This window comes from Triticum aestivum, chromosome 4D (assembly GCF_018294505.1).
Source record: "Triticum aestivum cultivar Chinese Spring chromosome 4D, IWGSC CS RefSeq v2.1, whole genome shotgun sequence".
Classification (NCBI taxonomy): domain Eukaryota; kingdom Viridiplantae; phylum Streptophyta; class Magnoliopsida; order Poales; family Poaceae; genus Triticum; species Triticum aestivum.
Genome location: NC_057805.1, coordinates 77011457 through 77083265, shown reverse-complemented (window position 1 = coordinate 77083265; position 71809 = coordinate 77011457). Strand labels below are relative to the sequence as shown.

At 48.1% G+C, this 71809-nt stretch overlaps 2 protein-coding genes and 2 pseudogenes across 4 annotated transcripts; 3 read left to right on the top strand and 1 right to left on the bottom strand.

Moving 5' to 3' along the window:
* The first annotated feature begins 35954 nt into the window (after positions 1 to 35954).
* On the top strand, positions 35955 to 37640 carry LOC123099669 (putative pentatricopeptide repeat-containing protein At1g10330). Its single transcript, XM_044521784.1, has one exon. The coding sequence runs from the start codon at positions 36073 to 36075 to the stop codon at positions 37492 to 37494; it is 1422 nt and encodes a 473-aa protein (XP_044377719.1). The 5' UTR covers positions 35955 to 36072; the 3' UTR covers positions 37495 to 37640.
* An 11521-nt stretch (positions 37641 to 49161) lies between these two features.
* On the top strand, positions 49162 to 52268 carry LOC123096317 (putative F-box/LRR-repeat protein At5g02700). Of its 2 annotated transcripts, none has more exons than XM_044518016.1 (5): positions 49162 to 49437; positions 49532 to 50472; positions 50976 to 51131; positions 51218 to 51413; positions 51524 to 51784. In XM_044518016.1, exons 2-5 carry the CDS (start codon positions 49567 to 49569, stop codon positions 51601 to 51603), a joined length of 1338 nt encoding a protein of 445 aa, XP_044373951.1. In that variant the 5' UTR covers positions 49162 to 49437; positions 49532 to 49566; the 3' UTR covers positions 51604 to 51784. The 2 variants fall into 2 exon arrangements, with proteins under 2 accessions (XP_044373951.1, XP_044373950.1); XM_044518015.1 differs by having other exon boundaries at positions 49165 to 49437; positions 51504 to 52268.
* Positions 52269 to 56083: 3815 nt separating this feature from the next.
* LOC123099668 (uncharacterized) lies at positions 56084 to 57303 on the bottom strand (annotated as a pseudogene). The gene has a single exon (XR_006448211.1). The product of XR_006448211.1 is annotated as an uncharacterized protein (transcript).
* Positions 57304 to 60363: 3060 nt separating this feature from the next.
* Positions 60364 to 61959, top strand: LOC123099667 (histone deacetylase 3-like; annotated as a pseudogene).
* The last annotated feature ends 9850 nt before the right edge of the window (positions 61960 to 71809 follow it).

The following is a 71809-nucleotide window of genomic DNA, read 5'->3' as shown; positions in this document are numbered from 1 at the left end:
AATCATGCCAATTCTGGCTATGCACACAAAGTGTTCGACAAAAAGCTAAGGGCATCTAGGCAACTCCTGGGGTGGCCAAACTCTCCAGATCATATTCTCTTTAGATGATAAAGAGGGTGGCAAGGTTAGTTGGTCAAGACCAGAAACTTGTTAGTGCAAATATTTGAGAAAACCAATTTCGGGCAGAGACTAAAGGTTATTATCTCATGAACCAAAAATACTCCAATGGGTCCATCCTCCTGGACTTAAGAGTTTTGTAGGGAGGACTATAAGCAGGAAAAAGAGTCATGGGCAACAGAGCAAAATAAAATGGGGTTGCAGTAGAAAGTGCCAAACTGGACCAGAGAGCAAAAGAGGATGATTTGCTCAAATTTTCCAAAGAACATCAGTGGGTTTTTGCACAAAATTGAATAATATACTCCTACTAGCATCCCCAAATTTTGGTGGAAGTTTTCAAGAAATATTTAAATAGGTTGAAGTGCAATTTTACCAACTGGACCAGTTTTGAAAATTAAGGGTAGAGCTTAAAATCTCCAATGAATAAAAGATATTTTTGCATCAGGGTGATTTAAAAACACCACATGACATCCCCAAATTTTGGTGAAAATTTTAAATGCATTTATCAAATGGTTGCAGTGCAAAAGAGGCTCCAAATTTATGAAAAATCATTTTAAAAGAATAAAGCTCAGGAAAAACAATTATGCAAATAAATCCACTGATAAAGAATTGTTTTATTGAGAGAGTATACAAGTCCAATAATATTTTTGGAAAGTTCTCACTTGGGGGAAAAACTCCACAAGATCAAAGAAAAGAGAGGTTCTGAAATCCAAAGATAAATCCAGAAAATAAAAATTTAATTTCCTACCAAAATTTTAATTAATAAAACAAGGTAAAATTTTTGGGGTGTTACAACACTACCCCCCTTAAGAAAAATCTCGTCCTCGAGATTTGCTAAAAGCTGTTTTGAACAAACATTGCTCTTAAAAAATCATCCTACTTATGCAATAAAATGTATCTAAAGTGAGAGGGCAATAAGTGGTGTAAAACTATAGTGGAATACTGGCGCTGCGTGGAAAAATCCACGGTTAGGGAAAACGAGATATTTCTACTTTGGTTGCAGTAAATTTAGAATAAAATTCTAAATTACTAAAATACGCTGGTCGTACCCGAGAGCACAGCGCTCTCTCTGGCTGACAGGTGGACCCGAGGTCCACTGTCAGTCTCTTCTTCTACCTCTGGCCCTCTCTTCTTTCTCTCTCTCGCGTGCTTTCCCGAGCTTTCTCCACCGGCGACGTCTAGCGCGTAGGGCATCTAGGCCGTACTGCGGTAGTGCGTGGTGTGCTAGCTGCTGGTGCTGCGTGCACTCACCTCGCGGGCCAGTGCACTGTCGGCACTGCTCGCGGATCCGCCTCCGAACACCGGCGATCGAGCGATGCTGGTGGACTTCGCCCACCGTACACCGATCTCGAGCTATAAAATGATCGCGGTGCTCCTTTCTTCTTCCTCACACCTGGCCTTGCTTCTCCTTCTCCTTCATTCTCCTCCATTCCTGTTTGCGGGAGCTCGAGACGAGGCTCTAATGGCGGAGGTGATGCTGGACTGGTACGTGGTCCTGATGTGCGGAGGGTTGGCGGCGTTGCTGGGGTTCTCCGTGCTCCTGTGCACGATGATCCTTGATGATCGTCGTGATGCTGCCGCTCGAGTGTTGGCTCTCCGCGGCGGTGGTGATCGCGAGTATTAAGTGCGGCATCGAGTGCTAACTGCTGTCAGTGTGCTGGAGGCCACTCGCACCCGAATAAATTACTCACAAATCTCTCCTACTGAGACTGTGGTGTGCTCGGGTGTGATCAGTTAGGTGCAAAATGTGCACGAGGATTTGTAAGTAGCGCATGTGGTCGAGTGGTTGTGGTTGTGAGTCTGCTGTTATGTTGCTGCGTGAATAAAAATCTATGTCGTGAAGAGGTATACGCCGCAGCAACTCAGGGAAAGCCTCACTTCAGAATTTATCGCGAGTGAAAATTAGTTAAATCAAAATTAACAGCAGTAAAACTGCTCATATAATTGAAACCAAATATTTGATTCATTGCACAAATTTAGAATATCACGCACAAGTTGCAACACATAAATAAATGCTGGGGTAATAAACATAGCGGTGACATCTACAATGAAAACGGTAAATGGAGAGGGTCCTGAGAAAACATCTCTGGTACTGGGGCACACTCCTCTTCGATCGGGGGAAGCGGATTGACTAGCCGATGAATGCGTCTCTCCTGGTCGGGTCTCAGTGGTCTGCCAATAGCGATCTGAGGATTTAAATCAGCGAGGCTCTGGAGATAACCCATTACTCGCTAAGTCAAACGCTCTTGAGCGATAACATACTGGGCAAGGTTGGCCAGTACCGGGTCTCTCTCAATTCGTCCACCGGGAAAAGATGCTACTTCTCCGGGTGCTGCACGACTCGGAAAGTAATAATACCCTCGTTCGCTGGCATAGGTTACCACGAATCGAAGACGAGCAAGCGCTTCGTATGCAGCAGCTTCTATGGCCATATGCGGAGTCGGCATGGATTTCCCCACGAAGGAGACTTCCGTTGGGTCTTGGTTTGGGTTTACGGGAGGGATGTGCACCACTGCCCAATATTTCGAGGTGGATGGGGTGATCCTCGATTTGAGCAACTCGTACTGGGGTGGATGGATAGCACTCATGGTACTGCAGGTAAAGTCCCACAATATTTTAACAAAACTACCCGGGGTTGCGTCTGGAGTTCTCAGATAAATACTGGGGGTCGGCATGGCAAAGAAATGGCTGTGAGTGTTGTGCACAAGGTGAGGGGTACTTGGCAAGGTCACGAGGTGGCCTTTTATATAGCATTGGGGCTGGGTTATTTACCGCGGTGAAGGGTAACTAGTTTGTCGGTTCTGCTCTTGGGGTCGGGGTCAATGCCACAGATATACATATCTCATAAATGTGACGCATTGCTGTGGGTGTCGTCGGGACGGTTCTGGTAGCTGCGCCCGGAATTTAAAAATGCAACTGTACGCTGACGTACCTATGCATGGCTACTATTCAAAAAATAGGGGCGCACAAGCAGACAGCATTGAGTTATGGTGATACAGGATCACACAATTACAAGGCGTAGAAATACTAAGGCTCGGTACTATTCGAGCGACTTAGTCTACTTCGTTCATATCTAGGCGGGCATGCCTTGTGGACGTCGAGGCTTCTCCACGGGTTTCACTGTCTGGATTAGCTGGATGAGGTTGAGGGGCTGCAGGGTCGGGGTAGCGATGATGACCATCGCGGGGGTTGTTGGCCACAATCCCGTTGGAGCGTGTTCCCAAAAGGCGACGAAGCACTTCTGGGGACACCAAAGCATTTTGGTCGATGGCTGGGGAAGTCCTCAAGGAATCGATCGGGTGTCCGAACAGCACGACTGGGTTGTCGGCGTCGGGCTCATCTTCTCTTCTTGCCGGGGCTCGGCGAACCAGTTCTCCACGAGCTGCGACCAGATCAAGGGTGATCTGATCGAACAGTTCCTCTAGTGCACTTACATAGCGCACCAGATGCAACAATGCAGGATCCGTCTCGTGATCTCCGTTGGCAACCTGGGGCGGCCTACCATACCCGTCACGGCTGGGGTAGTAGTAGAACGAGCGACAGTTAACTCTGGGCGACAAGTGTCGGAGTTGAACTATAGCCTCTTGAGCTGCTAGCTGGATGGCTTGTGGCTCAAAGGAAGTTGTCCTTCCAGTGAACCTGTAGGGGCGTTCTGGCAATAGACCCCTACCATAGATGTGTACAGTGGCCCAGAATTGATGGCTCTCACCTCATGGGTCCTTGGTACACAACATATCCTGGGGGCTCTTCTAATGCATAGGCACGGCGGGTGAGGTTTGCGAGCACGGTCACAAAACCTCCAAGGTTGGTGGCTGTGGTCTCATTGTGCACAAAGGGCCAGGCATTATGCCTCGAGTTGGGGGAAGAGGCTGTGCTGTGCTGTGGCTAGCGTGCCCTTTTTATAGAAAAGGGGACGGAGTCTTCCTTCGCACGCTTGCGAATGAGACAAATTAGGTGTCGGTAACTGGCGCGTGATCGACAGGCTAGGCTGATAGGTTGGGCACCGACTGCCAAAAGCGTCGGGGTCACTGTGTGGCTATCTTACACGAGAAGCTTGGCCGAGGCTAGGTTATGGTCTGGTGGATAGGTTAACCTAGGTTTATTGTCCTGGCTAAGATAGGATTAGCAAATGGTCAGCCTGGCTCTGATACCAAGTTTGTCACGACCGGTTTTCGGGATATTAATTTCCCAGAAAATAAACCTTGTGCTCACCAGCCCCAGGATTACTGTTAGCTGATGAGGCACCAACTTGATACAGAAATTCCAAGCAAAGTACAAAATATGTAGTACAAGACCATTGTGGCCTCTGAGTACAACGATTGGTTTCTAGTGGTTGATGGCGGAAGCGGTTTGTGGTTCATCTGCGTCTATGGGACTCCATTTCCCACAGGAACAGCTGACCAGGATAACTCCTATCTTCGCGAGGCTACTATCTCCATTGCGTAGGTTCCGGGGCTGTCGTCGCAACGCTCCTCTCCACGCAAGAAATCTGGCCAAGACAATAGCCAGGGACAAGCCAGTGAGTACTTTGAATGTACTCGCAAACATCATGAAAACAGGTATAACATAGCAGGTGATAATCATGCACTAAAATAATCCGCGATCACTTAGTCAGTCCCAAAATAAAACTCACGATCCACGTAAGCAGGAAATTAAAAGTGCACCGATCGGGTGTCTGAAGCGACACCTTGAATGGGTAATAATATAGAGCGTGCCTCAGTCGGGCGTCTGAGCGACGTCACATAAAGGGCTTATATAAAAGAATAACAAACATGCCACAGTCGGGCGTCTGAGCGACACCACATAAAGGGCTTATAAGGTAAATAAATAACAAGCATGCCACAGTCGGGCGTCTCAGCGACACCACATAATGGGCTTATAATGTAAATAAATAACAAGCATGCCACAGTCGGGCGTCTCAGCGACACCACATAAAGGGCTTATAACGTAAATAAATAACAAGCATGCCACAGTCGGGCGTCTCAGCGACACCACATAAAGGGCTTATAACGTAAATAAATCACAAGCATGCCACAGTCGGGCATCTCAGCGACACCACATAAAGGGCTTATAAGGTAAATAAGCATGGTGAATATCCAGGAGGTAGAACCGCCCAGGGATACTCAATAATTCAAATAATGTAAATGGTTAGTCTATAATAATAATAATCATAATCATCACGAGTCACAAGTCATGATCCAAGTTCTGGTTTAACAGTTTTTCTCCTCCGAAGACCGACACTAAGACCGACACTTGACCCATCCCAGACTGTAGTCCTTACCCATGGACACGGCTATTCGAATAGATGTATAATCTCTGCAGAGGGTGTACTCTTTACCCACGGGTAACGGATTTCTTTAGTCCATCGGGACTAATTCCGTCTACGGTCTTTTAATTGAAAACACACCTAACCGCACACACCAGTCTAACTTACCGGTGTCTGGAATCACCCACGACACCCGTTAAGCGAAACTCTAAGTGGGGAGGCTACAACCTCGACGTAGCATGGGATCAAATTTATATTACACGCTCTAGGGGGTGCCCCCCTCTCGGTCCCAACCGAAAACTGTTGGAAATATGCCCTAGAGGCAATAATAAATTGGTTATTATTATATTTCCTTGTTCATGATAATCGTTTATTATCCATGCTAAAATTGTATTGATAGGAAACTCAGATACATGTGTGGATACATAGACAACACCATGTCCCTAGTAAGCCTCTAGTTGACTAGCTCGTTGATCAATAGATGGTTACGGTTTCCTGACCATGGACATTGGATGTCATTGATAACGGGATCACATCATTAGGAGAATGATGTGATGGACAAGACCCAATCCTAAGCCTAGCACAAGATCGTGTAGTTCGTTTGCTCAGAGCTTTTCTAATATCAAGTATCATTTCCTTAGACCATGAGATTGTGCAACTCCCGGATACCGTAGGAATTCTTTGGGTGTGCCAAACGTCACAACGTAACTGGGTGGCTATAAAGGTGCACTACGGGTATCTCCGAAAGTGTCTGTTGGGTTGGCACGAATCGAGACTGGGATTTGTCACTCCGTGTAAACGGAGAGGTATCTCTGGGCCCACTCGGTAAAACATCATCATAATGTGCACAATGTGACCAAGGAGTTGATCACGGGATGATGTGAGTTACGGAACGAGTAAAGAGACTTGCCGGTAACGAGATTGAACAAGGTATAGGGATACCGACGATTGAATCTCGGGCAAGTAACATACCGATTGACAAAGGGAATTGTATACGGGATTGATTGAATCCTCGACATCGTGGTTCATCCGATGAGATCATCGTGGAACATTTGGGAGCCAACATGGGTATCCAGATCCCGCTGTTGGTTATTGGCCGGAGAACGTCTCGGTCATGTCTGCATGGTTCCCGAACCCGTAGGGTCTACACACTTAAGGTTCGGTGACGTTAGGGTTATAGAGATATAAGTATGCGGTAACCCGAAAGTTGTTCGGAGTCCCGGATGAGATCCCGGACGTCACGAGGAGTTCCGGAATGGTCCGGAGGTAAAGATTTATATATGGGAAGTCTTGTTTTGGTCGCCGGAGAAGTTTCGCACTTTATCGGTATTGTACCGGGAGTGCCGAAAGGGGTCCGGGGGTCCACCAAGGGGGTCCACCAGCCCCGGGGGGCCACATGGGCTGTAGGGGGTGCGCCTTGGCCTATATGGGCCAAGGGCACCAGCCCCAAGAGGCCCATGCGCCAAGAGATAAGAAAAACGGAGAGTCCTAAAGGGGGAAGGCACCTCCGAGGTGCCTTGGGGGGGAAGGACTCCTCCCTGGCCGCACCCTTCCTTGGAGGAAGGGCCAAGGCTGCGCCCCCCCCCCCTCTCTTGGCCCTATATATAGTGGGGGGAGGGAGGGCAGTAATATCTAAGCCCTGGCGCCTCCCTCTCCCTCCCGTGACACCTCTTCCTCCCCGCTTGCGCTTGGCGAAGCCCTGCCGGGATCCCGCTACCTCCACCACCACGCCGTCGTGCTGCTGGATCTCCATAAACCTCTCCTCCCCCCTTGCTGGATCAAGAAGGAGGAGACTTCGCTCCTCCGTACGTGTGTTGAACGCGGAGGTGCCGTCCGTTCGGCGCTAGGATCATCGGTGATTTGGATCACGACGAGTACGACTCCATCAACCCCGTTCTCTTGAACGCTTCCGCTCGCGATCTACAAGGGTATGTAGATGCACTCCTCTCTCTCGTTGCTAGATGACTCCATAGATTGATCTTGGTGATGCATAGAAAATTTTGAATTTCTGCTACGTTCCCCAACATTGGCATCATGAGCTAGGTCTATGCGTAGTTTCTATGCACGAGTAGAACACAAAGTAGTTGTGGGCGTCGATTTTGTCAATTTACTTGCCGTTACTAGTCTTATCTTGATTCGGCGGCATCATGGGATGAAGCGGCCCGGACCGACCTTACACGTACTCTTACGTGAGACAGGTTCCACCGACTGACATGCACTAGTTGCATAAGGTGGCTAGCGGGTGTCTGTCTCTCCCACTTTAGTCGGATCGGATTCGATGAAAAGGGTCCTTATGAAGGGTAAATAGAAATTGGCATATCACGTTGTGGCTTTTGCGTAGGTAAGAAATGTTCTTGCTAGAATCCCATAGCAGCCACGTAAAACATGCAACAACAATTAGAGGATGTCTAACTTGTTTTTGCAGGGTATGCTATGTGATGTGATATGGCCAAAAGGACGTGATGAATGATATATGTGATGTGTGAGATTGATCATGTTCTTATAATAGGAATCACGACTTGCATGTCGATGAGTATGACAACCGGCAGGAGCCATAGGAGTTGTCTTAATTTATTGTATGACCTGCATGTCAATGAAAACGCCATGTAATTACTTTACTTTATTGCTAACCGTTAGCTATAGTATCAGAAGTAATAGTTGGCGAGACAACTTCATGAAGACACGATGATGGAGATCATGGTGTCATGCCGGTGACGAAGGTGATCATGCCGCGCCTCGAAGATGGAGATCAAAATGCGCAAGATGATATTGGCCATATCACGTCACTTTATGATTTGCATGTGATGTTTATCATGTTTACTTCATATTTGCTTAGAACGACGGTGGCATAAATAAGATGATCCCTCACTAAAATTTCAAGAGACGTGTTCCCCCTAACTGTGCACCGTTGCGAAGGTTCGTTGTTTCGAAGCACCACGTGATGATCGGCTGTGATAGATTCTAACGTTCGAATACAACGGGTGTTGACGAGCCTAGCATGTAAAGACATGGCCTCGGAACACATGCAAAAACACTTAGGTTGACTTGACGAGCCTAGCATGTACAGACATGGCCTCGGAACACAAGAGACCGAAAGGTCGAACATGAGTCGTATAGTAGATACGATCAACATGGAGATGTTCACCGATGATGACTAGTCCGTCTCACGTGATGATCGGACATGGCCTAGTTTGACTCGGATCATGTATCACTTAGATGACTAGAGGGATGTCTATCTGAGTGGGACTTCATTAATTAGATGAACTCAATTATCATGAACATAGTCAAAAGGTCCTTGCAAAATTATGTCATAGCTTACGCTTTAGCTCTACTGTTTAAGATATGTTCCTAGAGAAAATTTAGTTGAAAGTTGGTAGTAGCAATTATGCGGACTGGGTCCGTAAACTGAGGATTGTCCTCATTGCTGCACAGAAGGCTTATGTCATTAATGCACCGCTCGGTGTGCTGAACCTCAGCGTTGTCTGTAGATGTTGCGAAACATCTGACATACACGTTTTGATGACTACGTGATAGTTCAGTGCGTAATGCTAACGGTTTAGAATTGTGGCGACAAGACGGTTTTGAAACGTCGCAGAACATATGAGATGTTCCAAAGACTGAAATTGGGATTTCAGACTAGTGCCGACGTCAAGAGGTATGAGACCTCTTACAAGTTTCTTAAGCCTGCAAACTAAGGGAGAAAAGCTCAATCGTTGAGCATGTGCTCAGATTGTCTGAGTACTACAATCACTTGAATCGAGTGGGAGTTAATCTTCCAGATGAGATAGTGATGGTTCTCCATAGTCACTGCCACCAAGCTATTAGAGCTTCGTGATGAACTATAACATATCGGGGATAGACATGATGATCCTTGAGCAACTCGCGATGTTTGACACCGCGAAAGTAGAAATCAAGAAGGAGCATCAATTGTTGATGGTTAGTAAAACCACTAGTTTCTAGAAGGGCAAGGGCAAAAGGTATACTTCATGAAACAGCAAATCATTTGCTGCTCTAGTGAAAAATCCCAAGGTTGAACCCAAACCCGAGACTAAGTGCTTCTGTAATGAGGGGAACGGTCACTGAAGCGGAACTACCCTAGATACTTGGTAGATGAGAAGGCAGGCAAGGTCGACAGAAGTATATTGGATATACATTATCTGAATGTGTACTTTACTAGTACTCCTAGTAGCACCAGGGTATTAGATACCGGTTCGGTTGCTAAGTGTTAGTAACACGAAATAAAAGCTGCGGTATAAACGGAGACTAGCTAAAGGTGAGATGACGATATGTGTTGGAAGTGTTTCCAAGGTTGATGTGATCAAGCATCGCATGCTCCCTCTACCATCGAGATTGGTGTTAAACCTAAATAATTGTTATTTGGTGTTGAGCATAAACATGATTGGATTATGTTTATCGCAATACGGTTATTCATTTAAGGAGAATAATGGTTACTCTGTTTATTTGAATAATACCTTCAATGGTCTTGCACCTAAAATGAATCTCGATCGCAGTGATACACATGTTCGTGCCAAAAGATATAAAATAGTAATGATAGTACCACATACTTGTGGAACTGCCATTTGAGTCATATTGGTATAGAACGCATGAAGAAGCTCCATGTAGATGGATCTTTGGACTCACTCGGCTTTTGAAAAGATTGAGACATGTGAAACATGTCTATTGGTATATATGCATGAAGAAACTCCATGCAGATGCTAGGGTTATAGAGATATTAGTATGCGGTAACCCGAAAGTTGTTCGGAGTCTCGGATGAGATCCCAGACGTCACGAGGAGTTCTGGAATGGTCCGGAGGTAAAGATTTATATATGGGAAGTCTTGTTTTGGTCGCCGGAAAAGTTCCGCACTTTATCGGTATTGTACCGGGAGTGCCGAAAGGGGTCCGGGGGTCCACCAGCCCCGGGGGGGCACATGGGCTGTAGGGGGTGCGCCTTGGCCTATATGGGCCAAGGGCACCAGCCCCAAGAGGCCCATGCGCCAAGAGATAAGAAAAACGGAGAGTCCTAAAGGGGGAAGGCACCTCCGAGGTGCCTTGGGGGGGAAGGACTCCTCCCTGGCCGCACCCTTCCTTGGAGGAAGGGCCAAGGCTGCGCCCCCCCCCCTCTCCCTTGGCCCTATATATAGTGGGGGGAGGGAGGGCAGCAATATCTAAGCCCTGGCGCCTCCCTCTCCCTCCCGTGACACCTCTTCCTCCCCGCTTGTGCTTGGCGAAGCCCTGCCGGGATCCCGCTACTTCCACCACCATGCCGTCGTGCTGCTGGATCTCCATAAACCTCTCCTCCCCCCTTGCTGGATCAAGAAGGAGGAGACTTCGCTGCTCCGTACGTGTGTTGAACGCGGAGGTGCCGTCCGTTCGGCGCTAGGATCATCGGTGATTTGGATCACGACGAGTACGACTCCATCAACCTCGTTCTCTTGAACGCTTCCGCTCGCGATCTACAAGGGTATGTAGATGCACTCCTCTCTCGCTCGTTGCTAGATGACTCCATAGATTGATCTTGGTGATGCGTAGAAAATTTTGAATTTCTGCTACGTTCCCCAACAGAAACACCCATGCCCCCTGACCGGATGACTGGCTTTAATCCAGGGCCATGGAACCCTCATCACGGCCCCTCTATTTGGTGTGTACAAGGAAGGGGTTGACAACTTACTGAACCGTACCCTACCTATGGCAGGGACAAGTGGTAGTACGAAACAAGTATGGGGGGTTACTGGAACAAGACTCGATCTACGGCCGACTCAGGAGTTTTATGTATTCCCTGCATGGTTAGCATAGCAATGTTCTTCATAGTTTCGCGACTGGGTCACCACCCCTCATGCCCCATCATGCCTTACTGCACATTCTCGCCACAAAGAGACGTCAGTCACGGGGTTGTGTTCACCGGAACATAACCTTCTTTCGGACTCCCTCCGAACTATCATCAGGCACATGTGGCATGAGAAGTAGCTACTGTCACCAATGTCACATACATAACAGAAAAGATTTTCACCATGTGCTTATATGCATGAGTATGATTCCACATAAAATAACACCATTCCACATTAGCATAAATGATGGAGTTCTAGAATATTCTAGCAAAACAGCACCCAACTTGTATCATATCTGAGTTCCAGATGCTTGCCTTCAAGGTGTGGAGGGGTGAGGTGCACTCAAAAACTTTTGAAAGTTATAATCTCCCATCCAAATTCCTATTTTCAAACATATTCCAATAACACATACTTTAAAAACAGCGCAAAAATTTGTCCTAGATATTTTTGAAATAAATCTTGAAATAAACTAGGTGGAATTTGAGAGAGGTAGGAAAAAGAATTAATTCATTTTGAGTTTTATTTAAAAAGATATAGCCAGTCAAAGTTTCAGTCAAAATCTGATTTTAAAATAAAACAGAAAAGAAAATGTTTCGGACGAAATACGCTTTCGAGCGGGGGACACATACTTCGGGCTTTACGCCTCCACTTAAAATAGCGTGGGCCGGCTCGGGGTCACTGACAGTGGGTCCACGGGGCCCACTGGTCAGGTTTGACCAGTCGCCTCTCCCTCCTCTTCCTCTGCCCGAGCGGAGGCGGGACTCCGGCGGTCGCCGTCGACGAGCGGCGTCTCCCCGCGGGGTCCTGAGGGCGGGGATGGATCCGCCAGTCCAGGGCGGTCCTCCCGGTGGTCGCTAGGCAGGTGGGGACGGAGGAAGTCGCCGGCGGCGAGCTTCGCGGCGGAGATGGCTTCGGGTGGATTTGGGGGCCGGGGCTATGGTGGTTCCCGAACGCGTTTGAGGGTCTGAGTGGTTCCGCAAGGTTGAGGGGAAGAGGATGGTGGCGCTGGGAGGGCAAGGGGGCTCCGGCTACGGCGAATGTAGCTGAGGGACGGCGACGGCCGAAGTTGCCGGAGGCGGAGAAGGCGGTGGTTTCAGAAGAATTTGAGTGAGGGGGCGCACTCTATGGCTTGCCTGAGGATGCTCGAGCGAGGCCTGGGGCCATTTATAGCCGGGGAAGGTCGGTTCCGCCCCTGCGGAGGATAAGATCGCCGGCGGACCACTTCTGTTGCGGCAGGGCGACGTGGCGATGGCCAGAGCAGGGTCGGTGCTAGCGGACGGGCTTGGAGATAAGGACGGCCTACTCACGAGGGCAGCTGGCGAGGAGTTGTGGCTCGGGCGGCGCCGTCCATGGCATAGGCGCACTGTGGACGCCGGCGTGCCACCAAGAGGGCCCTGACGGCGGCGCTGTAGGGCGCCAGGGCGGCTTGGAGTGTTCTGGCGAGTGGTCGAGGGCGGGCCGTGGCCCTGCAGGCGAGCAAAGGCCAGGGCGCAGGGTAGCGAACGCGGCGGCTCGGTTGCGCGCGCACGTGCAAAACGTGCGCTCTGGGCGCGCCTAGAGCACGCACGCGACATGCTCGACAGAATGCCAGGGTGGGCTAGAGTGCTTGAGCGAGGTTGGCAATTAACAGGACTGTGCTAGAGTTTGCAAGGAGGTTAATGGACATGGTGGTTAGGTCAGGGGATCAAGTTTATAATGTAAACTAAAAATCATGCCAATTCTGGCTATGCACACAAAGTGTTCGACAAAAAGCTAAGGGCATCTAGGCAACTCCTGGGGTGGCCAAACTCTCCAGATCATATTCTCTTTAGATGATAAAGAGGGTGGCAAGGTTAGTTGGTCAAGACCAGAAACTTGTTAGTGCAAATATTTGAGAAAACCAATTTCGGGCAGAGACTAAAGGTTATTATCTCATGAACCAAAAATACTCCAATGGGTCCATCCTCCTGGACTTAAGAGTTTTGTAGGGAGGACTATAAGCAGGAAAAAGAGTCATGGGCAACAGAGCAAAATAAAATGGGGTTGCAGTAGAAAGTGCCAAACTGGACCAGAGAGCAAAAGAGGATGATTTGCTCAAATTTTCCAAAGAACACCAGTGGGTTTTTGCACAAAATTGAATAATATACTCCTACTAGCATCCCCAAATTTTGGTGGAAGTTTTCAAGAAATATTTAAATAGGTTGAAGTGCAATTTTACCAACTGGACCAGTTTTGAAAATTAAGGGTAGAGCTTAAAATCTCCAATGAATAAAAGATATTTTTGCATCAGGGTGATTTAAACACACCACATGACATCCCCAAATTTTGGTGAAAATTTTAAATGCATTTATCAAATGGTTGCAGTGCAAAAGAGGCTCCAAATTTATGAAAAATCATTTTAAAAGAATAAAGCTCAGGAAAAACAATTATGCAAATAAATCCACTGATAAAGAATTGTTTTATTGAGAGAGTATACAAGTCCAATAATATTTTTGGAAAGTTCTCACTTGGGGGAAAAACTCCACAAGATCAAAGAAAAGAGAGATTCTGAAATCCAAAGAGAAATCCAGAAAATAAAAATTTAATTTCCTGGCAAAATTTTAATTAATAAAACAAGGTAAAAATTTTGGGGTGTTACAACACTACCCCCCTTAAGAAAATCTCGTCCTCGAGATTTGCTAAAAGCTGTTTTGAACAAACATTGCTCTTAAAAAAATCATCCTACTTATGCAATAAAATGTATCTACAGTGAGAGGGCAATAAGTGGTGTAAAACTATAGTGGAATACTGGCGCCGCGTGGAAAAATCCACGGTTAGGGAAAACGAGATATTTCTACTTTGGTTGCAGTAAATTTAGAATAAAATTCTAAATTACTAAAATACGTTGGTCGTACCCGAGAGCACAGCGCTCTCTCTGGCTGACAGGTGGACCCGGGGTCCACTGTCAGTCTCTTCTTCTACCTCTGGCCCTCTCTTCTTTCTCTCTCTCTCGCGTGCTTTCCCGAGCTTTCTCCACCGGCGACGTCTAGCGCGTAGGGCATCTAGGCCGTACTGCGGTAGTGCGCGGTGTGCTAGCTGCCGGTGCAGCGTGCACTCCCCTCGCGGGCCAGTGCACTGTCGGCACTGCTCGCGGATCCGCCTCCGAACACCGGCGATCGAGCGACGAGCGATGCTGGTGTACTTCGCCCACCGTACACCGATCTCGAGCTATAAAATGATCGCGGTGCTCCTTTCTTCTTCCTCACACCTGGCCTCGCTTCTCCTTCTCCTTCATTCTCCTCCATTCCTGTTTGCGGGAGCTCGAGACGAGGCTCTAATGGCGGAGGTGATGCCGGACTGGTACGTGGTCCTGATGTGCGGAGGGTTGGCGGCGTTGCTGGGGTTCTCCGTGCTCCTGTGCACGATGATCCTTGATGATCGTCGTGATGCTGCCGCTCGAGTGTTGGCTCTCCGCGGCGGTGGTGATCGCGAGGATTAAGTGCGGCATCGAGTGCTAACTGCTGTCAGTGTGCTGGAGGCCACTTGCACCCGAATAAATTACTCACAAATCTCTCCTACTGAGACTGTGGTGTGCTCGGGTGTGATCAGTTAGGTGCAAAATGTGCACGAGGATTTGTAAGTAGCGCATGTGGTCAAGTGGTTGTGGTTGTGAGTCTGCTGTTATGTTGCTGCGTGAATAAAAATCTATGTCGTGAAGAGGTATACGCCGCAGCAACTCAGGGAAAGCCTCACTTCAGAATTTATCGTCAGTGAAAATTAGTTAAATCAAAATTAACAGCAGTAAAACTGCTCACATAATTGAAACCAAATATTTGATTCATCGCACAAATTTAGAATATCACGCACAAGTTGCAACACATAAATAAATGCTGGGTAATAAACATAGCGGTGACATCTACAATGAAAACGGTAAATGGAGAGGGTCCTGAGAAAACGTCTCTGGTACTGGGGCACACTCCTCTTCGATCGGGGGAAGCGGATTGACTAGCCGATGAATGCGTCTCTCCTGGTCGGGTCTCAGTGGTCTGCCAATAGCGATCTGAGGATTTAAATCAGCGAGGCTCTGGAGATAACCCATTACCCGCTGAGTCAAATGCTCTTGAGCGATAACATACTGGGCAAGGTTGGCCAGTACCGGGTCTCTCTCAATTCGTCCACCGGGAAAAGATGTTACTTCTCCGGCTGCTGCACGACTCGGAAAGTAATAATACCCTCGTTCGCTGGCATAGGGTACCACGAATCGAAGATGAGCAAGCGCTTCGTATGCAGCAGCTTCTATGGCCATATGCGGAGTCGGCATGGATTTCCCCACGAAGGAGACTTCCGTTGGGTCTTGGTTTGGGTTTACGGGAGGGATGTGCACCACTGCCCAATATTTCGAGGTGGATGGGGTGATCCTCGATTTGAGCAACTCGTACTGGGGTGGATGGATAGCACTCATGGTACTGCAGGTAAAGTCCCACAATATTTTAACAAAACTACCCGGGGTTGCGTCTGGAGTTCTCAGATAAATACTGGGGGTCGGCATGGCAAAGAAATGGTTGTGAGTGTTGTGCACAAGGTGAGGGGTACTTGGCAAGGTCACGAGGTGGCCTTTTATATAGCATTGGGGCTGGGTTATTTACCGCGGTGAAGGGTAACTAGTTTGTCGGTTCTGCTCTTGGGGTCGGGGTCAATGCCACAGATATACATATCTCATAAATGTGACGCATTGCTGTGGGTGTCGTCGGGATGGTTCTGGTAGCTGCGCCCAGAATTTAAAATTGCAACTGTACGCTGACGTACCTATGCATGGCTACTATTCAAAAAATAGGGGCGCACAAGTAGACAGCATTTAGTTATGGTGATACAGGATCACACAATTACAAGGCGTAGAAATACTAAGGCTCGGTACTACTCGAGCGACTTAGTCTACTTCGTTCATATCTAGGCGGGCTTGCCTTGTGGACGTCGAGGCTTCTCCACGGGTTTCACCGTCGGGATTAGCTGGATGAGGTTGAGGGGCTGCAGGGTCGGGGTAGCGATGATGACCATCGCGGGGGTTGTTGGCCACAATCCCGTTGGAGCGTGTTCCCAAAAGGCGACGAAGCACTTCTGGGGACACCAAAGCATTTTGGTCGATGGCTGGGGAAGTCCTCAAGGAATCGATCGGGTGTCCGAACAGCACGACTGGGTTGTCGGCGTCGGGCTCATCTTCTCTTCTTGCCGGGGCTCGGCGAACCAGTTCTCCACGAGCTGCGATCAGATCAAGGGTGATCTGATCGAACAGTTCCTCTAGTGCACTTACATAGCGCACCAAGATGCAACAATGCAGGATCCGTCTCGTGATCTCCGTTGGCAACCTGGGGCGGCCTACCATACCCGTCACGGCTGGGGTAGTAGTAGAACGAGCGACATTTAACTCTGGGCGACAAGTGTCGGAGTTGAACTATAGCCTCTTGAGCTGCTAGCTAGATGGCTTGTGGCTCAAAGGAAGTTGTCCTTCCAGTGAACCTGTAGGGGCGTTCTGGCAATAGACCCCTACCATAGATGTGTACAGTGGCCCAGAATTGACGGCTCTCACCTCATGGGTCCTTGGTACACAACATATCCTGGGGGCTCTTCTAATGCATAGGCACGGCGGGTGAGGTTTGCGAGCACGGTCACAAAACCTCCAAGGTTGGTGGCTGTGGTCTCATTGTGCACAAAGGGCCAGGCATTATGCCTCGAGTTGGGGGAAGAGGCTGTGTTGTGCTGTGGCTAGCGTGCCCTTTTTATAGAAAAGGGGACGGAGTCTTCCTTCGCACGCTTGCGAATGAGACAAATTAGGTGTCGGTAACTGGCGCGTGATCGACAGGCTAGGCTGATAGGTTGGGCACCGACTGCCAAAAGCGTCGGGGTCACTGTGTGGCTATCTTACACGAGAAGCTTGGCCGAGGATAGGTTATGGTCTGGTGGATAGGTTAACCTAGGTTTATTGTCCTGGCTAAGATAGGATTAGCCAATGGTCAGCCTGGCTCTGATACCAAGTTTGTCACGACCGGTTTTCGGGATATTAATTTCCCAGAAAATAGCCCTTGTGCTCACCAGCCCCAGGATTACTGTTAGCTGATGAGGCACCAACTTGATACAGAAATTCCAAGCAAAGTACAAAATATGTAGTACAAGACCATTGTGGCCTCTGAGTACAACAATTGGTTTCTAGTGGTTGATGGCGGAAGCGGTTTGTGGTTCATCTGCGTCTATGGGACTCCATTTCCCACAGGAACAGCTGACCAGGATAACTCCTATCTTCGCGAGGCTGCTATCTCCATTGCGTAGGTTCCGGGGCTGTCGTCGCAACGCTCCTCTCCACGCAAGAAATCTGGCCAAGACAATAGCCAGGGACAAGCCAGTGAGTACTTTGAATGTACTCGCAAACATCATGAAAACAGGTATAACATAGCAGGTGATAATCATGCACTAAAATAATCCGCGATCACTTAGTCAGTCCCAAAATAAAACTCACGATGCACGTAAGCAGGAAATTAAAAGTGCACCGATCAGGTGTCTGAAGCGACACCTTGAATGGGTAATAATATAAAGCGTGCCTCAGTCGGGCGTCTGAGCGACGTCACATAAAGGGCTTATATAAAAGAATAACAAGCATGCCACAGTCGGGCGTCTGAGCGACACCACATAAAGGGCTTATAAGGTAAATAAATAACAAGCATGCCACAGTCGGGCGTCTCAGCGACACCACATAAAGGGCTTATAACGTAAATAAATAACAATCATGCCACAGTCAGGTGTCTCAGCGACACCACATAAAGGGCTTATAACATAAATAAATAACAAGCATGCCACAGTCGGGCGTCTCAGCGACACCACATAAAGGGCTTATAACGTAAATAAATAACAAGCATGCCACAGTCGGGCGTCTCAGCGACACCACATAAAGGGCTTATAACGTAAATAAGCATGGTCAATATCCAGGAGGTAGAACCGTCCCAGGGATACTCAATAATTCAAATAATGTAAATAGTTAGTCCATAATAATAATAATCATAATCATCACGAGTCACAAGTCATGATCCAAGTTCTGGTTTAACAGTTTTTCTCCTCCGAAGACCGACACTTTACCCATCCCAGACTGTAGTCCTTACCCATGGACACGGCTATTCGAATAGATGTATAATCTCTGCAGAGGGTGTACTCTTTACCCACGGGTAACGGATTTCTTTAGTCCATCGGGACTAATTCCGTCTATGGTCTCTTAATTGAAAACACACCTAACCGCACACATCAGTCTAACTTACCGATGTCTGGAATCACCCACGACACCCGTTAAGCGAAACTCTAAGTGGGGAGGCTACAACCTCGACGTAGCATGGGATCAAATTTATATCGCGCGCTCTAAGGGGTGCCCCCTCTCGGTCCCAACCGGAAACACCCATGCCCCCTGACCGGATGACTGGCTTTAATCCAGGGCCATGGAACCCTCATCACGGCCCCTCTATTTGGTGTGTACAAGGAAGGGGTTGACAACTTACTAAACCGTACCCTACCTATGGCAGGGACAAGTGGTAGTACGAAACAAGTATGGGAGGTTACTGGAACAAGACTCGATCTACGGCCGACTCAGGAGGTTTATGTATTCCCTGCATGGTTAGCATAGCAATGTTCTTCATAGTTTCCCGACTGGGTCACCACCCCTCATGCCCCATCATGCCTTACTGCACATTCTCGCCACAACGAGACATCAGTCACGGGGTTGTGTTCACCGGAACATAACCTTCTTTCGGACTCCCTCCGAACTATCATCAGGCACATGTGGCATGAGAAGTAGCTACGGTCACCAATGTCACATACATAACAGAAAAGATTTTCACCATGTGCTTATATGCATGAGTATGATTCCACATAAAATAACACCATTCCACATTAGCATAAATGATGGAGTTCTAGAATATTCTAGCAAAACAGCACCCAACTTGTATCATATCTGAGTTCAAGATGCTTGCCTTCAAGGTGTGGAGGGGTGAGGTGCACTCCAAAACTTTTGAAAGTTATAATCTCCCCTCCAAATTCCTATTTTCAAACATATTCCAATAACACATACTTTAAAAACAGCGCAAAAAGTTGTCCTAGATATTTTGAAATAAATCTTAAAATAAACTAGGTGGAATTTGAGAGAGGTAGGAAAAAGAATTAATTCATTTGGAGTTTTATTTAAAAAGATATAGCCAGTCAAAGTTTCAAATCTGATTTTAAAATAAAACAGAAAAGAAAACGTTTCGGACGAAATACGCTTTCGAGAGGGGGACACGTACTTCGGGCTTTACGCCTCCACTTAAAACAGCGTGGGCCGGCTCGGGGTCACTGACAGTGGGTCCACGGGGCCCACTGGTCAGGTTTGACCAGTCGCCTCTCCCTCCTCTTCCTCTGCCCGAGCGGAGGCGGGACTCCGGCGGTCGCCGTCGACGAGCGGCGTCTCCCCGCGGGGTCCTGAGGGTGGGGATGGATCCGCCAGTCCAGGGCGGTCCTCCCGGTGGTCGCTGGGCAGGTGGGGACGGAGGGAGTCGCCGGCGGCGAGCTTTGCGGCGGAGATGGCTTCGGGTGGATTTGGGGGCCGGGGCTATGGTGGTTCCCGAACGCGTTTGAGGGTCTGAGTGGTTCCGCAAGGTTGAGGGGAAGAGGATGGTGGCACTGGGAGGGCAAGGGTGCTCCGGCTACGGCGAATGTAGCTGAGGGACGGCGACGGCCGAAGTTGCCGGAGGCGGAGAAGGCGGTGGTTTCAGAAGAATTTGAGCGAGGGGGTGCACTCTATGTCTTGCCTGAGGATGCTCGAGCGAGGCCTGGGGCCATTTATAGCCGGGGAAGGTCGGTTCCGCCGCTGCGGGGGATAAGATCGCCGGCGGACCACTTTTGTTGCGGCAGGGGCGACGTGGCGATGGCCAGAGCAGGGTCGGTGCTAGCGGACGGGCTTGGAGATAAGGACGGCCTACTCACGAGGGCAGCTGGCGAGGAGTTGTGGCTCGGGCGGCGCCGTCCATGGCAGAGGCGCACTGTGGATGCCGGCGTGCCGCCAAGAGGGCCCTGACAGCGGCGCCGTAGGGCGCCAGGGCGGCTTGGAGTGTTCTGGCGAGTGGTCGAGGGCGGTGCGTGGCCCTGCAGGCGAGCAAAGGCCAGGGCGCGGGGTAGCTAACGCGGCGGCTCGGTTGCGCGCGCGCGTGCAAAACGTGCGCTCTGGGCGCGCCTAGAGCACGCACGCGACATGCTCGACAGAATGCCAGGGTGGGCTAGAGTGCTTGAGCGAGGTTGGCAATTAACAGGACTGTGCTAGAGTTTGCAAGGAGGTTAATGGACATGGTGGTTAGGTCAGGGGATCAAGTTTATAATGTAAACTAAAAATCATGCCAATTCTGGCTATGCACACAAATGTTCGACAAAAAGCTAAGGGCATCTAGGCAACTCCTGGGGTGGCCAAACTCTCCAGATCATATTCTCTTTAGATGATAAAGAGGGTGGCAAGGTTAGTTGGTCAAGACCAGAAACTTGTTAGTGCAAATATTTGAGAAAACCAATTTCGGGCAGAGACTAAAGGTTATTATCTCATGAACCAAAAATACTCCAATGGGTCCATCCTCCTGGACTTAAGAGTTTTGTAGGGAGGACTATAAGCAGGAAAAAGAGTCATGGGCAACAGAGCAAAATAAAATGGGGTTGCAGTAGAAAGTGCCAAACTGGACCAGAGAGCAAAAGAGGATGATTTGCTCAAATTTTCCAAAGAACACCAGTGGGTTTTTGCACAAAATTGAATAATATACTCCTACTAGCATCCCCAAATTTTGGTGGAAGTTTTCAAGAAATATTTAAATAGGTTGAAGTGCAATTTTACCAACTGGACCAGTTTTGAAAATTAAGGGTAGAGCTTAAAATCTCCAATGAATAAAAGATATTTTTGCATCAGGGTGATTTAAACACACCACATGACATCCCCAAATTTTGGTGAAAATTTTAAATGCATTTATCAAATGGTTGCAGTGCAAAAGAGGCTCCAAATTTATGAAAAATCATTTTAAAAGAATAAAGCTCAGGAAAAACAATTATGCAAATAAATCCACTGATAAAGAATTGTTTTATTGAGAGAGTATACAAGTCCAATAATATTTTTGGAAAGTTCTCACTTGGGGGAAAAACTCCACAAGATCAAAGAAAAGAGAGATTCTGAAATCCAAAGATAAATCCAGAAAATAAAAATTTAATTTCCTGGCAAAATTTTAATTAATAAAACAAGGTAAAAATTTTGGGGTGTTACAACACTACCCCCCTTAAGAAAATCTCGTCCTCGAGATTTGCTAAAAGCTGTTTTGAACAAACATTGCTCTTAAAAAAATCATCCTACTTATGCAATAAAATGTATCTACAGTGAGAGGGCAATAAGTGGTGTAAAACTATAGTGGAATACTGGCGCCGCGTGGAAAAATCCACGGTTAGGGAAAACGAGATATTTCTACTTTGGTTGCAGTAAATTTAGAATAAAATTCTAAATTACTAAAATACGTTGGTCGTACCCGAGAGCACAGCGCTCTCTCTGGCTGACAGGTGGACCCGGGGTCCACTGTCAGTCTCTTCTTCTACCTCTGGCCCTCTCTTCTTTCTCTCTCTCGCGTGCTTTCCCGAGCTTTCTCCACCGGCGACGTCTAGCGCGTAGGGCATCTAGGCCGTACTGCGGTAGTGCGCGGTGTGCTAGCTGCCGGTGCAGCGTGCACTCACCTCGCGGGCCAGTGCACTGTCGGCACTGCTCGCGGATCCGCCTCCGAACACCGGCGATCGAGCGACGAGCGATGCTGGTGGACTTCGCCCACCGTACACCGATCTCGAGCTATAAAATGATCGCGGTGCTCCTTTCTTCTTCCTCACATCTGGCCTCGCTTCTCCTTCTCCTTCATTCTCCTCCATTCCTGTTTGCGGGAGCTCGAGACGAGGCTCTAATGGTGGAGGTGATGCCGGACTGGTACGTGGTCCTGATGTGCGGAGGGTTGGCGGCGTTGCTGGGGTTCTCCGTGCTCCTGTGCACGATGATCCTTGATGATCGTCGTGATGCTGCCGCTCGAGTGTTGGCTCTCCGCGGCGGTGGTGATCGCGAGGATTAAGTGCGGCATCGAGTGCTAACTGCTGTCAGTGTGCTGGAGGCCACTCGCACCCGAATAAATTACTCACAAATCTCTCCTACTGAGACTGTGGTGTGCTCGGGTGTGATCAGTTAGGTGCAAAATGTGCACGAGGATTTGTAAGTAGCGCATGTGGTCAAGTGGTTGTGGTTGTGAGTCTGCTGTTATGTTGCTGCGTGAATAAAAATCTATGTCGTGAAGAGGTATACGCCGCAGCAACTCAGGGAAAGCCTCACTTCAGAATTTATCGCGAGTGAAAATTAGTTAAATCAAAATTAACAGCAGTAAAACTGCTCATATAATTGAAACCAAATATTTGATTCATCGCACAAATTTAGAATATCACGCACAAGTTGCAACACATAAATAAATGCTGGGGTAATAAACATAGTGGTGACATCTACAATGAAAACGGTAAATGGAGAGGGTCCTGAGAAAACGTCTCTGGTACTGGGGCACACTCCTCTTCGATCGGGGGAAGCGGATTGACTAGCCGATGAATGCGTCTCTCCTGGTCGGGTCTCAGTGGTCTGCCAATAGCGATCTGAGGATTTAAATCAGCGAGGCTCTGGAGATAACCCATTACTCGCTGAGTCAAACACTCTTGAGCGATAACATACTGGGCAAGGTTGGCCAGTACCGGGTCTCTCTCAATTCGTCCACCGGGAAAAGATGTTACTTCTCCGGGTGCTGCACGACTCGGAAAGTAATAATACCCTCGTTCGCTGGCATAGGGTACCACGAATCGAAGACGAGCAAGCGCTTCGTATGCAGCAGCTTCTATGGCCATATGCGGAGTCGGCATGGATTTCCCCACGAAGGAGACTTCCGTTGGGTCTTGGTTTGGGTTTACGGGAGGGATGTGCACCACTGCCCAATATTTCGAGGTGGATGGGGTGATCCTCGATTTGAGCAACTCGTACTGGGGTGGATGGATAGCACTCATGGTACTGCAGGTAAAGTCCCACAATATTTTAACAAAACTACCCGGGGTTGCGTTTGGAGTTCTCAGATAAATACTGGGGGTCGGCATGGCAAAGAAATGGTTGTGAGTGTTGTGCACAAGGTGAGGGGTACTTGGCAAGGTCACGAGGTGGCCTTTTATATAGCATTGGGGCTGGGTTATTTACCGCGGTGAAGGGTAACTAGTTTGTCGGTTCTGCTCTTGGGGTCGGGGTCAATGCCACAGATATACATATCTCATAAATGTGACGCATTGCTGTGGGTGTCGTCGGGATGGTTCTGGTAGCTGCACCCGGAATTTAAAAATGCAACTGTACGCTGACGTACCTATGCATGGCTACTATTCAAAAAATAGGGGCGCACAAGCAGACAGCATTTAGTTATGGTGATACAGGATCACACAATTACAAGGCTTAGAAATACTAAGGCTCGGTACTATTCGAGCGACTTAGTCTACTTCGTTCATATCTAGGCGGGCATGCCTTGTGGACGTCGAGGCTTCTCCACGGGTTTCACTGTCTGGATTAGCTGGATGAGGTTGAGGGGCTGCAGGGTCGGGGTAGCGATGATGACCATCGCGGGGGTTGTTGGCCACAATCCCGTTGGAGCGTGTTCCCAAAAGGCGACGAAGCACTTCTGGGGACACCAAAGCATTTTGGTCGATGGCTGGGGAAGTCCTCAAGGAATCGATCGGGTGTCCGAACAGCACGACTGGGTTGTCGGCGTCGGGCTCATCTTCTCTTCTTGCCGGGGCTCGGCAAACCAGTTCTCCACGAGCTGCGATCAGATCAAGGGTGATCTGATCGAACAGTTCCTCTAGTGCACTTACATAGCGCACCAAATGCAACAATGCAGGATCCGTCTCGTGATCTCCGTTGGCAACCTGGGGCGGCCTACCATACCCGTCACGGCTGGGGTAGTAGTAGAACGAGCGACATTTAACTCTGGGCGACAAGTGTCGGAGTTGAACTATAGCCTCTTGAGCTGCTAGCTAGATGGCTTGTGGCTCAAAGGAAGTTGTCCTTCCAGTGAACCTGTAGGGGCGTTCTGGCAATAGACCCCTACCATAGATGTGTACAGTGGCCCAGAATTGACGGCTCTCACCTCATGGGTCCTTGGTACACAACATATCCTGGGGGCTCTTCTAATGCATAGGCACGGCGGGTGAGGTTTGCGAGCACGGTCACAAAACCTCCAAGGTTGGTGGCTGTGGTCTCATTGTGCACAAAGGGCCAGGCATTATGCCTCGAGTTGGGGGAAGAGGCTGTGTTGTGCTGTGGCTAGCGTGCCCTTTTTATAGAAAAGGGGACGGAGTCTTCCTTCGCACGCTTGCGAATGAGACAAATTAGGTGTCGGTAACTGGCGCGTGATCGACAGGCTAGGCTGATAGGTTGGGCACCGACTGCCAAAAGCGTCGGGGTCACTGTGTGGCTATCTTACACGAGAAGCTTGGCCGAGGATAGGTTATGGTCTGGTGGATAGGTTAACCTAGGTTTATTGTCCTGGCTAAGATAGGATTAGCCAATGGTCAGCCTGGCTCTGATACCAAGTTTGTCACGACCGGTTTTCGGGATATTAATTTCCCAGAAAATAGCCCTTGTGCTCACCAGCCCCAGGATTACTGTTAGCTGATGAGGCACCAACTTGATACAGAAATTCCAAGCAAAGTACAAAATATGTAGTACAAGACCATTGTGGCCTCTGAGTACAACAATTGGTTTCTAGTGGTTGATGGCGGAAGCGGTTTGTGGTTCATCTGCGTCTATGAGACTCCATTTCCCACAGGAACAGCTGACCAGGATAACTCCTATCTTCGCGAGGCTACTATCTCCATTGCGTAGGTTCCGGGGCTGTCGTCGCAACGCTCCTCTCCACGCAAGAAATCTGGCCAAGACAATAGCCAGGGACAAGCCAGTGAGTACTTTGAATGTACTCGCAAACATCATGAAAACAGGTATAACATAGCAGGTGATAATCATGCACTAAAATAATCCGCGATCACTTAGTCAGTCCCAAAATAAAACTCACGATGCACGTAAGCAGGAAATTAAAAGTGCACCGATCAGGTGTCTGAAGCGACACCTTGAATGGGTAATAATATAAAGCGTGCCTCAGTCGGGCGTCTGAGCGACGTCACATAAAGGGCTTATATAAAAGAATAACAAGCATGCCACAGTCGGGCGTCTGAGCGACACCACATAAAGGGCTTATAAGGTAAATAAATAACAAGCATGCCACAGTCGGGCGTCTCAGCGACACCACATAAAGGGCTTATAACGTAAATAAATAACAAGCATGCCACAGTCAGGCGTCTCAGCGACACCACATAAAGGGCTTATAACATAAATAAATAACAAGCATGCCACAGTCGGGCGTCTCAGCGACACCACATAAAGGGCTTATAACGTAAATAAATAACAAGCATGCCACAGTCGGGCGTCTCAGCGACACCACATAAAGGGCTTATAACGTAAATAAGCATGGTCAATATCCAGGAGGTAGAACCGTCCCAGGGATACTCAATAATTCAAATAATGTAAATAGTTAGTCCATAATAATAATAATCATAATCATCACGAGTCACAAGTCATGATCCAAGTTCTGGTTTAACAGTTTTTCTCCTCCGAAGACCGACACTTTACCCATCCCAGACTGTAGTCCTTACCCATGGACACGGCTATTCGAATAGATGTATAATCTCTGCAGTGGGTGTACTCTTTACCCACGGGTAACGGATTTCTTTAGTCCATCGGGACTAATTCCGTCTACGGTCTTTTAATTGAAAACACACCTAACCGCACACACCAGTCTAACTTACCGATGTCTGGAATCACCCACGACACCCGTTAAGCGAAACTCTAAGTGGGGAGGCTACAACCTCGATGTAGCATGGGATCAAATTTATATTGCGCGCTCTAAGGGGTGCCCCCTCTCGGTCCCAACCGGAAACACCCATGCCCCCTGACCGGATGACTGGCTTTAATCCAGGGCCATGGAACCCTCATCACGGCCCCTCTATTTGGTGTGTACAAGGAAGGGGTTGACAACTTACTAAACCGTACCCTACCTATGGCAGGGACAAGTGGTAGTACGAAACAAGTATGGGAGGTTACTGGAACAAGACTCGATCTACGGCCGACTCAGGAGGTTTATGTATTCCCTGCATGGTTAGCATAGCAATGTTCTTCATAGTTTCCCGACTGGGTCACCACCCCTCATGCCCCATCATGCCTTACTGCACATTCTCGCCACAACGAGACATCAGTCACGGGGTTGTGTTCACCGGAACATAACCTTCTTTTGGACTCCCTCCGAACTATCATCAGGCACATGTGGCATGAGAAGTAGCTACGGTCACCAATGTCACATACATAACAGAAAAGATTTTCACCATGTGCTTATATGCATGAGTATGATTCCACATAAAATAACACCATTCCACATTAGCATAAATGATGGAGTTCTAGAATATTCTAGCAAAACAGCACCCAACTTGTATCATATATGAGTTCAAGATGCTTGCCTTCAAGGTGTGGAGGGGTGAGGTGCACTCCAAAACTTTTGAAAGTTATAATCTCCCCTCCAAATTCCTATTTTCAAACATATTCCAATAACACATATTTTAAAAACAGCGCAAAAAGTTGTCCTAGATATTTTTGAAATAAATCCTAAAATAAACTAGGTGGAATTTGAGAGAGGTAGGAAAAAGAATTAATTCATTTGGAGTTTTATTTAAAAAGATATAGCCAGTCAAAATCTGATTTTAAAATAAAACTGAAAAGAAAACGTTTCGGACGAAATACGCTTTCGAGAGGGGGACACGTACTTCGGGCTTTACGCCTCCACTTAAAACAGCGTGGGCCGGCTCGGGGTCACTGACAGTGGGTCCACGGGGCCCACTGGTCAGGTTTGACCAGTCGCCTCTCCCTCCTCTTCCTCTGCCCGAGCGGAGGCGGGACTCCGGCGGTCGCCGTCGACGAGCGGCGTCTCCCCGCGGGGTCCTGAGGGTCGGGATGGATCCGCCAGTCCAGGGCGGTCCTCCCGGTGGTCGCTAGGCAGGTGGGGACGGAGGGAGTCACCGGCGGCGAGCTTCGCGGCGGAGATGGCTTCAGGTGGATTTGGGGGCCGGGGCTATGGTGGTTCCCGAACGCGTTTGAGGGTCTGAGTGGTTCCGCAAGGTTGAGGGGAAGAGGATGGTGGCACTGGGAGGGCAAGGGGGCTCCGGCTACGGCGAATGTAGCTGAGGGACGGCGACGGCCGAAGTTGCCGGAGGCGGAGAAGGCGGTGGTTTCAGAAGAATTTGAGCGAGGGGGTGCACTCTATGGCTTGCCTGAGGATGCTCGAGCGAGGCCTGGGGCCATTTATAGCCGGGGAAGGTCGGTTCCGCCGCTGCGGGGGATAAGATCGCCGGCGGACCACTTCTGTTGCGGCAGGGCGACGTGGCGATGGCCAGAGCAGGGTCGGTGCTAGCGGACGGGCTTGGAGATAAGGACGGCCTACTCACGAGGGCAGCTGGCGAGGAGTTGTGGCTCGGGCGGCGCCGTCCATGGCAGAGGCGCACTGTGGACGCCGGCGTGCCGCCAAGAGGGCCCTGACGGCGGCGCCGTAGGGCACCAGGGTGGCTTGGAGTGTTCTGGCGAGTGGTCGAGGGCGGTGCGTGGCCCTGCAGGCGAGCAAAGGCCAGGGCGCGGGGTAGCGAACGCGGCGGCTCGGTTGCGCGCGCGCGTGCAGAACGTGCGCTCTGGGCGCGCCTAGAGCATGCACGCGACATGCTCGACAGAATGCCAGGGTGGGCTAGAGTGCTTGAGCGAGGTTGGCAATTAACAGGACTGTGCTAGAGTTTGCAAGGAGGTTAATGGACATGGTGGTTAGGTCAGGGGATCAAGTTTATAATGTAAACTAAAAATCATGCCAATTCTGGCTATGCACACAAAGTGTTCGACAAAAAGCTAAGGGCATCTAGGCAACTCCTGGGGTGGCCAAACTCTCCAGATCATATTCTCTTTAGATGATAAAGAGGGTGGCAAGGTTAGTTGGTCAAGACCAGAAACTTGTTAGTGCAAATATTTGAGAAAACCAATTTCGGGCAGAGACTAAAGGTTATTATCTCATGAACCAAAAATACTCCAATGGGTCCATCCTCCTGGACTTAAGAGTTTTGTAGGGAGGACTATAAGCAGGAAAAAGAGTCATGGGCAACAGAGCAAAATAAAATGGGGTTGCAGTAGAAAGTGCCAAACTGGACCAGAGAGCAAAAGAGGATGATTTGCTCAAATTTTCCAAAGAACACCAGTGGGTTTTTGCACAAAATTGAATAATATTCTCCTACTAGCATCCCCAAATTTTGGTGGAAGTTTTCAAGAAATATTTAAATAGGTTGAAGTGCAATTTTACCAACTGGACCAGTTTTGAAAATTAAGGGTAGAGCTTAAAATCTCCAATGAATAAAAGATATTTTTGCATCAGGGTGATTTAAAAACACCACATGACATCCCCAAATTTTGGTGAAAATTTTAAATGCATTTATCAAATGGTTGCAGTGCAAAAGAGGCTCCAAATTTATGAAAAATCATTTTAAAAGAATAAAGCTCAGGAAAAACAATTATGCAAATAAATCCACTGATAAAGAATTGTTTTATTGAGAGAGTATACAAGTCCAATAATATTTTTGGAAAGTTCTCACTTGGGGGAAAAACTCCACAAGATCAAAGAAAAGAGAGGTTCTGAAATCCAAAGATAAATCCAGAAAATAAAATTTTAATTTCCTGGAAAAAAATTAATTAATAAAACAAGGTAAAATTTTTGGGGTGTTACAAGTATGTATCGGCGGTGGCATCTGGCTCCTGGGCTCCGACATCTGGTTGCATCAACCTGAAAGAAGAAGAAAAGGGGAAAAGGGGGAGCAAAGCAACCGTGAGTACTCATCCAAAGTACTCGCAAGCAAGGATCTATACTACATATGCAACATTATCAAAGGGAGGCTGTATATGTGGACAGGGCGGCAGAAATGCCAGAATAGAGAGAAGGCCTACTCCTATCAAAGACTAGCATCTTCTGGAAACCACCATCTTGCAGCAATAGGAGGGAGTAAGGTAGCATAAAGCAAGGTAGTAGTAGTAGTCTTATCAACCTCGACCAGAGATCCTTTCTCGACTCCCAGCGAGAAAGCAATCCCAGAGCCATACTATCTAGTTATCATCATAATCCATTACTCATCACAAGTATCCAGTTCTAGTTGTATCGATCGGGATACAAATCCAAGTGGCCCTTACCGTAGGACAGGCTATCGATAGATGTTTTCTTCCCTGCAGGGGTGCACCAACTTACCCACACGCTCGATTAACTCCGGCCGGACACACTTTCCTGGGTCATGCCCGGCCTCGGCCAAACAATACGCCGCAACCCGACCTAGGCTTAATAGAGAGGCCAGCACGCCGGACTAAACCTATGCCCCCAGGGGTCATGGGCCATCGCCCCGGGAACTCCTGCATGTTGCGTGGGCGGCCGGTGAGCAGACCTAGCTACCTCCTTAAAAAGACAGGAGCTTACGAGTCCAACCCGGCGCGCGCCGCTCAGTCGCTGACGTCTATTAAGCTTCGGCTGATGCATACGACGCAGAACGCCCATACTATGCCCACGTGATGGTTAGTGCTATCAGGCCAGAGGCCCCTCGGATCAAATATCCAAATCGTAGTGGATTAGGAACGCGCGGTAACAAGCAGAGACTCACGAAAGATGTGACCCCGTCGCCCCGTCTCGAGGACTTGCGGCAAGGTCTAAGAATGTCCGGCCACGCCTCGTAATTATCTCGCGGGCACCCTCCAGGTCAACCTGTCTCCACATCACTCGCAATTATGCTCGCGCGGGTACCCCTCAGGGTCGACCCGTCTTTAGTAACATGGTTCAGTGTAAAGTCATAGTAACCATAGTAACTGTGTGTCCAAACATCAAGGGGAAAACCCGAGGAATCACCCCGGTGAATTCCACTCGATGTAATCATCAAGGTGAACGTAAGAGGAATCACCCCCGAGGTTCACACTTGAGGGGTTGCACGACAGAGTCTTATCGGAAGTGGTTAAGGCGGAATCATCCTCGATGACCACAACGGAATAACTACACTACAGGGTTAACATCAGAAGTGCTGTAGAGGTCTCACCCTCGGCACTCGATAGTAACCCAATAGTGTCGAGCAACTAAGGGGAAAGTGATGTGCGGTGCCGGGGCCTGGTCTTCGATCCCGTTGATCGGGTCTTCGATGATGAAGCAGGGGAAACAAGGACAAGGTGGGGGTCACTGATGGATCACTAACAAACCTATACTAAGCAGTTTAGGATAAGCAGGTAGGTAACAATAAGCAGGTTACAAAAGCAGGCTATGCATCAGAATAGGAGCAATCAATTATAGTAGCAAAATCTAATGCAAGCATGAGAGAATGGAATGGGCGATATCGGGATGATCAAAGGGGGGCTTGCCTGGTTGCTCAGACAAGAAGGAGGGGTCGTCGGTGACGTAGTCGATCACAGCGGCATCGGCAGCCGCCACGGGGTCTACCGAGGAGAAGAGGGGGAGAAACAGTAAATATAAAGCAAACATAACATCACAAAGCATAACATGGCAATACGCGGCGCTAGGGGGTGAACTAACGCGGTACTACACGTTGCAGACGGAGGGGATAAACATCCGAGGATGAATTCCCGGCGTTAGGCGGATTCCGGAGAGAGGAAAAGAGGGGGAAAGTTCCATGTTCAACATGCTAGGGGCATGTGACAGATGAACGGACCGCGTATTCGGATTCGTTGGATTTTTCTGAGCAACTTTCATGTAGAAAACATTTTCATCCGAGTTACGGTTTAATTTCTATAAATTTTTAAAGATTAAAGTATTTTCTGGAATTATTAATATTAATAGAAAAGGAATTACGACGTTAGCAGAGTGTTAGCATGACATCAGCAGGTCAACAGACCCGCTGACTGGTCAAACTGACTAGTGGGTCCCACCTGTCATAGACAGTGGATTAACAGAACTTTAAACTAACTAAAAAGATGTTAATTAACAGCTGGGCCCCACATGTCAGTGACTATTTAGCTTAACTAATCATTTTTATTTAGAAAAACGTTTATTTAACCAAATATGCGATGGGGCCCGCGTCTCAGTGACGCTGTGTGCCCAGTCAGCACAGTTGACCACGGTCAACGTGGTCAACTGGGGCCAGGGGGCCCACGGGCAGTGATCCAGAGGCGGGCCCCAGGTGTGCCACGTCGGCGGCGGAGGGGTTTCGCCGCCGGCGACCAAAACAGCGGTGGGGCTTGCCGCACTTCGCCGGGAATCGCGCATAGGGGGTCTTTTGGCCCGGGACTTGGCGCGTTCGAACGAGGAGATCCCGCCGCGTCGCGTGGTGAGGCCGGCCGGAGCTGGAGTTGCCGGAAACGGCGTCGGCGACGAATGGAGGCGGTGGTGGCGTTCGGGACCTCGTCGGGATCGCGCTACGGGGGTCGACGAGGTGGGCAAGCGGCACGGGCGGCCTCGGCGGGCTGCACTAAGCACGTTCCCGTGCTCAGGCGAGCATGGCAACGACGGCGGCCAACTGCTAGGCGGAGCCGAGCTCGGCCATGGCGGCGCGGTGGGTATGGTAGCGCAAGAGGCCAGGGGAGCGAGGGGAGAAGAAGAGGGGCTCACCAGGCGGCACACACGGTGGCCCTCGGAGGTTTAGTAGCTGCAGACTCGGGGCGGATCGAACGGCTGCGTAGCGGTGGCCGTAGTTGGGGAAGAAGACGCGAGCGACGACGGTGGCGTTTCTCGGGCTCGACCCGGTGACGAGGAGGAAGAAGCAGTCCACCACGGACCTCTTAGACACCACGGAGGGAGGAATGGGCGCCGGTGGCCGCGGTGGAGCGCGGTGCTCGGCGGCGACGGAGCTCGGTGGTGATGGATCTGAAGGGAGAGAGGAGAGGAGGAGCAGGCGGAGTGGGAGAGGGGAGTGGGGTGGTGCAAGTGGAGGCGGGGATCGAGGAGGCGAGGAGGCGCAAGCCTTATCCCCTCGCCTGGGCGTCGCCGGCGAGGCGGGTCCGGCGGGGACGGCGCCTGTAGCGACTCGGGTCGGGGAACAGGAAGGGGGGTGCGGTGCGGGGAGCTGGGCCGACTGGGCCGGCCAGGCTGGTTGAGGTCCAGGGGAACAGGGGGCTGTGGGCCGTCCGGCTGGCCGAGGTGGGCCGAGGCCCAAGGGGAGGCCAGGGCTCTCCCACCCCTTCTTCTTTCCTTTTCATTATTTTAACTTTCTGTTTTTTTCTTTTAACAGCTTTCTGTTATAGCTATTTTAGGCCACTTAGACATTTGCAAAAATGTTGGTTTACCACCAATATTACCAGAAGAATATGTTCCACATGATGAACATTTTAGTTTTCATGTCTGAGCATTTTTGAATTTCACACATAAATTCAAATTGAATTCGACTGGAATTTGAAATGGAATATTGATTAAAGTGACCAAGCGCTGTTATAGCAAAATGATTAGCTTGATCTCAGGGATTACTGTAGCATCATTACACCGGGGTGTTACAGTTACTACTGCTATCGTTACTGCTGCACTTGCTACAAAATTACTGCTATCACTGTTACCGTTACTGTTGCTACTGTTACTATTATCAAAGCTATTAAACTACTTTGCTACTGATCACGTTGCTGCAGATAATTAATCTCCAGGTGTGGTTGAATTGACAACTTAGCTGCTAATACCTTCAAATATTCTTTGGCTCCCCTTGTGTCGAATCTATAAATTTGGGTTGAATACTCTACCCTCGAAAACTGTTGCGATCCCCTATACTTGTGGGTTATCAGATGCCCTCTTCCAAATTGGGCCGCTCAAAGCACCAGGGCCGAATGGCCTTCCAGCCAGGGTTTTTCAACACAACTGGGCTATTCTTAAATCTGAAATTATAGCTGCGGTGTTGGAATTCTTTCGGTCCGGGGTGATGCCCGATAATGTGAATGATACAGTTGTTGGCTTGATCCCCAAAGTTCCCTTCCCACATAACTTGAAGGATTTTAGAACCATCTCTGTAACGTGATTTATAAGATCTTTTCTAAGTGCTTGATTAACCGATTGCGCCCCATACTTACAGAGTTTATCTCATAAACAAAAGTGCATTCATCCCTGGACGGATTATTTCTGATAATTCCATTATTGCCTTCGAGTGTATTCATTACATTCAATCTTTAAAGCATAATTCTCATGCATGTTGTGCTTATAAATTGGATCTCTTGAAGGCATATGATCATGTGGATTGGGATTTCTTGGAGAAGGCTTTAATCAAATGGGGCTTCTCCCTGCAGTGGATTTCTTGGATTATGTCGTGTGTATCCTCGGTGAAATATTATGTCAAGTTCAATGGTAAACTTTTAAGTACATTTACCTCATCCAGGGGCCTCCGACAAGGTGATCCATTGTCTCCTTTCTTATTTCCTTTTGTTGCTGACGCACTTTCTGCTCTCATCAATAAGTAAATTGCGGAGGAAGGATTGGAAGGGCTTCAGATTGCCGTGGAGCTCGGATTATATCTCATCTCCTGTTTGCAGATGACATCATGCTATTTTTTCGAGCGACGAACCAGCAAGTGTCCATTGTAAAAGGTTTGTTGAACATATATGCACCGACGACGGGTCAACTTATTAACCCGGCAAAGTGTTCCATCCTATTCTCTAATAATTGTATGGCTAATGTTGGGGAAGAAGTAAAGAGCATCCTAGATATAACTCAAGAGGTTTTTGATCCTAAATACTTGGGGTTGTCGGTACCTGAAGGAAGAATGCATAAAGGAAGGTTTGGAACCCTCCAACATAGTATGAGTAAAAGGTTGGTGGACTGGAGTGAACAATATTTATCGTGTGGTGCTAAAGAGGTTTTGATCAAATCGGTTGCTCAAGCTATACCCGCCTATGTGGTGAGCGTTTTTCGCCTGCCGGACTCTGTTTGTGATGATTTGACCAGGTTGATGCGCCGGTACTTGTGGGGAGTTGAGAAGGGTAAGGTGAAGATGTCTTGGCTGAGTTGGGATAGAATGAGGCTTCCGAAGTCAAAGGGTGGCATGGGATTTAGAGATATGAGGGCCTTTAACCAGGCCTTGCTCGCCAAACAAGTTTGGAGATTAATTAATAGCCCAGCCAGCCTATGTGCTCGCCTTTTGCGAGGCAAGTACTATCCCCGAGGTAACCTACTTGACACGGTTTTCTCTAATAATGCGTCAGCAATGTGGAAGGGGATCGAGCATGGCCTTGTTCTTGTTAAAAATATATTAATATGGCGTGTCAGTGATGGTTCTATGATCCGAACATGGAGGGACCCTTGGATCCCTCGAGGCAAGGGTTTTCGTCCTATTTCCCCTAAATGAAATTGTCGGTTGAATTGGGTTGCTGACTTCCTAAATGAACATTGCGCGTGGAACATGCAATGGTTACAGGAACACTTTTGGCATATGGATATAGTGGAGATTGTTAAAATTAGAACATCTCCGCGAAACGGACATGACTTCTTGGCATGGTTCCCTGAGAGGAATGGTCGCTTTACTGTGAAGAGCGTGTACAAACTAGCAACAGTTGAGCATGATGAAATATTTCCGGGACTTGCATCGAGCTACTGTCCGAGGGCGACCACTCTATTTGGCGACATATTTTGAATCCGTGGCATTGGCAACGGACTAGTGTAAAATCTACAGGCATCTACCAAAGCACCACAGTTGTCCGATGTGTGGCGTGGAGGTGGAGAGCTCGTTCCATGCTCTTGTTACATGCAATCACGCTGCAACCATTTGGGATCTTATGCACACAGTCCGGCCGCTGTCTGGCCGTGATCTAATGATTGATACATGTTGGGAATGGTCACTTAATTTACTTGCTAAATGCAATGACACAGTGCAGGACATGACAATCATGTTGATTTGGCGGATCTGGAGCATACTTACAGTTTTTGTTCATGGCAAGGAAGCTCCTCCATAAAAAATTTCTGTTGATTTCCTGCCAAGTTACTTCGGTTGCGGCTGTCAAGGATATACAATACTGAGGGAATTATCGAAGGGGAAATGTCTTGCGAAGATTTGATTCCCTCGCCGGTGATCAAGGTGTCAACACCTTCCCCTACATGGCCACCACCTCCCGTGCATCAGGTGATTCTTTCGGTGGATGGAGCTTTTTTAGTGGGCGATGGTTCAGCGGCCGCAGGTGTGATCCTACGAAGACATGATGGGAGTGTTATCTTCGCGGCATATTGGGTTTTATTCAACTGTAGTAATGCTCTAGAGGCTAAGATTCACGCGTTGATGCAAGGCATGGCATTGGCAAAGCAACACTCGGAGGGCCCAATCATTGTCCAGTTTGATTCATCGACATCACTGGCATCTCTCATAGGTGATTGTTTGGATCGCTTAGCGTATGGTCATTTAGTTGCTTAGATTAAATTATTGATGCTTGACAAGGAGTTTATTCTTAAAAAAATTAGTCATGAACAAAATAGGGTAGCAGATTTTTGGCTGGTTATAGTAGAACCGAGTGTAATACTATTGCATACCTACACTGTGGACCTCTATGTATGGAGAATCTTTTGCTACTTACTGTAACCCAAAAAAGGGACAGCCGACAAGTACACATTTTCTGTGATAAATGATGAAGAAAATGTAGTGCTCTGTTTCTTGGACGTGATGCGATGCATCCAAATCCCAAACGCATGCATATTTGATTTTGCCGCTGGCTTTCCCGTCCAACGCCGCCGGTCTCCTCTCGCCGGCTTCCGGCTAGCATATGTGGACGGGCACCCCGTACTCCTTCGCCGTCCTCGAACGCCTCCTCCAGGATCACTTCTCCGCCCCTCGCCGCCTCCTCCAGGTCCATCCCCTCCTCCTCACCTCCGGCGCGCTCTCCACCTCCCACGCCGCCGCCACCTTCCCCTACAACTGCCTCATCCATGCCCACCTCCGCCTCCCCGCTTCCACCGTTGCCCCGCTATGCGCCCCCCTCCGCCTCTTCTCGTCCATGCTCGCCGCCGGCGCGCGCCCCAACGGCCACACGTTCCCTTCCCTCCTCAGGTCCGCCTCCGCCTCCGGACCAGCCACCGGGGCCCTCCACTCGCAGTGCCTCCGCCGCGGGCTTACGGCCGATCGCTTCGTTGCATGCTCGCTCGTTAGCTCCTATGGCCGAGCTGGCCGTCTCGCGTGTGACGCTTCTAAGGTGTTTGATGAAATGGCCAGCCCGGATCTGTCCTCCTCTAACGCCATGCTTGATGTGCTGTGCCTCGCCGGGGACGTGGCTGTGGCTAGAGAATTCTTTGAGCGGATGGTGGTGAGGGATGTGGTGTCGTGGACGACGCTCATCTCCGGGTTATCCAGGAATGGGTGCCACTGGGATGCTGTTGAGGTCTTCAGGGGATTGTTGGTGGACAACAAGGGGCAGCTCGGGGAGGCCACATTGGTCAGCGTGCTATCGGCTTGTGCAAATTTGGATGGTGCTGAGGGGCTTGCGGTTGGGACAGCTGTTCACGCCTATGTTCTTCGGCATGAGGTTGACCTCACAGCGTTCTTGGGCACGGCGTTGATCGACATGTATGGGAAGTATGGGAAGCTCGACTGTTGTAGGAGAGCTTTTCAGATTGTATGCGAGAAGGAGGTCTGTACGTGGAATGCACTCCTCTCTGCACTGGCTAATCATGGGAAAGAGACTGAAGCACTGGTCAAGTTCAACATGATGATAGTTGGAGGGTTCTTGCCAAATCAGATTACATTTCTTGCTCTACTGACAGGTTGTGCTCGAGCAGGATTAGTGGAGATTGGGTTATACTGGTTCGAGACGATGGTGACTGAATACAAGGTGACTCCGATGATGGCCCATTATGGATGTGTTGTGGACCTGTTAAGCCATGCTGGCCGTTTTATGGAGGCCATTGAGAAGATAGAGCGGATGCCCTTTTTGCCTGATGCTTCTGTCTGGGGCGCGCTTCTTGGTGCTTGCAAGCTCCATGGAAATGTGGAGCTTGTTGCTGAGATTGGGCGAAAACTAGTGGCTCTTGGTCCTCAGCAATCCGACCGGTATGTGACTATCAGAAATATTTATCTAGAAAATGGGAATTGGTGTGCTGCGACGAGAATGGGTGAGGTGATGCATGAGGCCGGGATCAAGAAGACAGCAGGGCAAAGCAGTGTTGTGTTTCACAGCTCTGCCATTACTTGACTAGAGTTTGTTTGTTGCAAATATTGCTCTTCTGGGACTACCGTTTGTTTCTCATGATTTGTATCTTTAGGAAAATACTAAACCACATCTTGTTGTTCAAGCTTATAACAAATATTTGACGTAATGAAGAATCAAATTTTTATTCACTGCATTGTGCGGGTCACCTTTGATTTGCAAGGTTGCAAAAAGGCAGTATCAGGAAAAGCACAGAATTGTACTGGCATGTCCACTCAAAACCTATAAAATTTTGTTTGCACCAAAGTAGTGTATTTGATTATACCACTGGTAAAACAAAAAGATTCTTTGCAAGAGGTTTGACTGAATGAAAAATTCCTATTAAATGTTCTGCAATTGATTTCTTAGAAAAAAATATGGATTCATCATACAAATCAAACAACCAATATAGGAAAATTTTCTAAGATCTTTTAAATCAAAGAGTCCCTAACAGTGATGACAAAAAGATTGTCCAGTTTAACCAAAAGAGAAAGAAAACCAAGCAGCCAAGGTGATATGCGTGCAGTTCTCCATTGTTTAGCTCCGATCCCTAAGGGCATCTCCAATGTTGTCCATCAAAATGCCGCTAACCATTCGGGCGTGTGGTCCGGACACTTTGTGTCATCTACCGCCGTATGTCAAATGTCCACAGACCAGTCTGCACGTTTGAATTCCTGCGAACCGGAAGTAAAGCTGGCGGAGCTTTGCAGATGTCCGAACAGCCGCCGCGTAGGTGTCTGGCACTCAGGACCCGGCCAAAACCCCACCCAGAGTCCCGCTTTTATCTCTCCGTCCCTTCCCCTTTCTCTCTATCTGCATAGTCTGAGACCGATGTCACCACTACACCAACCACTCAGCCCTCCAGGCCTTGCCAGACCTTCGCCGCTCCCTGGATGTAGACTAATCACATGTCTCGAAGCTATGGTCAAGTTTGCTACTGGGGTGCATGGTCAAGGTATTTGAACCAGAGTACTTGAGAGAACCAACTGCTGAAGACATGCATAACTCATGGCACTGTCAGAAGTCAGAGGATAGCTAGGTATGCTCGGATCCTTGGATTACATGCATTGCATGGCAATGGAAGAATTTCCCATATGCTCTACAAGTGCAATATCAGGACCATTGCAAGAAGCCCATCATGATTCTTGAAGCAGTTGCATCACAGGACCTCTGGATTTGACACTCTTTCTTTGGGATTTCCGGGTCTCACAATGACATCAACGTGCCACATTGGTCTCCATTGTTTGCAAGGTTATGTGCGGGAGAAGCTCCTCCGTGTAACTATGGTACCGTATACCATCAATGGTCATGACTACAACATGAGCTATTATCTTTGTGATGCTATCAATCCTTCGTGGGCGACCTTCGTCAGGATCATTTATGATCGAAGGCGTGAGAAAATATCTTATTTTTCCCAAAGAAAAGAAGGAGCCTGAAAGGATGACGAGGAGTGCTCCATGTTGGAAATATGCCCTAGAGGCAATAATAAATTGGTTATTATTATATTTCCTTGTTCATGATAATCGTTTATTATCCATGCTAGAATTGTATTGATAGGAAACTCAGATACATGTGTGGATACATAGACAACACCATGTCCCTAGTAAGCCTCTAGTTGACTAGCTCGTTGATCAATAGATGGTTACGGTTTCCTGACCATGGACATTGGATGTCGTTGATAACGGGATCACATCATTAGGAGAATGATGTGATGGACAAGACCCAATCCTATGCCTAGCACAAGATCGTGTAGTTCGTTTGCTCAGAGCTTTTCTAATGTCAAGTATCATTTCCTTAGACCATGAGATTGTGCAACTCCCGGATACCGTAGGAATGCTTTGGGTGTGCCAAACGTCACAACGTAACTGGGTGGCAATAAAGGTGCACTACGGGTATCTCCGAAAGTGTCTGTTGGGTTGGCACGAATCGAGACTGGGATTTGTCACTCCGTGTAAACGGAGAGGTATCTCTGGGCCCACTCGGTAGGACATCATCATAATGTGCACAATGTGACCAAGGAGTTGATCACGGGATGATGTGAGTTACGGAACGAGTAAAGAGACTTGCCGGTAACGAGATTGAACAAGGTATAGGGATACCGACGATCGAATCTCGGGCAAGTAACATACCGTTAGACAAAGGGAATTGCATACGGGATTGATTGAATCCCCGACATCGTGGTTCATCCGATGAGATCATCGTGGAACATGTGGGAGCCAACATGGGGTATCCAGATCCCGCTGTTGGTTATTGACCGGAGAACGTCTCGGTCATGTCTGCATGGTTCCCGAACCCGTAGGGTCTACACGCTTAAGGTTCGATGACGCTAGGGTTATAGGGAAAGTATGTACGTGGTTACCGAATGTTGTTCGGAGTCCCGGATGAGATCCCGGACGTCACGAGGAGTTCCGGAATGGTCCGGAGGTAAAGATTTATATATGGGAAGTCCTGTTTTGGTCACCGGAAAAGTTTCGGGTGAAATCGGTAATGTACCGGGACCACCGGGAGGGTCCCGGGGGTCCACCAAGTGGGGCCACCAGCCCCAGAAGGCTGCGTGGGCCAAGTGTGGGAGGGGACCAGCCCCAGGTGGGCTGGTGCGCCCCCCCCCCACCAAGGCCCAAGGCGCATGGGAGAGTGGGAGGGGGCAAACCCTAGGTCCAGATGGGCCTTAGGGCCCATCTAGTGGGGCGCCCCCCCTCTCCTCTCCTTGGCCGCCCCCTTGATGGGATCTAGGGATGGCCGCCTCCTCTTGGGGGTGGAAACCCTAAGGGGGGCGCAGCCCCCTCCCCCCCTATATATAGTTGAGGTTTGGCCTGCCCAAGATACACGAGAACGTCTCTCTTTCGGTGTAGCCCTACCCCTCTCCCTCCTCCTCCTCTCCCGCGGTGCTTGGCGAAGCCCTGCGGGATTGCCACGCTCCTCCATCACCACCACGCCGTCGTGCTGCTGCTGGATGGAGTCTTCCCCAACCTCTCCCTCTCTCCTTGCTGGATCAAGGCGTGGGAGACGTCACCGGGCTGCACGTGTGTTGAACGCGGAGGCACCGTTCTTCGGTGCTTAGATCGGAATCAACCGCGATCTGAATCGCTACGAGTACGACTCCCTCATCCACGTTCTTGCAACGCTTCCGCATCGCGATCTACAAGGGTATGTAGATTCACTCCCCTTCCCCTCGTTGCTAGATTACTCCATAGATTGATCTTGGTGATGCGTAGAAAATTTTGAATTTCTGCTACGTTCCCCAACAGTGGCATCATGAGCTAGGTCTATGCGTAGTTTCTATGCACGAGTAGAACACAAAGTAGTTGTGGGCGTCGATGTTGTCAATTCTTCTTGCCGCTACTAGTCTTATCTTGTTTCGGCGGCATTGTGGGATGAAGCGGCCCGGACCGACCTTACACGTACGCTTACGTGATACAGGTTCCACCGACTGACATGCACTAGTTGCATAAGGTGGCTAGCGGGTGTCTGTCTCTCCTACTTTAGTCGGAACGGATTCGATGAAAAGGGTCCTTATGAAGGGTAAATAGAAATTGGCATATCACGTTGTGGTTTTACGTAGGTAAGAAACGTTCTTGCTAGAAACCTATACAAGCCACGTAAAAACTTGCAACAACAATTAGAGGACGTCTAACTTGTTTTTGCAGCATGTGCTATGTGATGTGATATGGCCAGAAGATGTGATGAATGATATATGTGATGTATGAGATTGATCATATTCTTGTAATAGGAATCACGACTTGCATGTCGATGAGTATGACAACCGGCAGGAGCCATAGGAGTTGTCTTTATTTTTTGTATGACCTGCGTGTCATTGAATAACGCCATGTAAATTACTTTACTTTATTGTTAAGCGCGTTAGCCATAGAAGTAGAAGTAATCATTGGCGTGACAACTTCATGAAGACACAATGATGGAGATCATGATGATGGAGATCATGGTGTCATGCCGGTGACAAAGATGATCATGGTGCCCCGAAGATGGAGATCAAAGGAGCAAAATGATATTGGCCATATCATGTCACTATTTGATTGCATGTGATGTTTATCATGTTATGCATCTTATTTGCTTAGAACGACGGTAGCATAAATAAGATGATCCCTCACTAAAATTTCAAGAGAAGTGTTCCCTCTAACTGTGCACTGTTGCGAAGGTTCGTTGTTTCGAAGCACCACGTGATGATCGGGTGTGATAGATTCTAACGTTCGAATACAACGGGTGTTGACGAGCCTAGCATGTACAGACATGGCCTCGGAACACATGCGAAACACTTAGGTTGACTTGACGAGCCTAGCATGTACACACATGGCCTCGGAACACAAGAGATCGAAAGGTCGAACATGAGTCGTATAGTAGATACGATCAACATGGAGATGTTCACCGATGATGACTAGTCCGTCTCACGTGATGATCGGACACGGCCTAGTTTGACTCGGATCATGTATCACTTAGATGACTAGAGGGATGTCTATCTGAGTGGGAGTTCATAATCAGATGAACTTCATTATCATGAACATAGTCAAAAAGGTCTTCGCAAATTATGTCATAGCTTACGCTTTAGCTCTACTGTTTAAGATATGTTCCTAGAGAAAATTTAGTTGAAAGTTTATAGTAGCAATTACGCGGACTGGGTCCGTAAACTGAGGATTGTCCTCATTGCTGCACAAAAGGCTTATGTCCTTAATGCACCGCTCGGTGTGCTGAACCTCAGCGTCGTCTGTAGATGTTGCGAAACATCTGACATACACGTTTTGATGACTACGTGATAGTTCAGTGCGTAATGCTAACGGTTTAGAATTGTGGCACCAAAGACGTTTTTGAAACGTCGCAGAACATATGAGATGTTCCGAAGACTGAAATTGGGATTTCAGACTAGTGCCCACGTCAAGAGGTATGAGACCTCTGACAAGTTTCTTAAGCCTGCAGACTAAGGGAGAAAAGCTCAATCGTTGAGCATGTGCTCAGATTGTCTAAGTGCCACAATTGCTTGAATCGAGTGGGAGTTAATCTTCCAGATGAGATAGTGATGGTTCTCCATAGTAACTGCCACCAAGCTATTAGAGCTTCGTGATGAACTATAACATATCAGGGATAGACATGATGATCCTTGAGCAACTCGCGATGTTTGACACCACGAAAGTAGAAATCAAGAAGGAGCATCAATTGTTGATGGTTAGTAAAACCACTAGTTTCTAGAAGGGCAAGGGCAAAAGGGATACTTCATGAAACAGCAAATCATTTGCTGCTCTAGTGAAGAATCCCAAGGTTGAACCCAAACCCGAGACTAAGTGCTTCTGTAATGAGGGGAACGGTCACTGAAGTAGAACTACCCTAGATACTTGGTAGATGAGAAGGCAGGCAAGGTCGACAGAAGTATATTGGATATACATTATATGAATGTGTACTTTACTAGTACTCCTAGCAGCACCAGGGTATTAGATACCGGTTCGGTTGCTAAGTGTTAGTAACTCGAAATAAAAGCCGCGGAATAAACGGAGACTAGCTAAAGGTGAGATGACGATATGTGTTGGAAGTGTTTCCAAGGTTGATGTGATCAAGCATCGCATGCTCCCTCTACCATCGAGATTGGTGTTAAACCTAAATAATTGTTATTCGGTGTTTGCGTTGAGCATAAACATGATTGGATTATGTTTATCGCAATACGGTTATTCATCTAAGGAGAATAATGGTTACTCTGTTTATTTGAATAATACCTTCAATGGTCTTGCACCTAAAATGAATCTCGATCGTAGTGATACACATGTTCATGCCAAAAGATATAAAATAGTAATGATAGTTCCACATACTTGTGGCACTGACATTTGAGTCATATTGGTATAGAACGCATGAAGAAGCTCCATGTAGATGGATCTTTGGACTCAGTCGTTTTTGAAAAGATTGAGACATGCGAACCATGTCTATTGGTATATATGCATGAAGAAACCCCATGCAGATGGATCGTTTGGACTCACTTGATTTTGAATCACTTGAGACATGCAAATCATACCACATGGGCAAGATGACTGAAAGTCCTCGTTTTCAGTAAGATGGAACAAGAGAGCAACTTATTGGAAGTAATACATTTTGATGTATGCAGTCCAATGAGTGCTGAGGCATGCAGTGGATATCGTTATGTTCTTACTTCACAGATGATTTGAGTAGATGCTGAGTGTATTTACTTGATGAAACACAAGTCTGAATTATTGAAAGGTTCAAGTAATTTCAGAGTGAAGTTGAAGATCGTCATGACAAGAGGATAAAATGTCTGTGATATGATCATAGAGATGAGTATCTGAGTTACGAGTTTGGCACACAATTGAGACATTGTGGAAAGTGTTTCACAATTAATACCGCCTGGAACACCAAAGTGTGATGGTGTGTCCGAACATCATAACTGCACCTTATTGGATATGGTGCATACCATGATGTCTCTTATCGAATTACCACTATCGTTTATGGGTTAGGCATTAGAGACAACCGCATTCACTTTAAAAGGGGCACCACGCAATTCCGTTGAGACGACACCGTTTAGAGAAACCTAAGTTGTCGTTTCTTAAAAGTTTGGGGCTGCGATGCTTATGTGAAAAAGTTTCAGGCTGATAAGCTCGAACCCAAAGCGGATAAATGCGTCTTCATAGAATACCCAAAACAGTTGGGTATACCTCCTATTTCAGATCTGGAAGCAAAAGTAATTGCTTCTAGAAACAGGTCCTTTCTCGAGGAAAAGTTTCTCTCGAAAGAATTGAGTGGGAGGATGGTGGAGACTTGATAAGGTTATTGAACCATCACTTCAACTAGTGTGTAGCAGGGCACATGAAGTTGTTCCTGTGGCACCTACACCAATTGAAGTGGAAGCTTATGATAGTGATCATGAAACTTCGGATCAAGTCACTACCAAACCTCGTAGGACGACGAGGATGCGTGCTACTTCAGAGTGGTACGTGATCCTGTCTGGGATATCATGTTGTTGGACAATACTGAACCTACGAGCTATGGAGAAGCGATGGTGGGCCCATATTCCGACAAATGGTTAGAAGCCATGAAATCCGAGATAAATGGATCTTTGAGAAGAAGACGAACGTGGACGGTAATGTTACCGTCTATGAAGCTCGACTTGTGGCAAAGAGTATTTCCACAAGTTCAAGGAGTTGACTACGATGAGATTTTCCCATCCGTAGCAATGCTTAAGTCCGTCGGAATCATGTTAGCATTAGCTGCAATCTGGCAGATGGATGTCAAAACAAGTTTCCTTACCAATTTTCGTAAGGAAAGGTTGTATGTGATACAATCAGAAAGGTTTTGTCGATCCTAAGGATGCTAAAAGGTATGCTAGCTCCAGTGATCCTTCCATGGACTAGAGCAAGCATCTCGGAGTCAGAATATACACTTTGATGGAGTGATCAAAGTTTTTGGGTTTATACAAAGTTTGTTAGAAACTTGTATTTACAATAAAGTGAGTGGGAGCGCTGCAACATTTCTGATAAGTATATGTGAATGACATATTGTTGGTCCGAAATGATGTAAAATTTCTGAAAAGCATAAAGGGTTGTTTGAAAGGAGTTTTTCAAAGGAAGACCTGGATAAAGCTGCTTACATATTGGGCATCAAGATCTATAGAGATAGATCAAGACGCCTGATGATACTTTCAAAGAACGCCCACCTTGACATGATTTTGAAAGAGTTCAAAATAGGTCAGCAAAGAAGGAGTTCTTGGTTGTGTTACAAGGTGTGAGTATTGAGTAAGACTCAAGACCTGACCACAGCAGAAGAGAGAGAAAGGACGAAGGTCGTCCCCTATGCTTCAGACATAGGCTCTACAGTATGCTATGCTGTGTACCGCACATGGAGTGTGCCTTGCCATGAGTTGGTCAAGGGTACAATAGTGATCCGGGAATGGATCACATGACAGTGGTCGAATTTATCCTTAGTATCTAGTGGACTAAGGAATTTTCTCGATTATGGAGGTGAAAAGGAGTTCGTCGTAAAGGGTTACGTCGATGCGAACTTTGACACTAATCCGGATGACTCTGAGTAGTAAACCGGATTCGTATAGTAGAGCAGTTATTTGAAATGGCTCCAAGTAGCGCGTGGTAGCATCCACAAGATGACATAGATATTCGTAAAGCACACACGGATCTGAAAGGCTCAGACCCGTTGACTAATAACCTCTCTCACAAGCATAACATGATCAAACCAGAACTCATTGAGTGTTAATCACATAGTGATGTGAACTAGATTGTTGACTCTAGTAAACTCTTTGGATGTTGGTCACATGGTGATGTGACCTGTGAGTGTTAATCACATGGTGATGTGAACTAGATTATTGACTCTAGTGCAAGTGGGAGACTGTTGGAAATATGCCCTAGAGGCAATAATAAATTGGTTATTATTATATTTCCTTGTTCATGATAATCGTTTATTATCCATGCTAAAATTGTATTGATAGGAAACTCAGATACATGTGTGGATACATAGACAACACCATGTCCCTAGTAAGCCTCTAGTTGACTAGCTCGTTGATCAATAGATGGTTACGGTTTCCTGACCATGGACATTGGATGTCGTTGATAACGGGATCACATCATTAGGAGAATGATGTGATGGACAAGACCCAATCCTAAGCCTAGCACAAGATCGTGTAGTTCGTTTGCTCAGAGCTTTTCTAATGTCAAGTATCATTTCCTTAGACCATGAGATTGTGCAACTCCCGGATACCGTAGGAATGCTTTGGGTGTGCCAAATGTCACAACGTAACTGGGTGGCAATAAAGGTGCACTACGGGTATCTCCGAAAGTGTCTGTTGGGTTGGCACGAATCGAGACTGGGATTTGTCACTCCGTGTAAACAGAGAGGTATCTCTGGGCCCACTTGGTAGGACATCATCATAATGTGCACAATGTGACCAAGGATTTGATCACGGGATGATGTGAGTTACGGAACGAGTAAAGAGACTTGCCGGTAACGATATTGAACAAGGTATAGGGATACCGACGATCGAATCTCGGGCAAGTAACATACCGTTAGACAAAGGGAATTGCATACGGGATTGATTGAATCCCCGACATCGTGGTTCATCCGATGAGATCATCGTGGAACATGTGGGAGCCAACATGGGTATCCAGATCCCGCTGTTGGTTATTGACCGGAGAACGTCTCGGTCATGTCTGCATGGTTCCCGAACCCGTAGGGTCTACACGCTTAAGGTTCGATGACGCTAGGGTTATAGGGAAAGTATGTACGTGGTTACCGAATGTTGTTCGGAGTCCCGGATGAGATCCCGGACGTCACGAGGAGTTCCGGAATGGTCCGGAGGTAAAGATTTATATATGGGAAGTCCTGTTTTGGTCACCGGAAAAGTTTCGGGTGAAATCGGTAATGTACCGGGACCACCGGGAGGGTCCCGGGGGTCCACCAAGTGGGGCCACCAGCCCCAGAAGGCTGCGTGGGCCAAGTGTGGGAGGGGTCCAGCCCCAGGTGGGCTGGTGCGCCCCCCCCCCCCACCAAGGCCCAAGGCGCATGGGAGAGTGGGAGGGGGCAAACCCTAGGTCCAGATGGGCCTTAGGGCCCATCTAGTGGGGCGCCCCCCCTCTCCTCCCCTTGGCCGCCCCCTTGATGGGATCTAGGGCTGGCCGCCTCCTCTTGGGGGTGGAAACCCTAAGGGGGGCGCAACCCCCTCCCCCCTATATATAGTTGAGGTTTGGGCTGCCCAAGATACACGAGAACGTCTCTCTTTCGGTGCAGCCCTACCCCTCTCCCTCCTCCTCCTCTCCCGCGGTGCTTGGCGAAGCCCTGCGGGATTGCCACGCTCCTCCATCACCACCACGCCGTCGTGCTGCTGCTGGATGGAGTCTTCCCCAACCTCTCCCTCTCTCCTTGCTGGATCAAGGCGTGGGAGACGTCACCGGGCTGCACGTGTGTTGAACGCGGAGGCACCGTTCTTCGGTGCTTAGATCGGAATCAACCGCGATCTGAATCGCTACGAGTACGACTCCCTCATCCGCGTTCTTGCAACGCTTCCGCATCGCGATCTACAAGGGTATGTAGATTCACTCCCCTTCCCCTTGTTGCTAGATTACTCCACAGATTGATCTTGGTGATGCGTAGAAAATTTTGAATTTCTGCTACGTTCCCCAACACTCCAAGCTCATTTTGCAGTTGTTCGAGGACCTGCAAAAATATGGGATGCCGACATGTTGTGGGAGGTGATGATGGCTTGTGTGATACACAACATTATTCTGGAGGATGATGGTGACGGGGTTCTTCACCTATGGAGTTTGAGCACATGGGTGATCCTATCCAACTTTCAGATAAAAAATCCGACGAAGTTTGATGATTTTATCCAAATGCATCAACAGATTCGCTATTAAGCAATTCACGAGAAGCTTCGGAATGATCTGGTTTGCGTATTTGTGGGCGCTTCGAGGAAAGAATTAAAAGATGTTTCTGAATAAGTTGAATTTTAGATTTGAACTATTTTATTGAATTTGAATTTATTTTGTATCAGAATATTTACACAACATGATTATGAGGAAAGTATGATATTTATCTTTAATTATCTATTAAGTGCTTAGATAGGCGGTTTGGAGAAAGTAAACATGGGTCAAAAACAGTGTTGGAAGACGTGGCAAAAAGAAATTTCGATAAGACACCTCCTCCCCAAGAAAAACTTAGGGTTCCTTTGCCTCTCGCCGGCGCCGCCGCCGATCCGTCTCGTCTTCAGTGGCTTTAGGGCCATGACGACGCAGTGGATCTCAGCCCTTGCCGGTGGGAGAGCTCTGTTTGTAGATGTTTCTTCAAGTTTTGTTAGGGGTTTTGTCCTGTTCAGGAAGACGAGACGGTGAGGGCTCCCTGAAGATGGAATAAGGCCTTCCCCGCCTAGCCCCTGTTCCGGTGGTGTGTCTAGTATCGTCGGCAGGCGTGTGGAGGTGTGTCTTCGACAGATCTATTCTTGGTGGATTTGGTCGTAGTTTGTCTATGTTTTTGTTTCTTCAAGTTGGATCCTTCCGATCTACGGTACTCTTTATAGGCGGCGGTTGCTGTTCTGCTACGCTGGCCCTATGGGGGCTTAGCACGACGACTTCCCGACTGTCTACCACAATAAGTTTTGCCCGACTCCGGCGAGGGAGGGGCGATGACGGCAGCATGCCTTCTGCTCGCTTAAGTGCTTGTAGTCGTCGCTAGGTGGTCTACGGACCTGGATGTAATTTTTATTATTTCTGGTATTCGTTGTATTGCCATGATTGAAGATGAATACTCCCTCCGTTCCTAAATATAAGCCTTTGTAGAGATTTTACTATGAACCACATACGGATGTATATAGATGCATTTAAAGTGTAGATTTATTCATTTTGCTCCGTATGTAGTCCACTTAGTAGAATCTCTACAAAGACTTATACTCCCTCCATTCCACAATGTAGTGCTTCCTCTATCCCCGTGCTTCAACTTTGACCGTAAATTTAACTATCAAGACCGATTGCGGCGGGAGCAAAAGTTATATCAGTGAATTCGTATTCGAAAGAAGTTTTTAATTATGTAACTTTTTCTCCCACCGCAGTCGGTCTCGTTCGTTAAATTTATAGTCAAAGTTCGACCTCGGGAAGCGCGGGCGCACTATATTTTGAAATGGAGGGAGTATTTAGGAACGGAGGGAGTAGATTAGAAGTTTTTTTTTGGAAAAAAAAACAGTGTTGGAGATGACCTAGCCCTAAGAACCGGGTTCTCCACTTCCTCTTCCTCCCTTGCTCACTCGCCAAGCATTCCAGGTCCTGGAAGCATCTAGACCTAAGGATTTACGCAGCCCAGTCCAGCGTGCAGGGTCTTCTGGCCAGCCGGCGATGCCCGGATGCTGACGGTTCTCCTGGGAGGAAACTCGGCTTCAAAATCTGGCGACGGCAGCTCGCTAGGGTGCCACGCAATTCCACCCCTACTCCAACCCCACAAGATCTACAGGTAAATGATCAACGAGCTCACAATTTTCACTCCGAGGCAGCAGTTGATGCACCGAAGGGTCCATGCCTGATCTTTGTTGGGTTTTGCTTTTCAGCGGCCAGAGCCGGCGCACCCCAGCTGTTCGGCGTAATGCCTAAGGAGCAAGCGACGGCCTCCCGCAGGCGGAAGGCGGCGCCCGAGGCGCGTGGCAGCGAGGGGATCGACGCTCTGCCGGGCGAGGTCCTGCAGCATGTGCTGTCCTTCTTGCCGGTGGCGGAGGCCGTGCAGACCTGCGTGCTGGCTCGGGGCTGGCGCGACCTCTGGAAGTCCATGCCGGTCCTGCGCATCACCTGCGAGGGGAGGATTCTGAACCGGCGGGGCGTCAGGAGGCTCAACAAGTTTGTGAACCACCTGCTGCTGCTCCGCGACCGCAGCGCGCCTCTGCATGCGTGTGAGATAGAGCTCAGTACTTTCCATAGCCAGGATGAACCGCAGGTCAACTTATGGACCCGACATGCTCTCTTGTGCCAAGCTCGAGTCCTCAGTGTTCATTTAAGCCGTGATAACAATAGCTTCGAGCTGCTGGAGGACCTGCCTCTCGTCTCTCCGCACTTGACGAGGTTGGAGCTTTGCAACGTAGTGTTAAATGATAGCATTCTGAATTTTTCGAGCTGCCCAGCGCTGGAAGAACTATGGATGAGGGGTTGCTACATCCAAGCTGATATGATCATGTCCCTGTCCCTAAAACGCCTCACCATCCTTGACTGCATATTTTATCCAAATGAACGGACTCGGATTTCTGTCCCGAGTCTAGTTGCACTGGAATTAATTGAATGTTGGGGGAGGACTCCTTTGCTTGAAAGCATGCCATCGTTAGTAACAGGTTCTATTAAGCTTGCCGACTGTGATGATTGTTGTGGTAAAGAAGCTGGTGGTTCGTGTGTAGATGATACCTGTGAAAATTGTGGTTCCAATGGTGATGGCAGTGGAGATTGTGTGCTTCTCAGTGGTTTGTCAGATGCTAAAAGCTTGGAGTTGATAGCTGAACCTTGTGCGGTATGTTTGCATCTACTTCTTTTCTCAGCTTTTATTGTTATTTGTGAACTGTGATATGTTATGTCTCTTACACTGTATCATCATTTGACATTTGTGAAGTAGCAGCTATGCAAGTGGTTTGTTTGCACCTGTACATTATATGGACTTATTTTCCCTTGACTGTATTCATATTTTGTATTTTGTTACTTCTGAAATCATACTTTGTGCTTTGCAAGCACAGGTTTAATGTTTATATTGGAATGAATCTGTCAAATCTATTTTTATATGGTCAATTATACATATTCACATTCGAGAAATGTTATGTACATTTTTTTATGTTATGCAAGGGGGTAAAAGTGAACTTATAAAATCTGATATGGGTTACAAGCCTCTTTTTTGGCTTTGGCCAAATCAGATTTTGCTTTTCAATACTTGTGGGAACTTCATTTACTTCAGTAGCATCACACCTTGTACTTCAAAAAAAAAATTCTTGAGATATTCTTACCCATTTGCATTTTCTGTAGTTTATTCTCAAAAGAGATTTGATGTGGTGCCCAACCTTTAGCAAGTTAAAAACCTTGTTACTCAATGATTGGTGTATGAAGGCCAATCTTGGTGCACTCATGTGCTTTCTCCAGCATACACCTGTTCTCGAGAAGCTTACTATCCAGCTTTGTCAGGTATATGCTTCATAAATCTGATAGATGTTCCCATTTAAGTTATCATGCATGATTTAATGTAGTATTTTTGCTCCATACACTTACAGGCACCCAGCAGTTGGATGGGGACTGAAGGAAGCTACAATCTGACGGGACAACCGTTTGCATCTAGCAAGCTTAAGGTACTTGAAATCAAGTGTGAGAAGATTGATGAGAGGGTTCACAGAATTTTAACGTTCTTGAGTACCTATAGCATACATGTTGAGCAAATCAATATCCAGCAGAGTATTGGATCTTCTGAAGGTTAGTAGGTTCTTGACGCTCGTACCATCTAGGCCCCAATTGCACTTCAGTTGATTTGTAGTAACTAGAACGATCATGTTGAGCCTACAGAGCCCAAGGATTTTCCTCAGGAACCCAGAGCTGGACCTTCTCAAGCGCGAACTCCGCGTGTGTTGCCCTCGCAGAATGCTCAGTTGAGGAGCATGGCTGAGCAGATTGTAGTCAGGCAGGAGCAGATCGAAGTTGAGCAACAGCAGATCCTAGCGCATCTGGGGCAGATCCAAGTTGAACAGCAGCAGATCCTAGCGCATCAGGAGGAGATCCAAGTTGAGCAGCAGCAGATCATAGCTGGGCAGCAGCAGCAGAGGCACCTCTTGACTCGGATCTTAGCCTGGCTCCAGGAACATTCAGCTCGGAAGACTCCACCAGCTGCTCCTTGTGCTGCTGGCTCAGCTCACACAGCGGGTCTTGAGTGACATGGTGCATTTGCAGAGACTTTGATCATCCATTGTCACTACATGTAAGCTATATGCATGTCAGTTTATCTTGTTAGGCACTTAAGAGCATCTCCAATAGATGGTCCAAAATTTGGCGGTCCAAAACCGGAGATGTAAAATTTGGACCGCCAAAAAATGCGTTTTGGAGCTCCGAAAAAAGCTCAACTCCAACAGATGGTCCAAATTGATGGTCCAAAAGAGCAACTCCAATAGACGGTCCAAAATGAAGATGTAAATTCCTGAAATTCCTGAAATTTGTTAAGTCCGAGAATTCGCCAGTTTTAAACATCACTTAGCTGTTTTCAAAATGATACAACTATTGTTCTGTACCTCCTATGATTTTGTGCCTTATATCAATTTTGAGCATTTTTCTGTGATCTACATGTTAGTACCAATTACATCCATATTAGAGCTCATTTGCTTGATCATCAACAGCTCTAAAGTAGCTATGAAAATAAAGCTGTTTTTCGGTTTTTCTGTTAACAGAACATACCACTTTGCGATTTTCATAGGATTTAAATCCATGCATCGAAAGGATTTGGTCTAGTGGGATAAAATGGAGTTTGTCATGTATACTTTCTACTTATATTATTTTCTCTCATGATAACAAATGTTTAGACACTGTTTAGGGGCTGTTTAGAGGGCTAGTCAGTGTAATATCATAAGCTAGCTAGAAGCTACAGTACCTAGCAGTACAAGCAGAGCAGCGATGGAAATAGCCGAGCGTGGGCGGTCGGCCGTAGCAAGCAGTAGCGCGGCCGTAGCAACGGGCAGGCAAGGGGGAGTAGCACCGGGCGCGGCAGCGCGGGCGGAGCAGAGCCACGGTGCCAGGAGTGAGCTGCAAGCGACGCAGGGTGCAGCGGCGACGAGCGGGAGGTAGCGGGGGCAGCGAGCGTCAGCAGCAAGCAGCGGTAGTACGCAGCAGCTGCAGCCTGGGAGCGGCCGGAGCGCAGCAGGGGCGAGGTGTCGCGCCCGCGGACTGCGCGAGCTGGCGAAGGCGGGCGCGGCTGAGCGGCCAGGAGCTCGCGACAGGCACGGCCATGGCGCGGCCACGCGAGGCAGGGGAGGCGGGGCTGTGGTGGCTGGGCAGGAGGCGAGCGGGACGGGCGGCCGCAGCGAGCGAGCGCGAGGCGGCGCCGGATCTTATGCGGGCGGCGAACGGGCGGAAGGTCACGGGCGGGCGGGAAAGGAAATGAAGTGGCGGTTGGGTGTTCGCGGGCGGCGGCTGGTTTTGGACCAGATGCACCTTGTGATGTAAATTTGCACCGCGAGGTATTTTATTTTACATCACGAGGAGGCCGAGGTCCATTTTTTTTACATATGGACCGTTTGTTGGAGCTGCGTTTTTGGCCTCAGACAGTCCAAAAGTTAGTTACTTTTACATTTGGACCATCTATTGGAGATGCTCTAAGGCCAACTCCACCGCGCGACCCCAAACGGACGTCCGTTTTGTCCGGTTTCTATCCGTTTGGTTAGGGCAATGGGGTCGTATCCGGGCGTGTTCTGGGACGCGGTGGCCGTGCGCCCAGCGCGCGACCACATCCGTTTGCCCCATCCTGTCCGTTAGGGCCAGAAATGCCCATATTTTCATCAAAAGTAGTTTTCCAACCCAAATATTTGTCTGAAAATTAAAATAGTTTTACAACCCAATTGAAATTGTCTTTAATAAAATAGTTTTACAACCAAATCGAAATTGTCTTGACTGAACATAAAATGGACCAATACGTGCTCAACCAAGTCATTTTGAAGATTCAAATGAGTGTGCCAATCACGCATCTCACGGTGGAATTGGGCAAACTGTTCAAATATGGTCGGGTCTTGGTGCAGGGGCTCAATATTTTCACCTTGATAATCAAATCCTTGGTCAAAGATACTCTCATCACGCTCGTCCTCGACGATCATGCTGTGCATGATCACACAAGCAGTCATCACCTCCCAAAGCTTCCTTTCATCCCATGACAGTGCAGGGTTTCGAACAATACCCCGCCGGGGTTGAAGCACACCAAAAGCACATTCCACATCCTTTCTAACACTCTCTTGCATTTCGGCAAATTTCTTTCTCTTCTCACCTTGGGGTTTCGAGATTGTCTTCACAAAAGTTGACCACTGAGGATATATACCATCTGCTAGATAGTATCCCTTGTTGTATTGGTGGTCGTTGATCTCAAAGTTGACAGGTGGGGAGTGGCCTTCTGCAAGCCTCGCGAAGACTGGAGAACGCTGCAGCACGTTGATATCATTGTGAGAACCTGCCATGCCGAAGAAAGAATGCCATATCCAAAGATCCTGCGATGCCACCGCTTCTAATATGACAGTGCACCCGTTGACATGCCCCTTGTACTGGCCCTGCCAAGCAAATGGACAGTTCTTCCACTCCCGGTGCATACAATCTATGCTGCCAAGCATGCCTGGAAAGCCTCTAGCTGCGTTGGTCGCCAACAATCTCTCTGTATCAGCGGCAGTTGGCTGCCTCAAGTACTATGGGCCAAACACCTTGATCACAGCTTGGCAAAACTTGTACATTGACATCAGACATGTTGTCTCACTCATACGCACATACTCATCCACCAGATCGCCTGGAATTTCATATGCAAGCATGCGGATGGCCACATTTCTGGTAAGAGGAGAATCCAAGCTTGCCAAGGGCATCCGTCTTGCACTCGAAGTATGCGTCATGAGCAACCACTCCCTCTCGGATACGATTGAACACATGCCTTGCCATTCGAAAACGGCGACGGAATTTATCCGGCTTGAAGAGCGGGGTGTTGGCAAAGTAATCAGCATAGAGTAGGGCGTGGCCTCTCTCCCTGTTGCGGTTCAGGTTGGGAGCACGGCCAGGGACTGGCCCCCTGTACCGAGGAAGCTGCCGTTGAATGTGGTCGTGAACGACCAGTGCAGCCACCACAAGATCTTCATCATCCGACGACGAATCGTCCGATGAACAAAGGAAGTGATGAAAGAAAAACTCGTCTCCACTGTCCATACCTTTGTGGGTAAAACGCCGAACACCTTGCGGTCGTGGTAGCGAAGAGGCCGCGATGATCACCTCGACGCAGCAGGGGTGGTTGCCGGCCGGCTACTGGCCGCTCCGGAGCTCTCGTCGGAAGCTGTCGAGGCCGCCGTGGTGTGTCGCCGGCGGTCCTGTCCCCTCTGCGGCCGGCAAAGACGGCGACGGCCAAACCTCCGATCGACGGCCAAAACTACGGCCAAAGCACGGGCGTGGTGGCGGCTATGTCGAGAAGTGGTTTGGTAGGGACGGCCGGAGGCTGCGCGGTGAGGAGGCGGCCGGAGAATAGCGGCGGCGCCGGCGGCGGGACGGGGCGGGGCGGGAGAGAGAGGGTGGAAGCGTTGGGAGCGGAGGGACTGCTAGTGTCCCCGACAGGCGGGCCACGGGGGGGGGGGGGGGGGGACAAGGGCGTGCGTCCAAGCCGTCCGCGCGCGTCCGTTTCACCCAAACCGAGCGCAAGTTTGAGCCGGGATGGGTCGAAAACGGACGGAATCCGGACATTTGTCCGTTTGAGGCCGCGCGCTGGCCGCGCTATTCGTCCGTTTTATCCCAAACGGACGGGGCCGGACAGGATAGGGTCACGTGGTGGAGTTGGCCTAACTGTTGGAAGGTGGAGAAAACGTTGCATGTTGGATGACCATTGGTGAATGGGATCATGCTATGGTTGATGGGACATACTGTGTCATACATAGCATATGTTTTCTTACTTTTTTTTAAGCTTTTCTTACATATTTGTGTGATGATGCACTTTTATCTATACATAGTTTTGATTTTTTTTATGTGATGATATTAACTGTTGCACACTGTATTTTCAAGCTGAAGCTCTGTCCTTGATATCGTCAATTGTTCTTCCGCATGAAAACACAACCGCCAAGGGACAAAAACTTAATGTTTCATGTCAGATTCTCCTAGGGCATATAGGTTGATGCTTCAAACAAGTGTCTTCGTTGGAGCATCAGACCAGATTATATTGGAAACAGTCTCTTGCCATAGCACATAGTACCATGGATGGTCTCTAGGAGTAGAGAATGACACAATCTACACTTGTCTTCCTGGAAGCATAATGTTAAAACTTTCAAGAATCACCAGTGCAGGAATCTGAAAACAGAGCACATAATCAACATTTCTTTTCGTCAAACACAAAAAATCTCGAAAGCACATGATAGGTAATCAACGTTCAAACAAAGTAGACGGAGAACTACTACCATGTATGCATACTAAATAGTTAAGCGAACTGCAAGAACGCATATATACAAATTAATCCCCCAAATCAACCAAAAAATCGTTTGTTTCTAGCAGATCAATCAATCGGCCCCTCTAGCGTACTCTACGGTGCCGCTGTCCTGTAATCAACTATCCTTTCCTTACCCTCAAAAAAAAAAAAAATCCTTTCTTTGTTTCAGGTAGGCGAACTCGCTCGTCATGATCAAACTATATCCTCCAAAGATTCCCACTCCGGTTCCCCCATGACCGTCTTCGCCGGCTGCTGCTGGCACTGACCAAGAACGGCCGCCGGCGATGCGGCCCCCATGAAGCAGCGCCCATGCCGCCGCCGCTGCTGGTACTGACCAAGAACGCCCGCCGCCGACGCGCCCCCTGTGGAGTTCTGCTCCTGCTGGCCGTCGTGATGAAGAAGACACGCCGGCTGCGGTGGAGGCGGCGCCTGCGACGCCTCAACGCGCTCTTGCCCGAGACCACGGACGCTCCCAGCCGGCAGCAGTGCCACGACGGCGGCCCGGACAGGCTTCTTGTTCCCGTCGGGCCCCACCGTGACGCCGTCCTCCCCGAAGATCCCCCTCAGCTCGTCGTCGGTGGCGCGCGGGGAGACGTAGAGCGCGGGCACGCCCTTCTTGCCGGCGCCGTCGTCGTTGGCGCTGGTGAATTCCTGCACCAGCCACGGCGTCTTGTCCTTCCTGGACGGGCCGAGGAAGAAGACGAAGTGGCTCTCGACCCCGCCCCCCTCGGCCTCGCTCCGCTCCGCCCGCCAGTGCCCGCCGGTGTCGACTTTGCGGCCGGCGCGCTTGGCCGCCGAGCCGGGGCACTGGAACCTGGTCTCGCAGAGGAACCACCAGGTGTGCTGGCCCGCGCGGGCGCTCGCCGGCGGGTGCCGCCGCCGCAGCGCGTCGGGGCTCTCGCCGTAGATATCGGCGCGGGAGACGAACCCCCGCGCGTCGGCGGGCACCTCCTTGCCGCCGGCGATCCAGCGGTCGAGGAGCGCCACGCTCTCCTCCCGCATCGGGCTGAAGTAGACGCCGGGAGGCAGCCGCGGCGGGTTGAGGTTGTGCGCGCCGCCGCGCCCGAGCGGACCGGGCATCTCCGCCGCGACCGTGGAGCCGCTGCCTCCGACGTCGGCGGCGGATGTTGGGTTCTTGGATGCTACCACTTTTCTTGCTTTCTAGAGGGCCATGGGTGGGATGGGAGTCGGCGGCGTGCGTTGTGTATGAGGAGGGATGGGGCGGGCGTGCCGCTTGTTTATCGAGACCGGTCCCGATGTTGGGGAAATCTAGGGTGCGTGAAGGCGTGACCACCTCCAGCGCCTTCCACGTGTATAAATCTAGTTTCTCTAAAAAAAATATAAATCTAATTTTTAAAAGATCCGTCACCGCGCCAGCCGTCAGATCTGTTGGATTGAGCAGCCGGGCTTCACTATTTACCATTACAACCTAGGTCAAGTTGCAGAAAAATTGCTGCAACACGGGTTATGTTGCAGAATTTTTTGCAAACATATGTCAAGTTGTAGACTTTTTTTTGCAACAGAGTTTTGTTACATGTTTTTTTTCAACAGAAGTCTTGTTGCAAATTAATTATTTTTGCAACAGAAGTTTTGTTAATACAGTTTTTTGGCAACAAAGGCCTTGTTTCAATTCTTTTACAATAGCGTTCTGTTGCAGTTTTTTTTTTGCAACAGAGGTCTTGTTGCATAATTGTTTTTACAAAAGCAGTGTCGGCATAGTAGTCAATCACGCTAAGATTTGCAACAACGCCACTGTTGCAGAAATAGGAGCTTGCAAATGCCTTCGTGCTGCAGGAGTAACTGCTGTGGCGCCAGACCTCGGGCTCGACACGTGGGAAGCGCTGGAGCGGGGGTCAAGGGGGCGGAAATAAGTGCTCGCCGGTCGGCTTGAGCACAGTAACCCACGACCACGCGATCTGGAGAGGGGTGGAGGGGCTGTAAGTTTAGAGAAGAGGGAGAGGGAGGAGAGAGGAAGAGATGAAGAAGAAGAGGAGGCGGGGCGTGGCTTCTCACCGGTGGGCGGCAGCGCGAGCATGGCAGGCACTCGAGATCCAGCGATGGAGAAGAACCAGTACAACGAGAAGATAAGGTGTGATGGTGTGGATCTTTCTGGAGATAAGAAGGTAGGCGTGGGGCTTAGAGGACATGTGGCCCGCGTAGGAGGTGGATGGAACACACCGATCCGTCGGTTGAACACAAGCTTTTCCCTAAATCTATAGGAAAAAAAAAGTCCGGCTCGAGTCGGAACCTGTACAAACTTTTGAGAGCAACGGAACAACTTTTTTGAGCATTAGTACAGACACAAGCGCTCATATATACGCGCATACACTCATCCCTATGAACGCACACACGTACACCCTACCCCTATGAGCACCTTCGAGAGACTGAGCCGGCATATCATCTTGAGATTTACGAAGCCACCATAGGCGCCTCGTCGTCGATGGGAACGTCTCCTCCCACTGAAAGCGCATCGCCGGAAATCCTGAAATAAATCCAGAAATAATGCGAGCACCAGGATTTGAACCCTGGTGGGTTGGGAATATCACTGTCCACCTAACCATCTCAACCACAGGTTGATTCGCAGCAATAGAACAACTTGGTCGACCGTGCGCTCTTTCGACTTGGGACTGGGTAAGGTGCAGGCGAGCGGCGGCGACTCGGTGGGGCCTCTGTTCGCGGCGGCGGCCAGGGAGCAAAGATTCCGGACGGCGACATGAACCCAAACTGCTCGGCAATTCATGCTTGTTTGGTGTACACTTGCACGGCCCGGCTTGGCTGACTTGCAGTGGCTAAGTCTCAGCTACAGTAGCCTGACTTAGCCACTGTGAAACGTCCGATCCAAAAATAATGGTCCAGATCGATTCACTGTACGAGAGACTGTTCACAGATGTAGCAGTGTACTGTTTTGCTCCTGTAGACGCTGAACTGTAGCATCGTACTGTAGCGTCATCTGGTGCGTTGAACAAAAATCTGGCGGCTCAGGTTGGGCAAAGGTAGCGGCACTGTAGCGTGGCTACCTTAGCCACGCAAAGGCAGCGAATCCGGAGCGACACTTGCTAGTGCTCGCAAGCTGCTCGTACGAGTAAAAGTTCTTGGCTGTTCTTTTTGAAAGCATGAACTCTTTTATTAAGCTTTGATGACGATTTAGGTGAGATAACTTAGTAGAGAAATCAACCCACTAGGAGGTTCTTCTATCCAATCACAAGTAACAGAAAATCTAGCCATTCCAGCAAGTTCATGAGCGAAGGCCTATGGCCATGTTTGTATGTTGCTTGCACAAATTCACATCTCAAGTGGTAACAATCATCAAAGATAGCAGACGTCGCGCCTAGGCGATCGACTTCCTTTTTGCATCGTTGAAATCACCTCATCATTGTCAGGACTATGCTAAAGAGAGGACAAATAGAAGACCAATGGCTTGAGCCGATATAACGTCTGGGCACCATTCTAATTTCTATTTGTGGGTACCATTCTAATTTATATTTGCTTGTTTCCCACGACGACCATCTCTCCATTGTTGGCATGTATCACAGCTCTGACCGATGCATGTGATTGGTCTGCATCAAAGGCATAATTGACATTTAGCTTTACCTGGCACAAACATAGTTTGGAACTTCTGACTTTAGAAATAATATAAGGGGCAGAAAGAGGAGGTAGAGACATTTAATCTATTGTCGTTAGAGCACGACTGAATCGATAATAATACATCCACAGAAGACAACGAATTTTGACGGGATCCCTTCACACTAAATTAACCCCCCCCCCCCCCCCCTCGATTTTTCAGGGGAGTGGGCCCCTCCACACTCCCTAATCCAATCAGAAAGGTCCAACTAATATCAATCCGTAAACTCTGTTAGACCTAGCCCGTGAATCTAGCATTACTCCGACTGAATACACAACTCTTTTAGTGTTCGCCATGAGTAAGTTTTCTTCTCTCCCACCAAATATACCAAGACCAAGATTGCGACGGTCTCATGGAAATGTCTGAGGCCAAGAAGAATGGAAACCTCCTGTTCCGGAATATTCAGAAGAAGATGATCAAGAACTGCTTCACGTACATGTTATGTATGGCATGATCTCTTTTGACCTTTTACAGTGGACGGGGCCGTGCGCTTCACAGCCTCCTCTCCTCGATCGCAGTTCGGACATTGAGGTGTGTCTATTCGAGAGAACAACGCGGAAGTGTACGCCAGAGAAAAAAAAGTTGTTCCGTTGCTTGGAAGTTTAACAGGCTCCGACTCGTCTTCGAGACCGCGACCGACACCAGCTCAAACTACAATGTGCAGCTAGCTCTCGCTCCACATATACGCGTACGCGCGTGCTGCGTCTTTCTCCACGCCACGCATTTCGTTCGTCGCGTGATCTCTCTCTCGAATCAAGATTCAAGAACCAGCCATGGATATGGGCGCCAACTCGCTGCCGTCGCCGTCGTGCGCCGACGGCAGGAAGCGGCGCGTGTGCTACTACTACGACCCGGGCATCTCCAACGTCGACTACGGCGAGGGACACTCCATGGTGCCCCGCCGCGTCGCGGTGACCCACTCCCTCGTCGCCTCCTACGGCCTCCTCAAAGACATGACTCGCCTCCGCACCAGGCCGGCCAGCCCAGAGGAGCTCCTCGCGTTCCACGACCAGAAATACGTCGACCTCCTCGGCAGGCTCACCCCCGCCGCGTACATCAGCGACGGCGGCCTCCGGCGGACGGCCGAGGAGCACGGTATCGACCCCGTGCGCCGCTGGGACGGCGCCTGCACGAACGACAACCCCGTCATCGAAGGCCTCATGGGGTACTGCCTGAGCTACGCCGGCGGGTCGCTGGCCGCGGCGCGCGCGCTCTGCGGGGGCGACCACGACGTCGCCATCAACTGGTCCGGCGGCATGCACCACGCGTGCCGGGGCCACGCCAACGGCTTCTGCTACGTCAACGACATCGTGCTCGCCATCAAACAGCTGCTCGGCCGCTTCCGGCGGGTGCTGACGGGGACGGCGTGGAGAAGGCCTTCGCGGACTCCAACCAGGTGATGACGCTGTAACCTAGTGTTTCTGAAAACCTAGCCCTCAAAGTGGTGGTTTTCTGCAATTTACTCTATCCATACAGACGGCGGTGGCCGTGGGCAAGGAAGACGAGATCGCCGACGAGATACCACACCATCCGTACGATCACTACTACAGGGGCCAGGGTTACACGCTCCAGTGTCGCACGGAGGCGCCCAGCAGCCGCAGCAGCGGGGAGAATAAGGACGCGGCCGCCATTAGGGTGAAAGCCCTGGAGCACCTCTCGGCGATCAACTGCGCCCCGAGCATACAGTTCCACAAGCCATGCGCCGCGGCGGCCCAAGGCACGGACATCGACGACCTATGCCACCACGACGACGACGATGAAGAAGAAGAAGAAGAAGACCCCATGGAGAGGCTGCAGCGGCTGTGCGACAACGCGGACCTCACTGGGGTTTTCGTGGAGTTGGGGCGGAAGCACAGACTATCGTCCTCTGCCATGGCTTGACCCTGCGCTGCCCTCAGCCGCATCTGTCAGGCTTGGTAGCTTCTTGTACTGATAGACCGATCACTTTAGTTACATGTCAGCTGACTGAGTTTTAGATTTTGGGTCAGTTGATTTTTTAGCCGTTGATTGCTGCTCCAAGATGCGTGCTAGTTGTTTTTTCCTGTTGTGTATGCTGTCCTGTATTGCGCTGGATATTTTTGATTGACCCCTATTTTGGGTCAGTCGATTTCTTGTTGGGTTGAAGCCTGTTATGTGTTTTCTTATTAGGCTGTTTGTGTGCGTTTTTTCTTCTAAATTTTTGTCGTTTTTTATGGGTATATTTTCAATGTTGGGTGAATACAAAATGTACACACGTAAGTAATTTATGATACGTGTAAATTGTAATTCTGTGAAAAATGCACTATTATGTGCTTATTCTTTACATACTATTAAAATAGCATGGTTTCATTATAATTGTATTTTTTGTGAAAATTCCACTACCATATGCATATTCTTGTGTATTATTGAAAGCAATTTTTTTGTATATATTGTGTGTAAATTCTATTATTGTTTGATTATTTATAATTTCTTTCTTCTTAAAGGGTAATATCAAAACTAATTCATTCTTACTTAAAAAACTTCATTATTTTGTTTTTAGTAGTTATTTCATATTTTCTTTTGAAGGGTAATACCAAACCACTAATCCATTTTTCTTACAAAATTTCATTATTTTGTTTCTGATTTAGTGTTTGTTTCATTTTCTGTTTTTTTAATGGTAATACCAATGTAACAAATTCATTCCTTCTTATGAAACTTTCTTTTTTGCGAGAGTTCTACTATTATATACTTATTCTTGCATATTATAACAAAGTGCAATTTCTATGTAAATCGTGCGCAAATTTATCATTTTTTTATTTTTTTTGTTTTCTTTCTTCTTAAAGGATAATATCAATGTCTCCTTCTTAGGCTTTCTTTCTAGTGAGAATTATACTGTTATTTACTTTTCTTGCATATTATAAAAAATGTAATTTCTGTGTAAATTGTGTGCAAATTTCTCATTTTTTAATTTTTTTGTTTTCTTTCTTTTTAAATGCTAATACCAATGTCACTAATTCATTCTTTCTAAGAAAACTTCAATATTTTAGTTTTGATTTATTTTATATTTTATTTTATTTCTTCTTAAATGATAATACCAAGGCCTCTAATTCATTCTTTCGTAGAAAAACTTCATTATTTTACTTTTCATTTAGTTTTTGTTTAATTTATTTCTTATTTATTTGTAACTCAGGTGCCACTATTTCATTATTTCTTAGGAAATTTCTTTTATTGCAAATATTTCATTATTATATGTTATTCTTGCATATTATAACAAAGCACAATTCATGTGTAAATTGTGTGCAACTCCTGGGTAATACAAATACCACCAATTTTGTCTTCCATACAAAACAGAATTATTTTAATATTTTTCATTTTTGTTTTCTTTTGGAAGGGTAGTACCAATGCAACTAATTTATTGTTTCTTAGAAAAATTTATTCTTTTGATTTTTATAGTCTTTTTCATTATCTTTCTCTTGAAAGGGTTATACCAGTCCCACTTATTCATTCTTTCTTAGAAAACTTTATTATTTTGATTTTGTTTTAGTTTTGATTTCATTTCATTTCTTCTGAAAGGGTAATACAAGTTCCGCTAATTCGTTCATTCTTTCATTTATTATTTAAGGTGGCACCATGACAACTGTCCGACATTTAGGCGACCTGGTCTTTTTCTTCTTTTGGTTATCCGGTTAACAACTCACAATAATTAAAATGATGCTAATTAAGAAAATTGTGATATTCTAAGAATATTTTGAAAATATTTTGCTTGTGTTTTATGCCGTATTGCTTATTTTGCATTTTATTAACATGTGCATTTTTTTTGTAAATCATGTGCAAATTTTACCATTATTTGTTTTATTTTTTCTTAGAAAACTTCATATTTTTTTGTTGATCTTTATTCATTTATTCTTTAAGGTGGCACCGTGACAACTATCTGAAATTTAGGCGACTAGGTCTTTTTCTTCTTTTGGTTATCAGGTTAACAACCCACAATAATTAAAATGATGGCAACAAAAAAAATCATGATATTCTAAGAACATTTTGCTTGTGTTTTATGTCGCATTGCTTATTTTACATATTATGAACATGTGCAAATTTTGTGTAAATTGTGTGCAAATTTTCTCATTTTTTTCATTTGTATCTCTCGCATACAAACATGATTTTTTATGCAAATTCGTATGATATACTACATTGTATGCGTGAAATTTTGAGTTGTATAAGTTCGTTTCTTTGAAATTGAGAAAACAACAACAGGGTCATAGTGCCATGCTGACATTATTCGGTATAGAGGGGGTATTCACTAACGTAAAGTAGTTTTATTGTCTAAATCTACTGGAACATGGTGTGGCTGTGCTTTAATCTACTCCAAGCAAGCAAGCTAGCTAGCATGCATTCCCTGCACACAACATGCAACACGCACGCACGCGCTCGGTGGGATGAAGCAACGTAACAAAAGCATCTGCCACAGCCCAGTAGCTGGTCGAGCCAAATGCCTGTGCTGCTGATGTGGACGGAAAAAAGTGACTGTCCGAAATTGTAAATTCAGTCACGCCCTAGACCGATACTACAAGTTTGGTATTGGAAGCATAAGCAACGACTATGGGCATCGTCATTCTGGTACATGTCCTGATTGTTATGGGAACCGTGATGGCAGTGAAAAGTGTGTCCGTTACAGAGGTTTGTCCAGTGCTACTAGTTTGGTGTTGGAAGCTACTCATGGGGTGGGTTTGGTCTTCTATCTTAGTGCCTCGGTCCCCGAATAAGTGTACATCTATCTTTTCTGCTAATAAAGCTAGTTATAGTGGGAAGTAACTTAGACTAGTAAGACCGGTCATAGCTAGTGAAAGTAATATAAATAGTAACATAGATGCCACATAAGTAAAAATGATGAGGTGGTAAGTAGTTAATGAGGAGAAAGACAAATAGAGTAACATAATATGTCACCATCACATAGCGCTTCCCAATGCAAAATGAGTCTATAAAGTAATAAATCAACACATCTATGTTACCACACATATGACACCACCCATTATGAAGGTAGTAATATAGACTAGTAAAATGTGCATATGTTACTAGTCTAACTTACTCTCCACTATGACCTGCCTAACATACATATGTTACTACTCTATGTTACTACCTTCATAGTGGGGAGTAACATATGCGTGGTATCATACAAGCCATCATTTATTAAGATGTAGACTCATTTTGCCTTGGGATGCGCTATGTTACAGTAACATATTATGTTACTCCAAACACCACTCTTCTCATTAAAGTACATGCCACATAAGCAAAATTCTTTCTGGATATGTTATGTTATTTGCTATGTCACTCCCACTATGACCAGCCTAAATTAAAGTTTTAAAACTTTGGCCAACTTTATAAAAAAAATAGCAGCATTTATGGCACCAAATTAATGTCACTAGAATAGTTTTTAAATGTAGTTTCATAATGTAGAAATTATGAAAGCGTCTCAACCCTCATACATGAGAGCCCGCGTGTATATATTGATAGGAAGATCATAGGAGATCAAGAGGGTTACAGGTTCGGTGGAGATTGCCAACCGAAAGGAGTTACAGGAGGAGATAGAGAAGAAGAGATAAGGCAGTTTAAACATATAAGAAAAACCTATCTCTATCCTCGTATATGTGTGGCGCAAGCTATACAAAGGCGCCCACAATTCTCTGTAACAACACATGTTTGACACCCTCCCTTAATCTGAACTTCTCAAGTTTAAATTACGCTTGAATTCTTCAAACTGTCTTGTGGGCAAGGCAATCCATCTGCAACTTGATCCTTTGAGGGAACAAATCGCATCTCCAACTGTTTATAAGCAACCCTTTCTCTAACAAAGTGATAATCAATTTCAATATGCTTGGTTCTTGCATGGAAAATAGGATTAGCAGAAAGATATGTGGAACCAAGATTATCACACCAAAGGCAAGGATTTTGTGTAGGATGTATTCCAACACTGGTACGCGTCGGTGTTATATAAACAGTTTTTAACCCCTTTCCGCGATGGCATTTGGAACCGTGCCAAGTGAGTGTGGGCGATAGGGGTCCTTCCCACACGACCCAGAAATCGTCGGGGATAGGCCCTCCTGGGACACAGGCTGGGGCAAAATGAGCTCGTGTGCGATCGGGCGAGGCATCGAAACCCAATCATTCCCGCTCGTATGTACATCCCACACGGTGAATCCCAGAAAAACATTTCCGTTCGTATGTATATCAACACAGTCAATCCAAGGAATACGTTTTCGTTCTTATGTACATCCCACACAGTAAATCCAGGGAAAACGTTTCTGTTCGTGTCGGGGATATACCCCGCAGTATGACCCGGCTGGAGATATAACCCGGCTGGGATTGGGTGTTTCATTGATGACCCGACAGACTATAAGCCGACAGGAACAGTTAAGTAGGTTAAGCTCGCGGGAACAGTTGAGCATTGTAACCCGGCAGACACAGTCATGTAACCCGGCAGACACAGTCATGTAACCCGGCACATGTTAAGCCAGGTGGTAAGCCAGACGGTAAGCCAGACGGTAAGCCAGACGGTAAGCCAGATGGTAAGTCAGATCGTAAGCCAGACGGTAAGCCAGATGGTAAGCCAGATGGTAAGCCAGATCGTAAGCCAGATTGTAAGAAGCCCAAGACGTTAAGAAGCCCATGGTGAGACATCAAAATAAGGTTAAATCTTAAGTCCGAGTTGGACTCTACATGGAACCCGCCCCTTCAGCTTATATAAGGAGGGGCGGGGCACCCCAAGAGAAAACAAGAAACAATCTCTAGGGCTAGACACCGAGAGCCGGTTCCCGACGACTCTTCCGTGATCATAATGAGACCTAGCCTCAAACAGCACGTAGGGCTATTACCGGATGATGTTTCCCGGGGCCCGAAGCTGTCTAACCCCATCTCTTGTGCGTTGATCCGCCCTACGTCTCTCATCCCAATCAACCCCTCTCAAGCTACTACAAAGATGCGTTGGCCTCACGACTAAGTCCTTACACCTAGGACATCTGATGTGTTAATTCCACGACAGTTGGCGCCCACCGTGGGGCTCGCGCACGGTGGTGTTGAGTCCTTGAAGGGATTTCATCTAGGGATTGAGAAGTTCGCGTCTGGATAAAGAAAAGACCAATTTTTTGGAGGGATCTGCATCAACTTCGAGTTCATTGGATTGAGATCAGAAATTTTATGGGCAGTAACCATCATCTCTGTTAACAAAATCATCAGAGAAGCCCCCGAAAATTTGGCATAAGCCGCCATGTTTCTCAGCAGGATCATCTACTGTCACCAAACGAGCAAATCCAGCATGGAAGCCTGAAGGAAGACCCGGACGTGGGCGGTCAAACCTGCCACGACCCGGAAACCGGGCCAGCCACAGGATCTCCAGAGTTAAATCTCGATTGGTTTTTGTCTTGGATTAAAAAAAAAGGGGAAAGCAGTCAGCGACCCGGACCCGGGTGATCCACGGGCTCGAACTCCTCCTTGACCCGCCTCGTTGACCCACTGCGCCCCCGCCGTCGCCGGTTCGCGCATCCAACCCGCCGGGCCGTTGCTGCGCCGCCGGCTTTGCCTCTGCTGGGGTCGCCTTGACCCGCAAGAGAGCCGCCGCGAGTCGCCGGGACCCTCTGCAGCTCGCCGCGCCGCACCTCTGCCTGAGCCGTTCCGCCGGTGAGCCGCCCGGTCGCGCAGCTGTCTCTGGCCGCGGCTGGCCTCGCGCCTCCGCCTTGTGCGCGGCCTTGCCACTTCGTCGGTTACCACGAGTCGCCCCCGCGCTCGACCTCCAGCGCCCTGAGCCGGCCGGTCCTGAATCGCCTCCGCCTCACCGCTGCGCCCTGCCGGGTCTCCGCGCCTGAGTCGCCTCCCCCTCCGTGGAGCCGCCGTCCCGGTGTTGCACCGCCACCGGATCAAATCGACCCGGCCTCGCCGCCGCCCCTGCGGCCGTCCGAGTTATAGTTTCCACGTGATGGCCTCGTCTGCACCGAGACCCGCCTGGTTCTGCCTCACCTCACCCCTCCCACAATTTATTGGCTGCCATGGAACCACCAAGTCAATCTCGCGCGCCGCTTCGCCGGCTTCCTCCGACTGTGTTTGAGCCGTCCATCTGCCTCTCCAAGCTCCGCCTTAAACGCAGCAAGGGCAAGGCGCCGCTTGCCCAGAGCCGCCGTTCGAATGCCGCTACGCCCGTCTCTTGTTGCTGTTGTCTTTGCCACTCCTCCGCCTCAGCCGCCGTGGCTTTGTGCCGCCGTGAGCCGCCCTCACCAATTGAGCTAAGTCGCCACGGACCACCTCCGCCGCGACGCGCGGAGCCACTACAGCTTCATCGAGCCACCCTCGCGCCTCTTTCGCGGCGGGTTACAATGCGCCTTGGGCCACCAACTACCTCTGAGCCGCTGTCCCTACTGCTGCGTATTGAGTCGCCTGCGCCGGACCGGCTGTCGCCGACCCACTTGCACCTATGTACCGATCGGCATTGAACCGCTGCTGGCGAACCGCTCCGCGCTTCCGGGCTTCTTTGTGAGCAGCCGCCAGAGCCGCCCCGCGCCGAGAGCCGCCTGGCCTCCCTCCGACCTGCTACCCGGCGCCGCGCCTGCGTGCCCGGGCTCTTTCGAGCTTGACCAGGGCCTCGTTCATCGAGGTGCTCTGCTGCGGGAGAACGGCCCCGCCTTGGAGCTGATCCATCGATGCATTTTTACCACTGCCCGTCGCCCAATCGTCAAGGGTTTTTTTGTTCTGGCCGGGCTGCGGTTGTGGTCTCCGTTTCCGTCGCTCGCGCCTCAAGTCGCCGTCGCCCGGGTCTCGCGGCGCCGTCTCCACCTCAAAGACGCCTTGCTTCTTCTACAAGATCGTCACTGCTGGCCGCGCCAAGCAGGCCTCGCTCTGTCAGCCGCCGCGTACTTGTTTGTTAAGAAAAACAAGGCCGCTGTGTTTGCAACAAGTTCCTGGACAGCGACGTATATTTACTAGTGCTACATGCAAAGCACGGGTGAGTTGCTCGAATGCTGGTCTCAAGTGGGTTTCAAAAAAGATGCGGAGGCTAGGAGATCAGCAAAGGAAAGCATGTACTCACATCACCAAGGACTGTATTGGCTCTCGCATCAATAGCCAAAGCGGGTACAAGATTAATTATTTATTTGGCTTCAGTGAAGACAAAAACCAGCCGCTCTGGGTGCTAGTGTTTGGAGATAATATAGCAAATGTCCTGACAACAAGATTTATCGGTTAGGAGACCGAGGGCTCGACGTCGCCAGGAAACAATGCGTGCACGCGCGGCCTAGGTGCCACTTCAATCACAAGGGCGTTGCACATACAGTTTCAATTATCTATGGGATGTAAACAAAGGCAAAGTCGACATGACCCGGAGGATCCGTTTTAAGCCGCCCGGTTCCAGCGCTTTAAAGCCTCCACCTTCGCTACGGTACCGTCAATGCCGCCTTGCCTCTAACGAAGAGAGTGACTAGAACACCATTGAAGTTATCAGAAGTCATTCACAGACACGGATCATCCGTCATCTGAACAAATCAGGACAAAGATTCATTATAAAGGTGGTGCCATACTGTGCATATGGAGTGTATGTTAGCATCGTCATGCACCAGCGTCCACGCTGGCTTACAACTCCGCGGTGGATAAATCACTAGCCTGGCATATCAGGTGAAATCCATCCAGTATATTTTATATTGCATATTATTTTCTTTAAAAGAGCAATTACTTTGGCTTGCAAGTTCTCCCATGCAGGACTCAAACCGGTCTATATCACGGTTAACTACGGAGAATCTTAAGCCAACTCCTTGAGCCGTCTTAAGACTCGGGGGCTACAATGGCATGACTCGGGAACCCCGGGTCGTTGGAGGGAATGATAACCCGGTTCCGGAGGCTGCTACCATATTGATGAAAATTGCCGGTTCAAAATAATGATTCCGGTTTAAAATCCGGTTCAAGAGATATCTCTCTCCCGCAAGGTTTTGAAGCTTTCATATCCGGTTCAAACATCCGGCTCAAGGTAAATTTATATCTTATAAAGCTTTGAAGCTCTCAATATCCGGTTTACAAATTTCCGGTTCAAAAAGAGGTTGTCTCTTGCAAAGTTCGAGTTCTCAGGAAAAATTAAAGGGACCAAAGAGAGTCTATTACAAAGCACAACTCAAATATAGGTACCCTGCTTTAATGACCATTGGGAGCTGATCGTATTCGAATTTAGCTTAACCCTTTTTGGTGTGACCCTGATCGTATTCCAATCAGAGTCGTTAAATATTCTCATGATCACTAGGGGGCTTCCTGTTCAAACATAGGTCGTATTCGAACCAAAGAGAACATAGCTGTCGGTACCCTTTTGATCGGCATACTGCCGAGCTCATTGGGGAGTTTCTTGGTCATATTTGAACCATAGATCAACCCCCTTTGGGAACCGACGTGGATCGTATTCGAATCAGCGTCGTTAAACAACTCTCAAGGTCATTTGGGGGCTTCCTGTTCAAACATAGGTCGTATTCGAACCAAAGAGAACATAGCTGTCGGTACCCTCTTAATCGGCAACGCCAAAGCCACTGGGGGCTATATGATCGTATTCGAATCTTAGCTTAACCCCTTTGGGACGGTTTTCTGATCGTATTCGAATCAGAAGCCTCAAAAAATTTTGAAGTCTCTTTTTGCAAACAATTTTTGGATTTTATTTGAAGCTCTTTTTCATATCTAAAGTGTATATGAGTGGTTGTTATTTAACCCGGTTTGATTTTCAATGGTAAATCGCCAGCTTATAACAGTCATCATCTATGTGGAAGCATTGGCTTCTAAAAGGATTGGGTTATCACCCTTACTGCGCAAGTCATGTAAACCGGCAGTACAAAATCAATATCACAGTGGTTATATGTGAGATATTATGACCCGACTTGCGGTAAACTGCCAAGGGATCTTGTGATCTACTTGTGTGCAGGATAAGACTATATTTGGGTGATTACCCACTCTGGTTTTTAACGTTAAGTCGCCAGGGCATATGTTGTTTAAACTCTGTGCAGGATTTACAGGGCTATGACTTACATAAATGATTAAGTTCAAGCCCATCATCAAAGATTGAAATTGGTGTCTCAAAAGGGTTGTCAATTCTTGAAGGCTATAAGCCGCCGGGTTATAAAATTTCCGGCTTACAATGGAGGCGTAATAAATCGTCATCGGCCAAGAGTCGCCGGGTATTTAAACTCCGGATTTACTTGTCAACAGATAAGGTATTTGAATCTTTAAATAGCCAAACTTGGCTGGATTTTCACTATGATATTGAATGATTGAGGTTTCAAACCGGGTTATTCAAATGTTTAAATAGCCAGCATGGCTGGATTTTTATTATGGTTATCAGTAACTAATGTTATGGTTGAGGTTTTCAAAGTCGCTTTGGCGCAATGGCTATTATTTTCTCAATGGGTATGATTTATTCTACAATGAAAGGAATAGTCCCGAGTCGCTGCAGGCTTACAACCCGGCACTTGGGGGCTACATTATTTACATTGAGATCACATCAAATATGCAAGTCCCATGTCACTGCCAGCATGCACCATGGCACTTGGGGGCTAATGCAAAGTCATTTTTTTTGTTCATTTTATTGAAAGACCCGATTCATCACATTCTGAATGAGCCGGCCCTTGGGGGCTACCAATTGCTCCTGTCAACAATTCAAGCCCTACGATGGAGGTTATATCATATAATGTTATTCTCAATGAGGTATATACAAAGTCCCTGCTCATTATTACATAATGAGCCGGCCCTTGGGGGCTACATTGGTTGAAGTTTTTATAAGCATAAGGCAATTTCAAGTCCCAGGCTGCTGCAAGCATGACAACCCGGCACTTGGGGGCTTCAGGTAATATGGATAGGAGGGAGAGAATCATGACTTGGCATCATCTATTTATAAACCGGGCAAGTTTTTTCATCTTTAAGCCGGTTGAAGGTCACATGAGCATTTCAAGATCAGGATTTAAGCCGGGTCAGCAAATTGATTATGAAGTTGGCTTATTTGACCCGGATTTTTGAAGAAGGAAATAACAAGGAGTTAAGGATGATCAGGTGCTGGCTTACAAAGATGTTTTAGCCCGGAGCGTAACCTGTTAAAATTGT

Bases quoted from the DNA above. Each gene is read 5' to 3' on its own strand.
- LOC123096317 (XM_044518015.1), top strand. From the start codon at position 49,567: ATGCCTAAGGAGCAAGCGACGGCCTCCCGCAGGCGGAAGGCGGCGCCC. The intron at 50,473-50,975 runs GTATGTTTGCAT...CATTTTCTGTAG, and splicing joins TGATAGCTGAACCTTGTGCG to TTTATTCTCAAAAGAGATTT. The intron at 51,132-51,217 runs GTATATGCTTCA...ATACACTTACAG, and splicing joins TTACTATCCAGCTTTGTCAG to GCACCCAGCAGTTGGATGGG.
- LOC123099669 (XM_044521784.1), top strand. From the start codon at position 36,073: ATGTGGACGGGCACCCCGTACTCCTTCGCCGTCCTCGAACGCCTCCTC.